The sequence below is a fragment of the Phaseolus vulgaris genome, chromosome 7, assembly GCF_051622355.1.
Source record: "Phaseolus vulgaris cultivar YP4 chromosome 7, ASM5162235v1, whole genome shotgun sequence".
Classification (NCBI taxonomy): Eukaryota; Viridiplantae; Streptophyta; class Magnoliopsida; order Fabales; family Fabaceae; genus Phaseolus; species Phaseolus vulgaris.
The window spans coordinates 53,406,525-53,476,413 of NC_143504.1; the positions used below are offsets into that span (position 1 = coordinate 53,406,525).

General features: G+C 32.4%; 9 protein-coding genes and 1 pseudogene across 13 annotated transcripts in view; 5 read left to right on the forward strand and 5 right to left on the reverse strand.

Annotated features, from left to right (window-relative positions):
- Positions 1–1,060: 1,060 nt before the first annotated feature.
- LOC137830223 (transcription coactivator) lies at positions 1,061–8,133 on the reverse strand. Its single transcript, XM_068637416.2, has 10 exons — positions 7,776–8,133; positions 7,580–7,669; positions 7,390–7,494; positions 6,597–6,698; positions 6,416–6,500; positions 6,200–6,269; positions 6,020–6,064; positions 2,481–5,357; positions 1,980–2,196; positions 1,061–1,758 (listed from the first exon to the last, which is right to left on the reverse strand). Exons 1-10 carry the CDS (start codon positions 7,857–7,859, stop codon positions 1,201–1,203), a joined length of 4,233 nt encoding a protein of 1,410 aa, XP_068493517.2. The 5' UTR covers positions 7,860–8,133; the 3' UTR covers positions 1,061–1,200.
- Positions 8,134–8,282: 149 nt separating this feature from the next.
- On the forward strand, positions 8,283–10,331 carry LOC137830225 (Late embryogenesis abundant protein (LEA) family protein). Its single transcript, XM_068637418.1, has 3 exons — positions 8,283–8,473; positions 8,669–8,888; positions 9,905–10,331. Exons 1-3 carry the CDS (start codon positions 8,283–8,285, stop codon positions 10,118–10,120), a joined length of 627 nt encoding a protein of 208 aa, XP_068493519.1. The 3' UTR covers positions 10,121–10,331.
- A 1,238-nt stretch (positions 10,332–11,569) lies between these two features.
- LOC137830224 (proteasome subunit alpha type-5) lies at positions 11,570–18,102 on the reverse strand. Its single transcript, XM_068637417.2, has 9 exons — positions 17,717–18,102; positions 17,524–17,605; positions 17,331–17,411; positions 16,646–16,759; positions 16,469–16,570; positions 16,095–16,153; positions 12,810–12,912; positions 11,990–12,055; positions 11,570–11,892 (listed from the first exon to the last, which is right to left on the reverse strand). Exons 1-9 carry the CDS (start codon positions 17,728–17,730, stop codon positions 11,800–11,802), a joined length of 714 nt encoding a protein of 237 aa, XP_068493518.1. The 5' UTR covers positions 17,731–18,102; the 3' UTR covers positions 11,570–11,799.
- LOC150025998 (zinc finger BED domain-containing protein RICESLEEPER 3-like) lies at positions 13,987–14,924 on the reverse strand (annotated as a pseudogene).
- Positions 18,103–25,296: 7,194 nt separating the features above from the next.
- Positions 25,297–28,782, reverse strand: LOC137830214 (phospholipase A1 PLIP2, chloroplastic). The gene is given in 6 exon segments (XM_068637405.2): positions 25,297–25,461; positions 25,464–26,004; positions 26,097–26,513; positions 26,665–26,724; positions 26,950–27,432; positions 27,973–28,782. Coding segments are annotated over 6 exon segments (2,109 nt in total). The 5' UTR covers positions 28,555–28,782; the 3' UTR covers positions 25,297–25,435.
- Positions 28,783–31,574: 2,792 nt separating this feature from the next.
- On the forward strand, positions 31,575–33,707 carry TAF13 (TBP-associated factor 13). Of its 4 annotated transcripts, none has more exons than XM_068637407.1 (6): positions 31,575–31,957; positions 32,225–32,399; positions 32,484–32,521; positions 32,690–32,749; positions 32,835–32,909; positions 33,462–33,707. In XM_068637407.1, the coding sequence occupies exons 2-6, from the start codon at positions 32,297–32,299 to the stop codon at positions 33,594–33,596; spliced, it is 411 nt and encodes a 136-aa protein (XP_068493508.1). In that variant the 5' UTR covers positions 31,575–31,957; positions 32,225–32,296; the 3' UTR covers positions 33,597–33,707. The 4 variants fall into 4 exon arrangements, with proteins under 4 accessions (XP_068493508.1, XP_068493507.1, XP_090160562.1 ...); XM_068637406.1 differs by having other exon boundaries at positions 31,685–31,957; positions 32,258–32,399; XM_090304436.1 differs by having other exon boundaries at positions 31,687–31,957; positions 32,258–32,399; positions 32,489–32,521.
- A 7,550-nt stretch (positions 33,708–41,257) lies between these two features.
- LOC137830216 (uncharacterized) lies at positions 41,258–45,343 on the forward strand. Its single transcript, XM_068637408.2, has 3 exons — positions 41,258–41,568; positions 41,674–41,803; positions 44,377–45,343. Exons 1-3 carry the CDS (start codon positions 41,436–41,438, stop codon positions 45,146–45,148), a joined length of 1,035 nt encoding a protein of 344 aa, XP_068493509.2. The 5' UTR covers positions 41,258–41,435; the 3' UTR covers positions 45,149–45,343.
- Positions 45,344–51,616: 6,273 nt separating this feature from the next.
- UNE5 (thioredoxin family protein) lies at positions 51,617–56,519 on the forward strand. Its single transcript, XM_068637411.2, has 11 exons — positions 51,617–52,022; positions 53,027–53,111; positions 53,703–53,800; positions 53,921–53,976; positions 54,347–54,464; positions 54,597–54,624; positions 54,729–54,820; positions 55,240–55,396; positions 55,500–55,624; positions 55,830–55,929; positions 56,166–56,519. The coding sequence occupies exons 1-11, from the start codon at positions 51,856–51,858 to the stop codon at positions 56,229–56,231; spliced, it is 1,092 nt and encodes a 363-aa protein (XP_068493512.1). The 5' UTR covers positions 51,617–51,855; the 3' UTR covers positions 56,232–56,519.
- Positions 56,520–56,558: 39 nt separating this feature from the next.
- On the reverse strand, positions 56,559–60,050 carry LOC137830220 (pollen-specific LRR extensin-like protein). Its single transcript, XM_068637413.2, has 3 exons — positions 59,680–60,050; positions 59,070–59,167; positions 56,559–57,320 (listed from the first exon to the last, which is right to left on the reverse strand). The coding sequence occupies exons 1-3, from the start codon at positions 59,803–59,805 to the stop codon at positions 56,858–56,860; spliced, it is 687 nt and encodes a 228-aa protein (XP_068493514.1). The 5' UTR covers positions 59,806–60,050; the 3' UTR covers positions 56,559–56,857.
- A 3,956-nt stretch (positions 60,051–64,006) lies between these two features.
- Positions 64,007–69,889, forward strand: part of LOC137830217 (CTP synthase family protein) — a 7,911-nt gene continuing 2,028 nt past the window's right edge. The window contains exons 1-17 of one of the 2 annotated variants that reach the window (XM_068637409.2): positions 64,007–64,424; positions 64,514–64,593; positions 64,711–64,797; positions 64,912–64,962; positions 65,077–65,194; positions 65,284–65,340; positions 65,738–65,802; positions 65,891–65,974; positions 67,737–67,787; positions 67,875–67,937; positions 68,030–68,076; positions 68,494–68,563; positions 68,652–68,714; positions 69,118–69,207; positions 69,300–69,338; positions 69,614–69,763; positions 69,844–69,889. The exon at positions 69,844–69,889 is cut by the window's right edge and continues 32 nt beyond it. In XM_068637409.2, the coding sequence (XP_068493510.1) occupies positions 64,307–64,424; positions 64,514–64,593; positions 64,711–64,797; positions 64,912–64,962; positions 65,077–65,194; positions 65,284–65,340; positions 65,738–65,802; positions 65,891–65,974; positions 67,737–67,787; positions 67,875–67,937; positions 68,030–68,076; positions 68,494–68,563; positions 68,652–68,714; positions 69,118–69,207; positions 69,300–69,338; positions 69,614–69,763; positions 69,844–69,889 (1,279 nt within the window). In that variant the 5' untranslated portion in view covers positions 64,007–64,306. Of the gene's footprint in view, positions 64,425–64,513; positions 64,594–64,710; positions 64,798–64,911; positions 64,977–65,076; positions 65,195–65,283; positions 65,341–65,737; positions 65,803–65,890; positions 65,975–67,736; positions 67,788–67,874; positions 67,938–68,029; positions 68,077–68,493; positions 68,564–68,651; positions 68,715–69,117; positions 69,208–69,299; positions 69,339–69,613; positions 69,764–69,843 lie in introns of both variants that reach the window. The other variant, XM_090304402.1, reaches the window with a different exon arrangement.

Sequence of the window (69,889 nt, forward strand, 5' to 3'; positions counted from 1 at the left end):
TTTTTAAGTGAGTTTTCAGTTTTTTCATCCATATGGTTGCACTGTAGAGGTATGTAATTTGTTTTATGTTTCGGACGGGATAATTTGACATATCTACGGATTATATAAGTTAAAGATTTTAAAATTTATATTTCAAATTATGTAACACTGAATTCAATCAAAAATTTGGATTAATGGCTTACACGATTCATAATACATCTTTCTTACATAATTCATAATACATCAATTAAATAATTTAAAAATGTAATAGATTTATCTTTCTTACACAATTCATAATACATCAATTAAATAATTTAAAAATGTAATAGATTTAGAAAGGAATGAAAATTATTTTCAGATTACGTAATGTGGTTTCAATCGACTCCCATTTATCAGTTTACGTAAACCAAGAGTTCTAAATAATAAAAAAAATCAACCAAATAGCACCAAACATTGCGGTAAAACACTCCAAAAAAACACAAACACTCACCTTTACAACCACAAAATTGCAAGTGCGGAACAAAAAAATTTCCAAAACTATGAAGAATCACCACAAATAACCTTGGAGGTGTGCCGAAATGAAGGGAATCAGTCTTAGAGGTACACCGAAATAGGAGACCGTGAAGGTGCCACAGGGTGAGAGAAGAGCACAGAGAAAGAGAGCGTAAAGCGTAAAAACCAAATGTTTAAGGTTTTATTTTCTAAATTATTTATTGAAGAGCATAACAGTAAATTCGTATTTAGTATGGAGGTGTCTAAAGAAATATTGGAGGTGCAGGAAGAAGCAGCCACTTTTTAATGTTTATCAATACAATCAATGACTACGACTATTTATGGCATAGTAGACTTATCATACGCTTAAGTTTTATAATAATTATATGTAAAAGTTTGTGTAACTTTTAACAAAGTTATGTTATACTAAAAATAAATTAAAATATTTAAATTCAACATTTATTATTTTAACAATTTACTTAAAAAATTACTTTGAAAGAAAAGTTACTTTTTTACATATACAAGCTATGCATAATAATGTTTCGTAATAGCCAAAAATTAATTAAAAAAACGGACATAACACTTTGAGTGGTTAGAAACCTCTTGCCATTCAACCCAGAGTTAATAAATAGTCTTACTGAAAGGAGTTTGAAATAAGCTTTAATTTTGTTAATTACAAAGGATTATACATTACCATTCTTATTGTGTAGATGAGAACTAAAGACTAGATTATGATAAAACACTCTTTTTCCTTTTAGTGGGATTGTTTGAGGAGTTTGGGGTGGTACTGCATTTTGAACAAAACCAATCGTACTCAGGTACATCTGTTAGGGGAGGATCGCAGCAATCGATGTGAGTACCCTCTCCACACCCAACAGAACCACTTTCATCACCACAAATCAGCATTACATCTCCTCTGTCGCGGGATCCACACACTTGGCAAGTTACATCATCATCATCATCATCATCATCAGTGGAATCCTCAGGAGCAACAATCTCTTCTGCCCTGCTGTTATGTCTATCAAACGCTCTCTCTGCCCAAGCATGAGTGCCATATAATACATGCTTCTCCAGGGAGAACCCGGGCTTGCAAACATACTCAACCAAATAGTCCGCTACAACACAAGGTATCTCATGTTTTAAGAACTCTTGGACCCACATATCAACACGTGGCATGCCAGGGCTAACTACAGCATAGTCGATTTCGGTACCAAGGAAGCGTGTATAAGGAGGACAAGTAGCTAAGATTGTTCCATCGCCAGCTTTGATGACACGTTTCAGAGTATCCTATAAAACAATTGTGTTAGACCAGAGATATAAGTCAACCTCAATAAAACGCAGTTGAAAGAAATGGTTGGAGACTCATTTATATTTTCATTAATGACTATACAAATCTGCATCAGAACAGAGACCATCCCTAAAGTCTATTCCAATTCAGATGAAAACAAGGGTAGCATTGGCAAGTAGTAAAAGAGCATAAAACGAACAAAAATCAAAACAAAACATACCAAAGGCGGAGCAATGCAATCGCCGTATACAACAATACGCATTCCATAGAAGGCGCCATGACCTGTTTTTTCTTTAACTAGCCTCCACTTTCTTGGAGCCTCCATATTGATTGCGCCATCCTCACTGAGACCACTTTTGTGCCACTCATAAGGCTCCTCCGCCAAGAATTTTCCTTCCTGGCTACTGGCACTTAAGTAATCAGTTTTCAGAATCCACCTGCATTCCACCAAAGATTGAATATTTATTTATACACATAATCAAAGAAAGCCAAACTACATTGTTATACTGAGAATACGAAAGGAAAGTTAAAGACGTTAGTGATGCTTATTTTTCAATGATTCTAAGAGGAGATTCAATAGTAACACCTCCATTCTAAAATCTATCCTACAAGGGAAGCTACTACAACAAAAAATTTCCATGCCACTTGCTTTGGTTTGAAACCACCGTGTAAAAGGGGCATTCTATACGAATTTTATTGTAGTTTGTCAGACATTCCTTACCTTCCTGATGCAGTCGCAGCAAAAAATTTCTCAGTTCTGCGTATGGGGTCTGGAGCTATGAAGTGTGTTGCCTGATATGACCACTGGTGAGAATCCCGGCAAACCCTTCCTTTTAAGCGCTTGATTACTTGCTGAAAATCTTTTCTCTGTAGGCGGTGCCCGCTTAATATAAAACATGCCGCTTCAGTTTTAACTCTCGTGTTAGATTCTGAAATAGATGGATTGAGCCCCACTTTAGTAGACTTCATCTTTCTTGGCCTTACATTAGATTTATAATTTGGATTGTCATCGCTTCTGCCCTTTACAGGATTCTGCACTCCATCAATTGGTCTATTCTCCTTCTCTTCTTCAGCTAAATTCTCTGACTTATTTCTTGCTAAGGCTGAGTTGTCACGTCTATCAGCAGGAAAGGGCATTTCTTCTGTGGTTTCTATCTCTGCCTCATGCCCCGTTTCATTAGGAACCTTCTCCCTAGATACTGCAACTTTTGATTTCGATAAATCCTTGGAAACTGTGGCCTTGGCTTTACCAACAGGACGTTTCCTTGCTTGGTGCTTTACTACCAGTGAAGATTTCTGTTTTTCAGTTTTATTTGTGACTCTTTTAGGAGGCATTACCTCTTCACATTTTGGCACGGGGCAAATTGCTTCTGGCTTCTCTTCTGTTGATGTATCTGGTTTTTCTGAAGGATGAACCAATTCTACTTCAGGTGCCATTCCTAACTCATTTTCAAGTTTGTCATCTGGAGCTTCGGTTTCATCATCCAAAGCTTCAGTTCTGCCACCAGCATCGTCTGCGTATTTACTAACTGTGGCATTGGCTTTGCCAGCAGCACGTTTTTTTGCTTGATTCTTTACTACCAATGAAGACGTTTTCTGAATTTCTGTTTTATTTGTGCCTTTCTTTGCCTCTTCACATTTTGTTGCAGGGCAAATTGCTTCTGACTTCTCTTCTGTAGCTCTATTTGGCTTTTCCGAAGGATGAACCAATTCTACTTCAGGTGCCATTCCTAACTCATTTTCAAGTTTGTCATCTGGAGCTTCGGTTTCATCATCCAAAGCTTCAGTTCTGCCACCAGCATCGTCTGCGTATTTACTAACTGTGGCATTCGCTTTGCCAGCAGCACGTTTTTTTGCTTGATTCTTTACTACCAATGAAGACGTTTTCTGAATTTCTGTTTTATTTGTGCCTTTCTTTGCCTCTTCACATTTTGTTGCAGGGCAAATTGCTTCTGACTTCTCTTCTGTAGCTCTATTTGGCTTTTCCGAAGGATGAACCAATTCTTCATTTAGGGCCATTCCAAATTCAAATTCACATTTATCATCTGGAGCCTCGGTTTCATCCGTCAAGAACTCAGCTCTGTCAGAAGCATAGTCTGTATTTTTACTAACTGCTTCTTGCTCCATCGTATTGTTAATATCCCTGCTTTGGGGACATCCCTTATGCATCTTCGCATCACATATCTCTTTGCTTCCGCTGGATAAAGTTACACCTTCACTTTGCAGGATAGTTTTATTCAGGGAAAGTGATCTTTTATGTCTAGCAGTGGCACCTACTATAGGTTTAGAACCCGAAATTCTCTTGGCAACTGACTTCTTTCTGGGTGATTTTCTAACCTGTTTATTACATTCTTCATTGCTTAAATCCAAGTTAGTACAACCAGCGGATTTCACATTATTTGAGTTTTTATTTCCCATTGATGAACAATCAATACTTTTACTGAAATGTTGCCCTGCTTCATTACCACCAACTTGACGCATTGCAGAACTTGTGACTCCAGGCTTGCCATTAGTTTTAGACTCACTTAAGCTATGAACAGCTGTTTGTGGACTATTCTGATAGACACTATCACACTGAGCAGATTCTGGGCTTGCATTTCTTGAGAAACGCTCATCAAATGCTAGTGAGTTGTAGTTAGAACCAGCAGGTTTTGAAACTAAGCAAGTGTTTGAGTTATTCATACCATCTTTGCCTTTAGAACAATAGTCATCAGCTTTGGGTGGCTCATCAACCAGAGATGTCCCTTTTAATCCTTGAGATTTACCATTTGCTGATTGGATGGAGATTTTTGCATCAGAAGACACCTTTCTTGATTTTAATTTCGTAAAAGAAGTTTCATTTATCCTCTTTTGAGGCAATAAACTAATTGGTTCCTCCTCTTTAGTAAAATCATTTTCTCTCCCAGAAATTTCAACACTGGTAGATTTGATAAACTCAATTGCCTCGTGAACCTTACTGTTTTCACATTTGTTTCCTTCTCTGCCTGAGCTTCCATCTAAGATCCTTGGGACAGAAAAATCCCTTTGGTTCTTCTTAGAATAACTAGTAGTTCTAAGCTTTTCATTTGAATGTGCAACTCCAGCTGCACTTGCAGAAGTTGATGTCAAGTTACTTATCAACTTCTCAGACTCCATAGTGTTATCATGCAGACCGGACTGCTGACCAGATGATTTTGTATTTGCCATATTTCCAGGGCCCTGGCACCCAAGTGCCTTTGGAAAATCAGCATTCTTAGACTCAGTCGTCTTTCTATATTTGTCAGGTAATCTAGAAATATCAGGAGTCTGATAGCTTATCTTTGAATCATCAACATTCTGAAAGCTAAAGTCTCGATCAGATTTTCTCTTCTTTCCTGGAATGGTTAAAGAGTCTTCACCATTTTTTACATTTGGCAAAACCCGTGGACCAGTAGAATCTGGTAAGTTGTTCGATGCCTCTATTACTGATTTCAACAATCCATGAGTTGCAGCTTGGTCAAATTTCGAATTAACGGGGCTTTGTTTTATATTTCTCCCCCCTGATTTTCCCTGCTTAGAATCTTCACCCTCTTCTTCAGAATCCTTAGCCTCTTCCTCCATCGTCTCTAGTTCAAAACCACTATTGATAAGGAACAAAGCTTCAGTAATTAGTTGAGAAGACAAGATCTTTTAAAAGATTAGGGAAAATAAAATCATGTTAGGAAGAAAAAGTTATTTAATCACAAATCTTCAACGATAAGCTGAAATGCCTCTTACAGTAAGCTGCGTTCTCAATTTTTATATTGTATGACTATTTCAGTAATTCAACCACATGACTCGATGACAGTTAGTTTAAAGTGCAATTATATAAATCCCCCCCTATTACGTGACACTATTTGAACATGGCAAGTGCACGAGTGTACATCATAAATCATCTAGAAATGCCAAAGAGTGCGAGAACTAATGAGCACATGGTGCATTATTCTTATTGGCATTAAGATGTTGAGTAAAGCAAATGGCATCTTATATTCTACCCACGTACAGTTAAGCTATCTTTTTCTTGAGCAATGAGATTATTTTCCGCAATCATTATCAAGGTCAAGAAATAACACGAAACAAAGTGTATGTAGACAATCTCCAAATATAGAACAGTGTGATAAATATGCAAGCATAGAAAGAAGAATTCTGTACCCATTCAGCCTCCATGAACATAATATGTGAAATGTTACACTTGCATGCTAGGATGTGGATAAAAATTTGTTCTAAATTATATTTGCACTCGTAAGTGATACAACGGCTAACCTCTTGTTATATTTGTCTTCAGGAAGAAGCACCCATTCCTTCAAGCTGAAAAAAATGAACAGAACTTTATTTGAAGAAAACTTAAAATTTATTATATAATACCAACAAGTCAAAAGAAAAGGATCAAATAGATGAGATTCATTCACATCCATGTAAAGTTAGCAGAATATACATACATACCAATCTTCCAACCAACGATGATTAACTAGCTTTATTGTGCCCAATCTCTTTGCAAGCACATACTTCTCTCCTATATTGAAAGTCGGATTTTAAAACGGAATTAACCAACAAAACGGAATAATCATAAGCATGAATAATGTAACATAAAGCAATTAGCAGAACAAAAATAGCATACACGCGGAGTTAAATGCCAGGATTTAAGAAAACAACACAAACCTTCAAATTTATAGCATATGAGATGAGTAACCTTGTTCGCCACCAATGGTTTGGAAAAATGTGCACCCATCAGGCCAACCATTGTCTAAAAGGGAAAATAAGGAGAATTCAAGTAAATTCACAAAACAAAGCGCACAAACTCCTGGAACAAATCACACGATGAAGTATAACAGATACCCACCATAATGTCATCCCGATCCTGGCGCAGATAACCAGTCAAGCACATTATCAAACCTTTTGCACCTGGTATTCCATCTAAGTCTTTAGGAGGTCTATACATAACCTGCCAAATGGAAAACTCAATTTGTTCAGTTGAAGGGGAAAACTACAACAAATTTATCCTACAAAGGAGAACAAACTGTTGGGGGAATTCACTGAATAGATTCAACAATAATGAAACCTAAGTCAAATCCACATAAGTGATTCACATCACCCTCCAACCCAAAAATCTTAAAACAATGAGTTTTCTTTTTTATATGGTGCTCAACTTTCTTATTTCTACTCAATATGGAACTAAAACTCACACTTGTATTCCTAACAACCACATAGTGGCTTTCAAAGTGACTTGGAAGTTAAAAGATTTCTGGACACAGTGTAAACAAAACCAATTAACTAATTGGTCAGAATTTCTAATCTTTTTTTATTTTTTTATAATGTGAACTAACCAAGTCTTTCCCCCGGGTTGAGCTACAGCACGAAGAGAAAGTAAACAGCTGAATCAAGTACTTACTAAATAAATGTTTATAGTATAAGGATTAATACATAAGTTGTTTCAAAACTTAAAAAAAGAATTCACTGAATTATTTTCATACAAACTGTAAGTTATTATCTTATACTACCTAGGGGACACCTTATGCAGATAGCATTAGGTAGTTTCATAAGAAAAGTCCAAAAAGTTGCTCCAAGCGGACTCAACTCAACATTTCATGATAAAGAAAGGCACTTCAATTAAGGGAATGGAAGAAGAAACTAACCGAAGAAGCATCAACGGGCATTCCAATATCAGCACTGTGATCAACCCACAGTGCAGTGACGAGCGTCTTCCGATCATTTCTAACAGTAACACACAGAGGATCGTCCTACACAATCAACACACGATTCTCCCTCTCTTAGAAATGAAGGCCAATGATAGGGTTAAAGAAAAGCGAATCGTACTGAACTCACATAAGCAATCTTATCGACAATGACATGCGTGCAACTCCCACCGTACTGCTCGGCGTCAATTCCACCGCCATCCTCAAGCTTAAGCCGGATCTACAAAATCACAAGCAGCAATTCAAGGGATAAATAAAAAAAAAAAACTTGTACGGCAGAAGAGAAACCCTGTCAGGAAACAGAAGAGAGAAGGATAAAGAGAAACCTGGCTTTCGGCGGCGGGATTGAAGCCACGGAGAACGAACCGAACACCGCGAAACACTCGCGATGCGTAACTGGTTTCCATCATGTGAAGCCGAAACAGAAGAAAGAAGCGGCAGAATGATAAACAAACTTGTTGAGGAAGACTTGATATGGAAACTAGTTATTTATTATTTATTTGAAAAAATAAATAAAAGCGAGGGAATTTTTATTTGTCTCGTCGTTTTGATTTTGGAGGCGGGATGATGAAATCGTGAAATCCCAACATGGGCTCATTTGGTCCATAGAGAGTTGGGCCGGGCCGAATGTTCCAGAACGAAAGGAAGTTAACTAAACCGGGTTTTATTTTCAACGAGAGCCGGTAGGTTGGGTTCGGTTTGGTAGGTAGAAAAAATTAATAGCATCTAGTTTTCTTCAACTTATAAACAACTTCTTCAGTGTAGTCCCTTGGTAGAAGCAGAGCAACACTAACTGTTCACTCTCTCATTCAATCACTCTCATCTTCTTCTGCATGGGTTGGCTTAGTCGCTTCATCGCCGCCGTGGCTTTCTTAGCCATCGGAGTCATATTCTCACCGGAGACTCTGACTTCAAAATCAACCACTCTTTCCACCTACCTCAAACTCGCTCACCTCCTCAGCTTCTCCACCGCATTCGGCGCCGCTCTATGGGTCACCTTCATCGGCGGCATCATCATGTTTAAGTACGCATTTTTTATCACCCCTATTTTCTTTTTCTCAATCGTTCTTAAGAATCTCAGTTTGGGTCTAATTTCACCTTAGGAGGCTTGGGGCTTTTTTATATACTTTATAGATGGCGTGGGATCTCTGGCAATTATTGAATGCTTTGTTGTGGCTGTGAGAATCGGGTTATGATTTTGTTGAATTTTATATTTCAGAAATCTGCCGCGGCATCAGTTTGGGAACCTGCAAAGCAAGATGTTTCCGGCGTATTTCTCGATGGTGGGTGCGTGTTGCGCCATATCGGTGGCTTCCTTTGGGTACCTTCACCCGTGGAAAACTTCATCCACTACTGAGAGATACCAGCTTGGGTTTTTGCTCTCTTCCTTTGCGTTCAATCTTACCAACTTGTTTGTCTTCACACCTATGACCATCGAGGTAAAGAAAAATTTTATTAGCATGGATTCATCGTTGTCACAAGTAAAACAAACAAGGTCTTTAAATGTTGCTCCCTATTAGTTACAGTGACTAGAGTCATTTGATTGGAAGTGGAGGGGTGGAAATGAATTTTCTGAGGAGTTGGAATGTTAACTGTTTTACTTTGTGTTGGAACGTGGAAAGTTAAAATGGCAGATTGATTGGTATAAAGTATCACTTGGGCTATGTATTTGTAGTAAAGACCGAAGTGTTGGTATATGTGTTTTTTTTTTTCTATATGCATGCTTAGCAAAATTAGTTTGCCAAAGTCAAGTTGTGTCTCAAAATTTCATGCACCTGCAAATATGTAAAACCTTGAGTGTCAACGGTTAAAGAAGCTTCATTCCATTTTAAGATCTTGTCTAGTTTGATGCGTCTATAAATGAACTAGAGTGAGGACTTATGTTCATCTTAAATTTGATAAGTTGGCTGCTGATTTCTTGCCATTCCCATTTTTATCTAAAAGGGAAGATCTATAACTGAGCCCAATTTATTGTCATTATGTTGATTCTGACTTCTATTATTATTATTACTATTATTATCATCATCTTTATCAGTGCTCTCTGATAACCATTTTTTCGGTCTTTCCACTATTGTTGAATGAGAACTCAAGGATTTTGGACCTTCATGCTTTTGCTTTAATATTGCTTTCATTTATTGAGTATTGTTCCATTATTAAAATCACATTTTTTATTTAATCATCAGTAAATTTCATGATTTGTAGAGGTTTCTAATCTCGTATTTCTTCTACTGCTCGCACATTTACTGTTATTTTCCACTTTTCCTCCTAGGTTTTCCTTTTACCTTTCTTCTTTTTCACCTGTCACATTTTTATGGCAGTATCTTAAACTACTATCTGAGTCATGTCAACATTTTATGCTGTTAAGCTGCCAACATTGATTATACTATTTTTTTAATACTAGTTACTATACTATTTGATAGTTTATGAATCAGACCATTACATTTTTCTGATGCAGATGATGAAGCAAAGGCATAAAGTGGAGAGAGAAAGCAATATAGGGGAGGAAGTTGGGTGGTCAAAAAATGTGGAAGTTGCTAAGTCAAACCCAAAACTTAAAGCCATGAATAAGAAATTTGGTATGATTCATGGATTATCGTCCCTTGCCAATATAATGTCCTTTGGGAGTCTAGCAATACACTCTTGGTACTTGGCCGGTAAAATTGATCTTTGATTCAGTTTCTGCCTCCAATCCTATTCTATTAAAGACAAATGAACTCCTTGTGAAGAGTAATATAAGTGAGGATCCTGGTGTTTCCATTATCTTCCACTCGCTTGTTTTATTGCCAAGTAAAATAAGTCTAGAATGTCTGTAATTTATGGGTTGCCATGGAAACATGATCCCTCCTCACATGAATAAAATAATAGTATCTGCTCCTTGTTCACTTGTTTTTTGGCTACTTGAGAGGGTTTACATTTTGCTATACTGAACAGGGGTGTGGAATGGATGGATTGGATAAATTTTGAATTTCAATTTATAGATTTAAAATAAAACAACTAATCCATTTATACATGTTAAAACGTACTTTCCCCGAAAGAAAAGGATCGATTCGGTATCTTTTTCATTATGTGGAAGGTGTTGTGCGTGTTGCACATGTTTCTGCAAACAATAAGTTATGCTAGGTTGTCCACCATTGACCAAGCAACAAAAAGTAATCCTTAATAAGCTATAGCCTCTTTGATGACTATTGTTTAATGGCCTGCGGAGCTTCGTTGTGATGCATTTTAGATCCATGTTTCTGAGCCACCTTCAATATTGTACACGAACTTCTAAGCTTTTCATAAACATTGCTGTTTCAAAAACAAAGAGTGTCCAAAAGTAGACGGCTAGTGGATTAAAGACATATCCATTAAAGGTGGACATCTATTTCTGGAGGATATAATTCCTAAGCTTCTATATTCTGCCCTAATCAGTTTTGAAACATGCTCAAGTGAGGGAGAACGCTTACAATCAATTTATTTTCCTTATTCATAATGTAGCCATGTATAGCTTCTTACACGCATGATATGATTTCATGTATGTGTAACAAACGAGGCCACAGCAACATCTTCCCTTTGCATACCCGTATCTCCTTTTCACAATGTCATTAGACACATTTCAAACGTGTTAAACCACGTCCACCAAAAACATTAGATACTACAACTGTATCTTCAGGAAAGACGTTGGACCAAACATTATCAAACAAATTACACAAATCACTTAAAATTAATTACACTATACCTTAACTAGACTATATAATTCATAGCATTTAGGAACATGGTTAATCCGTGAGAATGATCAAGTAAACAAAAAATGGTATGGAAAAGAAAATGAACATAGATTAAGAACCAATAGAGTTTACGCGTCAAGAGCATAATAATGTAAAAGAAAAACACAGATTAAAAATTAATCCATAAATTAACTTGGCCCGTTAGTTTGAGCTATTTTATAAAAACAATTAAAAACGTCTCTAAAATTTTATTAGATTTATATTTTAAAAAAATATACTTGTATGTTGAAATATAAATAATTTTTTATAATAAAATCCGATAGGATAATTTTTTAAACTATCTAACATCAAACTGTATTTAAGATAATACATTCGATCAAGGCAATTTTCTTCCACAAGGATTAAAAAACGGCTGAAAAAAAAAATCTTAAATTTTTTTAATAGCATATTTTGTAATTCGTTTTTCCTTGGTTTCCCCCATCCGGGATCATTGGAAGTTGTAATCCTTGGCTAGTCCTCAATAAGACACCATAATCTCGTACAGCGTACAACTTGGCCACAAGTGTAGCACCACATGTAGCATCATCCACGAAAAAAAGTTCCCGCATAAGACTTAAAAATTAGGAAAAATCACGAAAGAAAATCATAGACGACTTATCACAGCTTCCACCTCAGAGGGGGTATAAAGATGATATGTTGGAGCCACCCTGGCAATGTCAACGTTGTTGGGAGTGACCTGATATGAAAATACAAAATAAAGGATTATAATTTATTTTCCATCCCATTCAGGGTAACAATCAATCCTATAAAAATGTAGCAGGGTAACAACATACCTTCTCTTCCATAACTTGCTTCAAAATGGATAAAGCAATGGTCTCGGCTTCTTGAAGGGTTAGGTCCTGCACAAAATAATAAATTAACACCAAATTGTATTGTTTTAAACCCATCATGTTATGTTCAGCGTAATTTTAGAATAATAATAAATTATTTTGACTACTCTGGGCTAAAAACAAGAGTCCAGCATGCGAAATAATCTTTCGGACCAACATTGGCAGTGGATAGACAAAAACAATTGAGCAACAACTTGATAACGGCATTGCATTAATTTGACAAACAAATTATCAGAAAAATTTGCTAGTTTAACATTTTCCAAGATAATACACGGATGGTGAACAGGAAGTTAGACAAAAGCCATTATGCTACGTAGCAATGTAAACAGGAATGACAAAAAGAAGGAATAATGTAAACTAAATAGTTAGTTAACTTAAGTATACTTAATTTACATGGTAAGAGAGGAATAAAAATAGGATTAAATAGAAAACATTTCTGCATATGGGTTTGGGTTTGTTTTATTCTCTCAGTAAGTAAATTAAAAATTAGGTAAACTTGGAAGGTAAAGTTGAAACTTTTTTAGTCCAGTAAATGAAAAATATTATTGGAATAATATTACTTCTTTTGATACATTATTTAAAATGGAAGGTAATTATTGTATAGCATGCTTTCACTCTACTACCTCTCCTATCAAGAGTGGTGAGAATGAGGTCTCCTCATTTCTGTTTGTTTTCACTCTTTGTTCATTTTCCAACCCTAGTGAATTTAAGTTTAATGTTATAAAAAGAAGGTTAGAAACAATCAAGATTAAATTGTTCGTACCTTGTTGAATTGCTCTTGTAGAGAACTGTCTGCGCCTTCTGACCCAGAACCGATAGCTTTTCCATTGCATTGCCAAAACGTGCCAGATGGATCAGTGTAATATCTGATAATTGGAACATATCAATTCAGTAGCATAAGTCCAAATTGAAAAGGTCTTAAAAAAAGCCCAGCTGCAATATAAAAGTACATATTGCCGGTGACGACAAAAACAGAATACCATGATCTGCCTTAGTGTGTCTCTGGTGGTATTCATGAACATGAAATTGTTTACACTTTACAATTGAACTGTGAACCTCTCTATTCAATAGGAAAACTAGCAAGTTGTAACAATGAACCTATGATGCATGGATAAGATGTGTATCCGATACGGCAAAACGCTTATATTTTGAAGATAAGCGGATACGATAAGTGACATATACCTATTGAAAAATGTATAAAAAATCTTAAAATATAATAAATATATAATTGCAATTCTGTAAATTCAAATTAAAATCACATTTATTAAACATTGCCAAAATACAAAATTATAAATTAGCATCATCATAAAAATATTAGTGCTTTAAAGATTAGACATTTCAATGACAAGTATTGGTTAAGTATCCTAGAGCATCGGATACGAGACAAGGATACATGATACACATTGAAGTATCGGTGTATCATAGCAATCAACTAAAGCTAAAATACCAATACATACACTTATTGACAGTTGAACTAGCAGGGTAGACGGCTGAAACACGACAAAATTATGCTACAAATCAATGGTAAGAGAAGGTTGTACAGTGTCGAACCTAAAATAATATTCTCTTTAAACCATAAAAAGAGTGATAAGGCGAGACAGTACAACATTACTATGAAATAAGTGCAATTGCTACTTCCTTTGACAAAGGAAGGCAAAATATAAAGTGCCTTCTAAAAAAAATTAAATCTCTTTTGAAATATGTTATAACATGTTTGAGTAAACCATAAGCGTTTTCAGAAAAAGTAGAATCTGAAAAAGACCAGGTTTTATATTACTTTGAGAAACTGTTATAAACAGCTTCTAAAACAAACTCTAGAAAAACTTACATTTATCACCATCTTAAATTACTTTTTAAGCTGAAACAAACAGGCTCAAAGTAGAAAGAAAGGCTTCAAGTGACAAGAGTGGAGGAGGACCCTTCCTAAAGTGGGGAAAAGAGAGAGAAAAGGAATTCTTGATACGTAACTATTCCCTAACCCCCCTATGATCTTGGTCAATAAGCAAAATTTGTAATTGTTCTCGAAACCACTAACTGAACAATTTGTAATTGTTCAGTTAGTGGTGGGATTGGACCCAGTTCTAAAAATATATAAAATATAATGAGCAGAAATGTGTCGTAAGACAAAGATAACTTATATTTTTCTCCGAGGTCCAACAATCAGTTTTGTGAAACTTACACCTTGATTTGAATGACTAAACATATCTTTCAACTTATGTTTTCATTAAGCTAAATACTGCAACAATCCCTGACAATCGAAATCCTTCCCAAAATTGAGAATTTAGATTGTAAAATACTCATAAAAAAAAGGAATCCCTATCCCTCAACAAACTTAAAAGGAAACTTATCCACAATTATCATCCTGGCAAGAGCTTGCCTACATGCATCAACATCAAAATGAACACCAGTTAGAACAATACAATTTCCTTTCCCATCTTTTTTTCATTTTTTTGAAAAAATAAGGGTTTGTTGAGAAGGATCAAGTTTCTCCTTGGGAAACCTTTAATATTTATGCAATAAATGGTTTATAATATTACTTGTACCATTTTTATGAGAATCTGCAGCATAATCCTTACTACACCAATTAAATTTAGCTCTAAGAGGTCCCATCAATTCTTGAAAAATGATCCCAGCACTAAGATCTAGGCCTACAATGCTTTTTGTTACCTGAATCTTCAGCATCATTATTAGATGTTGGTTCTTCCACAGTTTGTCTTTTACTTTCTTCACTGTCAACACGCATCCCTATTTATTCAAATCTTCATGTTCCTCCACATTTATTGGTTCATTTGAAGCTTTGTCAAATTGAGTTAGGGGTGTTCATTGGGTCGGATTACCACCCAACCCGATTCAATTAGATTGGGTTGGATTTCATTTATGATTGGGTCAAACCTGACCCAACCCAACCCGACTCAAACCAACCTAACCCACTCTTATAAGGGTTGGGTGATGGGTTTAGTATGGATGATTCAAGACCCACTCTTATACTTGTGTCATCAACAAATTGTGTTATGTTTTTCTTTTCATGTCTTGAATTATTTTGGACAAACTTGTCATGACTTGACTTATTGGCTTACTTAAAGCCTTGAATTAATTTTTGTAAAGATTGTGTTTTATTTTAATTAGATTGATACTTGAAAATTCCAATTTTTAACAAAAAAAATATTTTCAAAATCTTGATCGATTTAACTCAACTCAATCCAACCTGCATAAGAGTGGGTTGGGTTGAATTGGGTTTAACATAAAAAATGCAGAAACCCAACCCAATCCAACTCATATTTTTTAGACGGTTGGGTAATGGGTTTGCTCAAATCCCTACCCTACCCAACATGCTAACACCCCTAGATTGGGTATTTATACTCAGATTTAGGTTGAAATTTATAACTTAAAATAATAATATACTATAGGTATATTTTTTGGTTTGGACCGGTTCTGAAAATCTAAACCACAAACCGAATGGAATCTTTTGGTTCTTTAAAAAAATCTAAAAAGTTGTCATTTTTTTCATTTATCGAATTTGGATCAGATTTTTGTTTTTTTTTTAACGGTTTGATTTGGGACACCCTTAATAAGTTTGTAAAAACCTTACCTTACAAGTTAGTTTTAAAGGTTAAGTTAGGCATAAATCCACTTTTTAAGATAGTATATCCTAACAAGTTGTTGGATTTGTCTCTTATGTCATCCACTATTAGGCTACTATCAAAACACCCACAAATATCTAGTCTCATACTCAAGATGCCCAGTCTTCAGCATAAGGAGGTGTGTTAAAGACCCCACATCAATTAAATATACGGTCAAATTATAATATACTAGTGGATATAAATCTCACCTCACAAAACTGGTTTTATGAGAATGAATTAGGCAGAAAATCCCTTCCTAAGAAACTAAATTTTGTGCAAGATTCCTTCTTTTGTAATTCCACTGATCCCCAAAGAAAGCATAATATAATAACATGAATAATGACAAATTTTAATGTAATCACTGACTAAACACAGAAAATGAGCCAAAAGAATAACTCCATTGCATAATAGGCAAAATAAATACTCACAAGCAAGGTCCATTCTCGTCATGTCCAGCAATGAGGAGAGATACTCCAAATGGTCTAGACTGCCAAAGAAAAAAATAAATGGCATGTTAGAATGCATACATGATGATCCACTGCAACAGGAACATAGCCATTTAGTATTTTGTACAAAAAGAAAAATATTTGTTGGCACATGCTACTAAACCAAACTGCCACCGGAATTGCACATTTACTTATAAATGGCGAACATTAAATAGTTGATGCATACAAGGAATTCTATGCATACCAAAATTTTTATAAGGTAAATAACACTTGTTTATATCTCCAGTCAAGATTTGTCAAATGCAATATATAAGGCCAACAATAGACTTGAATATCAAAGCTGAGAAGCTCTTTACCATGGATTCTTCATCACCTTCACCAAAACGCAAGGCTAGATCACAAAGAGCTTGGGTAGTGGACTCAACGGTCATTGGTTCACCATAGGAGAACCTATGATTCTGTGAACAATATTCCAAAATATATAAATCATTGGCCAATCAACTACATAATATATGCAAAAAGGTTAACAATACCTGAGTTTCAACCCGTGCATGCTCAACGAGTGTTCGAGCATCCGCAATCAATCCACTCATAGCACAACCAATGTGGTCATCAATTTCCATAATTTTCTCAACACTACTAGGCTCCTGAAAAGGAATTTCTTGCAAGCTAATCAATGGTAGTGCAAAGCAAAGTGCCCACTACAATATAATTGTGTCTCTATCTCAAATAAGATCCATATAAACCATAAATGTGGCTACAATATAAGTAGAGACCCAAGGTGCATCAGAACCTAATAATATATTTTCTAAGCCTTTATCAACCCATCAGAACCTAATAATATAATTTCTAAGCCTTTATCAACCCCCCCTCCCCGAAAGAAAAGGATCCCTTTTCACCCCCAAACAAAAATTAAGACTACAAGGATAAAACAATATTACGGTAAACAGCATTATTTTTCAAAATATATGAATATATTCTCAACACACCTTTTGCATCTAAAATTAACATCAGCAATCAAGATTCGGAAGTACAACCAAAAGCAAACAGCTTGACCCCCAAAATTCAATTTATGTGAAGCACATTTATGTGTCTCTTAGTTCGACGATACTGAGTATGATAGTTAATAATTAATAGCACGTTTATCATTTATGTGTAGAAATGTCAGAGTAAGATAATAGAAAGCCAGTAACATAAATAAAATGTTAATAAACGAACCAGCAGAGGAGAAGTGATGCGTTTTTCAACTGCAAGGACAACACCCTCTTTGGTCTTCAGCCCAATCGCAGTCGATCCAAGCTGCAATCCAATATAAACCCATTTACAAACAATAAGAACAATTGTAACCTCTACTTTTGTCACAGATGGATAAAAAATGAAGGAACAGATAGATGGAGGTGAAGCGACAAACCTTGATTGCTTCAATTGCATATTCAACCTGAAACAAACGGCCTTCGGGAGAAAAGGTGTTGACTCCTCGGTCATACTCAGTCCTATGCCACTCACGCAACAAACAGTTAAACAAACAGAAAAAACCTAATCCGTTCCTCCATTGAATGAAGCAAAATTGAAATGCAATTTTGCTGCAAAAGTGGGGAATTCACCTTGTGAGAAACATCTTCAGAATTCAGAAGGAGAAGCAAAATAGAAGAGATGAGAATGAGAAGCTTTTTGTTTGGGTCACGAGGTACCAAAAGGGCACTTGATTTGCTTGCTCTCTCACTCGCTCCTCACTGAGCCTAGTTAGCTTCCCAAGAGGACTTGAAAATTCTTTTTTTTTTGGGAGTTTCTTCCTGTAGCCTACGTTTTTCTTCCTACACCCCCATAATTTTTTAAATTCCCAAAACTAGTCTTGATCTTCTATTTAAAAACGGCACCGTGGATGAGTTTCTTTGTCACTATTCCTTTTTTCGTTCATTTAAGATGTTGGTAGACGCTCAGCAGGAGTGGGTTGCGTTACTGAAGTGGGTTGCGTTTTCGAAGTGTTGATTGACTTTTAAAACTAAGAAAGAGTTTTTTTTATAAGAGGTGAATGGTTATGGAGTTTTTAGGTTCTTGGAAATCATGATCCATGATAGTGGTACGGATGGATCGATACAGAAAATTTTTGGATCGTTGAATCCAAAACTATATTATGGAATCATGTTTTTTGAAAATAAAAAACATATTACGGATTCCCTTTTTTATAAATATAGTTATGAATGTATAAGCCAGTTTTAGCAAAAAAAACTTTTTTTTTAGAAAAGTTTAATCTCAGTACATGACATTTGTACGAAGAGAAAGGAAAATTATATTATAGAATGAGCAAGTTTGAGAGTAAGGAATTCGAGAAGCTCTACAAATCGCTTTTTTTGGTTTTGACTTAAACAAGCACTCAATCTCACTCGTCCTAAGAAGTTGAATACAAATCATTAAATCTCATCATGGATCCGCGAATTTGGACAACTTTTGAACACACCTATCCAAAAAAAATTTGGATCACTCAATCTGGAACTATATTGTGGAATCACATTGTGGAATGCTCTGTCTGGAACCATACAATACGTATTGCAAAAATGAAAATCCGCAAAAAAATGGAACTACTAATATGAAAACCAAACAAAATTTTACTTACCTTCTTCTTCGAACACGGAGCCAGCGTAGAGACTCCAGTGAACCACCACCAAGCCGTCAGAGACACTACCTAACCACCACTAAGCGAAATGCGCCTCAAGTCGTCGGTTCATGTGCGTAAGTTTGTGTTGTGTAAGGAAGAAGAAAGGTGCAAGTCTATGCGACAGAGAAAGGTGTAGGTTTGTGTTGTGCGCAAAGAAGAAGAAAGAGTAGAGTGTGAATAGTTTGGTGCGTTTTAGAGTTTTTAGAAAATAACAGATAATTTTGTCTTTGCATAGCATTGTTGTGTGAAGGAAAAAAACGTAGGGGTGCAGGAAGAAACTCCATTTTTTTTGTTTATTCTTGGAGGATGGACGCGAAATCATGATGGGTGTTTCTTACTGCATCCATACATTTTTCTTCCTACACCTTTACAATTTTGTGCAATTACAAAAGTGTCGCTGGAATTTTTTATAAACCCTAAGCTCACATACTAGGAGAAATCCACAATTCCACTCCCTACTATTTCCTTCTTCGCTATATGTGTGCTCACAACAAAAAGCACAAGGAGAAAACCACAATTCAAGTAAACATTGGGTTTTCTTGTTGGTTCATTTTTCGACGGTTTGGTGGTGGTTCGATGGTGTCTGCACCAACTCTATGTTCGAATAAGATGGTAAGTAATTTTTTTTTGTTTTTCATATTGGTTGTTCCACTTTTTTGGCGAATTTTCGATTCTACAATACAATTGTTAGGGTTATGGACAAGGGATTCAATAACATAAATTAAAAAATGCAGTTCGAATCCATCACCCATAAGTAAAAAATTACATTATAGATCCTCCAATCCATAAGTCAAAAATTGCTTCTAGATCCACCAATTCATAAGTTAATAAATGCTTTTGAAACACCCCTTCATTTGAAAACAAAAACTTGACTTATGAAACAGTCATTTTGTATGTCATTTTCTCACTTGCGGATTGCTATGTCCATAGCATTGTCGCGAAACCCGATTTTTGAGAACCTCAAAACTCCATAACCACCCTATCCTCTTCAACAAAACTGAACTCTTACCTTCAAAATTCAATCAACACTTCAACATCGCAAGCCACATCTCCACCTTTGCTCCCTACAACTTAAATTAACCTCCACCAATGCCAACAATTAATGAAGAAGAAGAACGGTGGCAATGCAAGCCATCCATGGTGCCCTTTTCAAATAAAAGCCATCCATTAGGTTTGCTTATGTTTACATGTTTTGTTAGGTGTTTAGTAATTTATAATCTTACTTCTGTTCATTTATATGCATGTAATCATGGCTAAAACTAAAGGAGATTATTCTCAAACGAATCATGTACACCTAATCATGTCTATTAGACAAAGAGAGTGGAAAGGCCTCGGTAACATTACTGATGATGACCATGCAGAATAAAATATTATACTTTAGGAGGCTTGTATAGTGGAGGATGATGTTTATCCAATATGGTCAATGGATAGGTAATTGTTTATCAATTATGAGGAACATGTTCTTCGACAAATATGAAATGGATTAGTAAGTAATTATATCAACATACATACATTCAAATTAATTGGTTATGCATTAAAAATTCTAAAATCATATTCATGGGAAATTATAGGATTGTAGTGAGCTGAAGTTGATCTCACATGGCAAAAAGATGAATAAGTTAGGAGCTCCACATAAACGGATATAAGTTACGGTTAACTTATCGATCTTATTTGGTCTTGTTTGTGCTAGCTACGAAGCTCCAAACAAAGATTGTTGGTTGCCTTTATTGAGGAGTAAAACAAAGATACAATTTCATTTCATTTATTTATCGGTGAGATGACCATCACATTAAATGATATGTCAAGTTTGTTGCACCTACCCATCATCGGGTAATTTTACATATGTGACTTTAGATGTGGTTGGAGCTACAGAGTTGTTGTTAGAGGCCCTCTATGTTGATCGTGCTTTAACAACTTTGGAAACCAAACAATTCAGGGGTGGTCATATGCATTTGAGTTGGTTGAGTGATGGAACCCTGAGTGATAGAGCAACCACTAAGCTAGTCCAACCTTCCAGAAGGATGATCAGGAGCATGACACAAGACCCAGACCTAGGTCTAGTTCAGCCCATAGCCATTACTTCAGAGCCTATTATTTCTTGGAGGATTACCAGGAGCAAAGCCCACATAATTGGACCTGAGCACCAACTACTTTCCTTGCTTATGATTCTAGTAGATTAAGGTGTAGTTAGCATAAATTAGACTTGTGCCAAGCCCACCTCAACCTAGCTTCTAGAAACACCTCACATGACCGCCCCTTGCCTCATTTACCCTAGTTTCTATAAGGTTTCCTCTAGCTTGGGCGGCACCCTAGGTTGCCCTACCTTCTAAAAGATTTCTCTTCATTTACGTCCCCTACCAATCACTCTTGTTCTCCAAGGCACTCTCACCTATAAATAGAGTGTCTTACCTCATTTTAAGGCACATTGAAATTGAAGTAAAGAAACTCTGTTAGAGTGATTCCTTGTATGATTTCCAAATTCTCTTTGAGTCTTATCTTGAGCAAAGATTGATTCAAGTGACGACTCTCTCTCACTCATCATGGAACTCCCTCCCCCTAGTGGTGTGATTCACTTTCCCCATATCCATAAGCTTCCTCTCATCTCTTATCTTAATCTTTCCTTTATTCTTCCTTCCTTTTTGCATATGTCATTCCATTATCTTGTCTTTAGTTCCTTACTCATCATCATCATATTACTTGTTTTTTTTTTGTTCCTTTTCTCTTTTGAAGATACCTTCGTACTTAACCACTTGGTTAAGTTTGTGTTCAGTGGCAATCTTCATTGAGTTTCACCTATTATTGTTAATCTATCTTAATCCAAGTAAAAATCCTAAAAACATGTGCAAAGTTAAAATGAACTCACATCATTGAGAGAGGTATATGAGGACACATGTGGTAATAGGCAATGGACAATTGTTGCCCGAGCTTATCTATTGCACTTGGTGGGTTGAACAATTTTTATAGATAAAAATGGGACTTCAGTTAGCGTTTCATACATAGGTTGTTTTTAGATTTACACCTCGTTGGAGTCATGGGCGACAATTTCTTTTACCTACATGTATGAATGTTGACCTTTTTTTGGCAAGTGTACTAAGTCAAAAGTATAATTTGTCCCTAAGGACAGATATCGAACCCACAATGAATAATTATTTGAAATCTTAATTGTTACATTCACTAAGTATAATAACATGTACAATAATTTGATTTGAAAGATATTGACATAAGTTTGCGTAAAAATTAAATGAAAACAAAATAAATGAGTAAAATAATTCAATTAAAAAAAACTGGAAATGAGATTAATCCTTATTACTCGTATATAGTTTCAATCAATAAAAACATATAACATTCCATCTTGATTGACATTAATGCACATATATAAAGCATTCATATCGATTCCTCGTAAATAAAGTATTAAGATTGTCTCCTAAATATTAATTTCTCACATGTTTATAAAAAAAATATTATCATTACGAACAAATGTTATGAACTAATTAACATTTATTTTTAATTTTTTATTATTATTTTAAAATTTATTTAATTTAACATTCGTTTAATCTATACTAATATTTTCTATTTTAAAATATATTTAATTTAGCGTCGGTCCATGTTCATGCTTTTTATTATAACTTTTTTTATTTAGAGTCTGTTTGACCAATGCTAATTTTTTTATCTTAAAATTTATTTAATTTAGTATCGACTTGACCCGTGCTAATTTTTTTATTTTAAAATGTATTTAGTTTAGTGTATGTTTGGTACTCACTAATGTTTTTTTATTTATTTTAAAGTTTATTTAATTTAGTGTTTATATAGGTCACACTAATGTTTTATATTTTAAAATTTATTTCATTTAGATTTGGCTTTTCCCAAACTAATTTTTTTGTTATTTTTTTAATTTAATGTTTATTCATATCGGTCTGGTTTTTAAAAAGAATATTTTTATTAAAAAATTATCGTAAAACGCCACATATTTAAAAAAATAATATATAAATGAAAAAATAGAAACAAAATTATAGTGGATGATGAGGATGAGTGTTGATGAAGGATATGAATGTGAATGAAGTAGATGAGTCTAAATGAGAAAAGTAGGGAAGGAGTGTAGATGAAGGAGATATATGTGGATAAAAAAGATAAGTGTGAGTGAAGAAGATGGTTATAGATGAAGGAGGTGGATGTTGATAAAGAAGATGAGTGTGAGGAGATTTGAGTGTGAATGAAGAAGATGGGTGTGAGGAGATTTATATAAAAAGTGAAAGAGAAAAATTGTGGATAAGAAGAATTATCATATTTAAATATGATTTTTTATATTACAAAAAATCTACGGTTCATATTCGTTGTCACGAGACACACATATTCATAACATATAAATTATTGTTGGTTAAGCTATTGTTGGTTAAGCTGACTCTAGTAGTGTTAAACATTAAATGGACTCTAACACAAATGTTTATTTTAAAATTTATTTAATTTGGTGTTGCCTTGACCCATATTTTTATTTTAAAATTTATTTAATTTATTATCGAATTGATCCACGTTAATATTTTTTATTTTTAAATTTATTTAATTTAGCGTCTACATAACCAACACTAGTGTTTTTATTTTTAAAATTATTCAATTTTGTGTCAAATTGACTCACGCTAATGTTTTTTGTTTTAAAATTTATTTAATTTAGTATTCTCTTAACTCACACTAATGTTTTATATTTTTTTTTAGAAAAAAATATGCTATGGGACATTATAGTCAATTAGGTGACTATGTTAACGTGCAACATTAAACCGACTTTATTAACGTGGATTAAGCCGAAACTAACCTAAACATTTATTTAATTATAAAAATTAAAATAAGTTTTTTGTGTCGTGTTAGAATTAACTTAACAGACACTAATAGGCAATATCAACATTAATATTGGATAGCTAATTTAATGTTTTGTTATAATAAAGAAAATAAAAGTGTTGCTATTCTAGAATCACTAAATTGTTAGGGTTTAGGGTTTACACCTATTATTAACTTTTTACTGTTTTACACGTTTATTTGATTAAATGAAATGTCTAATACCAAAAAAAAAATGCAATGTTCTGTACAATAATGGATGTTTCATAAATTCATACTCTCATCTTTTTTCTTTATCTTTTTTAAATTTTCCTAATGAACTGTGTTTAATCTCCAACCTATTTTGTACAACACTAACTTTCTGTCTGTTTGATTGTAATTAATGAAGAAAAAAATGGAAAGGAATAAAATATGACGGGAATACAAACCTTTGAATATCTTACATTCATCCTTCTATCTTTTAAAATAAAATAAAGCTATTGAATTAAGTTTAGTTTTTTAGAGTTTAATTCGCTGTAAAAGGAAAAGTTTAATTTAATTCTAAAAGAACTTCTATTGTCAAAAGAATATTCAGTATAAAGTTGAATTACAAAAGTTTTTATAGTATTTATTCATTTTCTTACTTACACAAAATTTTCTGTGGTAGACCCATGGAAAATGAAAATATCTTTATATTAGTGGGGAGATGAATTATGAGGCAGCTTTGGACAACTCGGCAGTGAAATCATGAAGACTTTGAATGTTTAAATAATGTTCAACCGTCATCCACATTCAAGGATCCTAACTTCTAATAACGAGTGCGTAGTGACCCACCATACGCATCAGTCAACAAGAACGAGAAAAACTGCCGAATCACTCATAATATCTACTTATCCACTATGCTCTTGACCTGCGAGTTAACTTATTAAGGAGTTTCATCGCTTAATTTCTCTAGACCTTCTATTTTAAGTTATATTTTTGTTGTAAGCCAATTCCAAATATTTTGCTCACAGCTGGCTTCGTACCAAAAGAAAATGATGAGAAGAAAAATGGTTTTGTTTAACCATATCCAAATCGACGTGTAGGCGAGTAATGCTGCCAAAAGCGCAAACATTTGGAAAAATTGAGGTGACAAGAGGTATAATAGTGACTCGATTTTGCTTTGTTGGATGGATAAACGATGGAGCCAGTTGGATGGGTGGTGTGGACTGTTCCATTTTGTTTGTGAGTGAAAAACACCAGCCGTATAATGCAGACTAGAACTTGTTGAGTAGACGAAAGAATCTGGTTCCAAAGTTTGTCGGCTATTTTTGGTTTGGCATGTGAATCTGCATGTGCATAAAACTAGGCATCAAAAGGAAACAGCAGAATCTGACTCGTTTTCATGAATTGGCACTGTCTTTCCTTCTCTTACCCATCTCTGCAAAGCAACCATTTCATCTTTCACTTTTTCAAGCAACAACTACTTGCAATTTTAGAGTACGCGCGTAACACATGAGTAATATCTTGCGCTACGTGCTAACACATTATTATTGCTTGATAAACACGTTCATCGATGACGTCTTTAATATCTTACATTCAGAGGGCAAGCGAACTAATTTTTTACTTCACTTGATTACGACAACGGGCAGGATTGGAGAAACATTTACGCAAGTCTTTCCTGTTTTGTTTGTCCAACCAAACACTCAAGAAGACCCATTCAATAAAATTACATAAGGACTCATAAGAACGCAATATTTCAATTTTCAAATTAATGAATAAAGAATGTTCTAAGTGTGTAATGTTTCTCTAGGCATGTGCCCTCGCCCTATACAATTGTCCCCCATGATTAAAATAATGAATCAGATTTTATATTCATTTGAGGCTAATTAGGCTGTATGTTCCCAAGAGTAACAAGCGAGCAGGGAATAAGAGCAACACAAACAAATGCATATGTTGGGACGTAACAAGCCTGCTGAACCTTTTCAGGGACTCTCTCCCTGTTTGTATCATGCCAGAGAAGGATGACTGGCGTTGACCTACATTGATTGATATCATGGACCTCCCAGCAACAATCCTGGTATCCATTCCACGTGGTAACACAAGAGGCCACCACACCTTGCGCCGTTGCTCCCTCTTAGACTTACGGATTTGTTTAAGTTCCTGCCGAATCACAGTTCTCACGGACTTGAAGTAGGAATTCATGTCATGATCTCTTTGTATGCTTCCTCCAGATCCATAAGCAGATCGGTCACTTAATATCTCAAGTGGGTGAGGTGAGTTCAAGAACACCGTCTGGGCAGCTCGGAGCTGCTTGTCTGTGTTGTTGGATTCTGAAAAAGGGCAACACAAAAGATATAGACCACTGCCTGAAGGCAGGAGATGATGGCTTGGTGAAAATTTCTCATCTGGCTGCAGAATCAGCAGACTACCCATTGGTGTATACAGTACCTTCTGCAGTAAAAATTCACATAGAAGTCAGTTAGAATTTATATAAAAGAAATTTCTTTATCCAGTTTAAATCATTTAGATAACCATAACTTTACCTGTTTATTGAGACAAGGATGACTACGGAAGTTCCCATTGACAGCCTTCAATAGTTCTGCAACGTGATTAGGGTAATTGCAAGAAAATGCTCGAGGAACTATGTCTCTGTGCATTGTAATTGCTTGAACATGACTCCTAGGCAAACCTAATTTTTCTAGCAGACTATCCCCTCCACACATGATGGATGGGGAACCAAATGTTACCACGGGAAGTAGAGAGGAGACAGGCACCTCCTGCCTAATCAACAGCATGAGATTTACTAGCAATGCCAAGCTTCCACCAAGAGAATGCCCAGTGAAACGAAAAGTTGCACAAGAACCTCGAGATTTTAGGTGAGCATGTATTTCTGGCAACATCTGCTGATACATCCCTTTAGCAGCCTCATATATACCTCTGTGCACAAGGACGTCTAACCCCTGGGGGGAAAAAGCACATCATTATGTCAATTTCGGGATAGATAGTTGGAAGCACGCATTAACAAAGATTCAAAAGTATTTGTTTATAACCATTAAAAAATGAAAATCTCCTTTGACAAGCAGAATGACAGTCTGCAATATTGACAATTACCTCAAACTTAATCGGTTCGAAAAGCAGGTTTGCTTGCCAAGAAGCCATTGTCTCTGAACCCTACATTTATTTAAAATAAAATAGTGAGAAAAGATCACTCCATACGTCCAAGACTGACAGGAAATTACATATACTCTAAAATATAATATGGCTATATAACGCAAATAAATATTGGGAACCACTAATAGTGATTTTATCATATTTGAGCTCACAAATTCTCGCAAAGTACTGAAATTTTTCAAACTGAAACCAAGAAGTGCAATTTCAGTGCAAAATTTTTCCTACCTGAATAACAAAAAATCTTGCACCACTCTGGTCATCATCACAGACAAACCATTCGCAGGGTGATGAATGTGCAGAGTTTAAATCATCAGCAACAGCCTGCTTTACTTCCTCCTTTGCCGCAACCACTGCAGTCACTGAATCGGTTGTGGCCATCAAAGATGCCACCTCTGTGTTTATTATTACTTTATTGTCTCGGCTTTCATTGCTTCTATCAAGTGAAGCTTCATTTGAGGATTTGAATGGAAATATGCTCCTAGTCTGAGAATGCAGATAAGTGGCAGCAGAGGCGGCAATGTTATAAGCAGCAGTTGCACTTATGTTGTATCCACTGTAGTTCGGATCCTTTCCTTTTTCTTCTTCTTTTTCTTCCTTCTCGTCAGTTTCAACTTTCTGGGTATCTTTTTCAGCTATTGCTGCCAATTCCTTCTTCTCTATTGATGAAGTTATAAGGCGCAAACCATAATGTTTTAAGAGTTTCCCTGGCTAAATTATCAAAGCCAAAATGAAAATTAGTGCTGTATATTCATTTTGTGGAAAATCAAATTCCTAGAGTTTATCGATTCCAGAACATGCTATTTTAATAAAAAACAATAACATAAGTTATAAAATGCTATTTAGTCTTAGGTAAATGGTAAAATAACACAGCCCCCATCTACATATCTCCTCGCAGAACCATACGCCCAACAGCAATGATCAATCAGATCACACGAATAATGAGTAATCCACAGCTAAATGAAACATGTATCGTAACTAGGCACTTCCATTACAGATTAACACTTCATGAAGTTTAAACTTAAACCTTCCACGGGTTTTTGAAAAGTTAGAGAAATCATATATAACACAAAGAATCTTCAAGCAAGCAAAGTGTGCTAGATCCAGATCAGATAGATCGGAGGTCTAAAAATCTATGAATCACTCAAAACAATAAAAAAATCGCAAACATAAATTAAAAGAAGGATGAAACAGACATAAACATACGATTTACTAAAACTAAAAACAGAAGAACGATCTAAAGTATCGTACCTTGATTTTCGGTATATCGTAAGCCAAGTTCCCCAAGTGTGACATCTGAGCATACAATCTAGCTTCTGCTAACGATACCCTCCGAAGCATTCTGGAAAAGGAGCCTCTATCGAATTCAGCCTCTTCTGTGTCGTAACCGTCATCTTCCCCAACCCCGCAAGCATCACATTCACACACCTCCTCCCCATCGTAATTGCTTTGAGTTTGATCAGTAACCGCAACCTCCTCTTCTTTGCGCTGTTTCCCCTCCCACACGGACTTCACGTGCAAAATCTTCAAAACCCAGTTTCCGCGTTCCGATCCGTCACCCTCGCCGTCATCTCTAACGGCCTTCGCTTCGGCGTTATCCGCCAAAACGGCATCGTCGAGGGCGAGCCCTTTGTGCTTGCTGTTATTCCCCCGAGGCCAGAGAGATTCCAAAGGGTACCGAAAGGAAAACCTCGAAAACAGCGACCTTTGCGGCGGTTTATCCCCTGCGGAACGCCCCACCGTGCTCACCTGAGAAGGATTGGCACGTGCGTCCAGCGACCCACCAATAGAGATCGTGGGAAGCATCCCTGATTTTAAACACACAGCTTCCATTCTTCAGTTTTCGGAAACACAACACAACACACACACACAATGTTCACAACAACGACGATTTCTTCTCTTTATTTCTTTTTATTTTTCTCTTTAACTTCAAGCGTTACGCAGTTTGCCGAATGCTACTGTTGTTTATTGTTCTTCAAATCGCGAGAAAGAGAGACTCAACGAAATAGGAGGGAGCATTTAAAGAGAGCAGAACTGAAAAAGGCGCAATGAATAATAAATAATATAAAAATAAATAAAAAGAAGGTCCCCATTAGACTTAGTGACGTTATCAGAGTTGAACGACGACGTATCTTCATCTTAATAGACAAAATAGAATTCTAAGGAGGCGACGGCGTCGTTACAGCAAGGATGGGTTCCCCCGTGTTTGGTTTGGGAATTGTGATTTGCGAGCATGTGTTTGGCAATTTCGTGGAAAAAGCGCGTGAATCTCTGACAAGCTCCAAACTTTTAGATCAAAGTGCCACGTGGTATGTGTCGATGAGTGCACGCGTAAATCTGGTGACGTGTCGGTAAAACACGAAAACTTTGCTTTTTATGGGTTGTATTGTGTTGTGGAGGATGGCACTGTGCGTCACGGGTAATATCGGTTGCTACTAAACGCCACACGACACCCGTCACACATTAACATTTTCCTTGTTCAAAACGCATGTTTTAAACAATGACCATCTATAACTCAAATTTCTTTTTGGCATCTCTTTTCTTTTATTTATCGTTGAGTTAAAATAATTTTCAATCTTTACAATAACAAAAAACGTCCATAAAACAAATAAAAGTACCTAGGCTATCATAACATTTCCACTATAAAATGTAGTCACGGAGATAAATAAAATTATGTGAAAATTGCGTCAAAAATATTATCATTTTTTATATTAATACAGATTGAGAGTGGTCTTTTTAGTTTAATATTTTTTATACCTTAAGCGACTATTTCCTTTCCTCTAAAAAAAACATTCTCTTTAAATTCAAAATTTTAAAAAAAAACAATTAAGTATCTCTTTATTGATCATACCAAAGAAAATAATGTTAAAATATTTATTAAATAAGTTCCATAAATATCATGTTTTTTTCGAAGGATGGTGATACTTTAACATCACAAAAAGTAACCAGATATAATTCACATATATTATTTTAATTATATATTTTTTAATTAAAAATATTATTATATTATTATAATTGATTATCAAGCGTATATTGTTTAATATTCGAGTGGTAAAAGAAAAATTTTCTTTTTATAAACTCTACATGTATAAACAAAATTACTCTACATGTATAAACAAAATTACTCTAGATAGTACTTGAGATTGGTTGTAACAATTGTTGTAGCTATCAATTGTCCGGTTGTTCCCTTACTTCTCATTACTTTTTCATACTTTAAGATTCATTTTCCTTAATTTCCTAACATTCGGTTAGGAGTTAACCTGCAAGTAAGTACTTTGTGTTAAGAGTGTATAGTGGAACTGATCAAAATTGTATCGTACTCCTTTATAAAATATTTATTTATAGTGTTTAGTCACGAGTCATTTGTTGTGACTGACCGAATCTATCAAATATCAGTGTTAATTGATTTTTAGGGAGGTTTTCTGATTTACAGACAGGTATATTTGGATAATATCTTCAATAAATTAGTGTTAACTGATTTTTCGAGGTGTCACCCGAATTGGATGGGATATGACCATGATTTATAGATAATTTCCATAACTGTGAAAATTTTATATAAATAAAAAATTTAGTTATCTAGAATTTATTTTAAATACCATTATCTAAATAATACTTTTTTTTCTCCTTTCTTTTGTCTATAAATTTGACTTCATCCTCCCATTATGTTAATTATTAAAGACCACTTTTAGATTTCTAGCCATGATGAGAGTAAAATTTTCTAATTTTTTTTTTTTTAGAGTAAATTCCTTTTTATTATTTTTAGTAAGTTTTTATGATCAAATTAATTAATAGTTATACTATTAGAAAAGGATAAGTATTTTACTATTTTTATAAAATTCATAAGTGAAAACTGATCACGTGTATACTATAAATTAATCTTATAGAAGATTATGTCTAGTAATCCTATAGAAGATTATTTATAGTAATGTTATAGATGATACTTGACGTGAGATCTTTCACCATTATGAGTTTTATATGATTAATTATTAATATATATTTAATTTAATATTAAAATAAAACAAATTTAAAAGTGCTAACTTTCCATTCTAATATTTTAGTGACCAAAATCCATTGAAAAGCATAGCATTAGCATTAAATTTTCAATAACTATATTAATTGTGGAAGTAGTTACAGAGGTTGACTCTATAGCGGCAAAACCGGTGGTGGCAAACTTATTTATTCCAATCAAACCTAATAAGTTCCTCAACCGTAAGGACATTCAATAGTTTGGTTATCGTCGTGACATCAAAGAAAATCATAAATACATGAAAAAAATATAGTTTTCCATTTTATGATTCAGCGAATTTAAAATACGTAATATTTTTTTTTATATTTAATTAATATTGTTTGTCGCAGCAAATATTTACAGATAAATTTTGAAGAAAAATATGAGTATATATATATATGTGATGACGGTAATATTTTATTTTAATGTACATTTTTTAAATATACCAAAAAACGTACTTTTTTTTATCCTAATTTTAAATAATATTAGAATTGAATTAACAATATCCCATTTTTATTTTAACTTTTTTTATTTAAATTACAGATTTCATATGCTGTAGTCCTTACATCTAATGTTATAAACTCGTAATTTGGAGATGGATGGAAAAGGTTTGAAAACTCGTAACTCAAAAGATTGTAACTCGATTAAAAAAGTTATTATTCGAGTTTATTAAAAAAGTTAGTACTGTACATAAGATAATTAAAATATATTCATAATTTATTAAATAATTAGTGTTATATTCATAATTTATTAAATAATTAGTGTTATTGATATTGGATAGTTATGGTGGAAGAGGTTGTGACAGAGATAAAATAAAATTATCGTGAATTACAATAAATATAATGTTTTTAAATGGGCCAAGAATAAATCTAACAAAACCAAATTTTAAGGAGGTTTTAAACTTTTAATTCTTAATTAGTTTTAACTACTGATATAGCCACACAGCATATTTAAATTTTATTTGAATAATTAGAGATTTGGGGTTTATTGGGCCAACGGCCCAAATTTATTAGGTTTTTCAAAATTAGGTTTAGGATCTTCATCTTCTTCCTGCGCCGGACGGTCCCTTCTTCATTTTCCGCAGCCGTGCGCAGTGGCAGAGGTAGCGCGAAGGCGGAGGCAGCGCGAGCAGCGTGTGCGGTGGTGTGCAGAGACGGAGGCAGCTAAACGCAGCGCGGGCAGCGGCGGCGAAACGGCGAGAACAAGCGACTTTAAAACGGCGCGACAGAGGTACAAGTTAGGGTTTCTGGATTTCAAATTAGGGTTTTATTGGGTTTAGGGTTTTTTTTTGTTTTTGGGCCGCGTCATGGATCGCGAGGCCCATGGATCGTCCGATCCAGCCCTTCGATCGCCGGATCGCTCCGATCCGGTGAGACAAGTTTGACGTCCATTTGAGGGGTGTGCAGTTGCCAAGATCTGTGTCCCTCATTCTTTCCTTAGTTTGAACCATGCCATTATTCTGATTTTTTATTCTCTGGCATTCTGTGTGCTGGACAGAACCTACAAACTGATCCTATTCACTAATTCCAGTTACCCTGAAGATAACTGTATAAGCATTGGCTAATAACAATGAGCAGCTCTGCTGCGGGAACCTCATCAAAACCAAGAGCAGCTTCCTCACAACCATCGGAAACTTCATCCAAGCGCAAAAGGGGAGTTTTCCAAAAAGAATGTAAGAATTCTTGTTCTAAATTTTTAACATTTTACTCTACTGTTCTCTCATTCCTAATAATGTTCCTTTTTCTGGTTACGTTAGTGCAGCACATGATGTATGGCTTTGGAGATGATCCTAATGTGAGTGTTAAGTGTTAACCCTTACCCTCCTACGCATGTCCCTGTGTACACATAATTTGCATTGTATTGTCTTCATTATGTAACATTTAACAATATTTTTGTTTTCTTGTAATTTAAAGAATTATGTCTATTAACTTGAACTTTTATTGTTTTTGCTGCTTCAATTAGCCACTTCCTGAAAGTGTGACTCTTATGGAGGACATTGTTGTGGAATATGTCACAGAACTGGTAATATTCCTAACTTTTAAATTGTTCAATTCCGTCTGAGTGAGCTAGTTAGCTTGGTTGTTCTTATGCATAATTTGCGTGTCAGGTTCATAAAGCCCAAGATATTGGATCTCAAAGGGGGAAGCTATCAGTTGAGGATTTCCTCTATTTGATTCGCAAGGTATTCTTTGTTAAAAAAATTGCAAATAATGATTATGAAGATTAAAAGTTAGGTTTAGTTAACAGCTTCTGAAGGATCATGAAGTATTACCAACAAATCTAAATGTCAGTAAGTACCATAGATTGTAGAAGTAGCACCCTACTGACATAGCAGAGTTTAATTTTGTGGTTCCTTAAAGTCTTAAACATGCACTGGCAGAAACGCTTCCTGCATGAACGTTACCTCACCATTTTTCATTAACTTGAGCAAACGTAGCGTGATATTATAAAAAACTAATTAAGACTAACTCGTAATCTTTGTTTAAATAGTGAAGGAATAAATGACTTCAGTCCTTGGGTGGTTGGTACTGACAACTGATTACCCAGCAACCTTATGGACAACCTTTGAAATTGTCGTATACTAACAAAAAAAACCCTGAAAAGTTGCTGCCTCGTAGAGTAGATTTTGAGCTAACATGGCTTTTGGCTGTCATAAGACGACAGAGTTCACACTACCATCATTTCTGTTTTATTGTTTGTCTAATACCCAAATCGATAACCGTATATACTGCAGGATTTGCCGAAACTTAACCGCTGTACAGAACTACTGTCTATGAATGAAGAGCTGAAACAAGCAAGAAAGGTTTTTGAATCAGACGAAGAGAAACTGAGGAAGGTTTTTGAGGTTGACGAGACAGTGGAAGGATGAATAATGTAGATTACTGAAATGCACTAATGTTGGTTGTAATATGTTTAGCTTTTCTGAAGATGCTCCTAACCCTTGATCGAATTATATTTTATTTTTATCTTCTTGCTTGAATTTAACGTGCACATGCCAATAAATAATTTTCTGTCTTTTTTACGCCCATATTTTTTTGTAGTTTTAGGAAAAAAATATTTTCTTAAAGCAATCAAGATGTAAGAAAAGAATAATTATTTCTTCGAAAATAATTTTATTCAACTCGATCATGATAGTTAGATAAGATTTTGATCGTTCAGACTTTTAAAAATGATTTTCACACGGAAAATGTGGTTTTTTTTATACCTTATAGACAATGATTTTTGAAATATTATTATGCTTGTTGAAGTTAAGAAAAACTTAGTTTTCTGAGAACTATGAATATTTTTACGAGAGAGAAGTAAAAGTTTCATTACTATCGTAATTAAGCGAAAAATGGCTTTAGGTTTTATAAAATAGTACTTTTGAAATCTTAAAAACTCTTGGCACATTCTCCCTGCACCCAACACATTCTAACTGGCACCCAATCACTTAATAGGAAAAGATGAATATACCCTTAATGAAATTCTGAAAACTATAATTGTGATATGCACCCAATCACCTACACCAATCCTATTCTTCTGTTCTTCCATTCCATTGTGCCTGCCGCAGCCACCGTAAGCCACTGTGTTGTGCAGCCACCGTAAGCAAGCTTGTTGTCCAACCACCGTGAGCGACATTCTTCTCCATTCTTCTGCACCCACCGTGACCTCCATTGTCGCAGGCAGAGCACCAAATTCGAAGGTACGTCATGCTTCCAGATATTTTTATCCATAAGTGAGTGAGAGTTGTGGATATTTTTATCCGCAAGTGACTTTTGAGAGGTGCGGATATTTTTATCCGTAAGGGAATTTGGGGTCTGGATATTTTTATCCGTAAGTTTGTTTTGACTTACGGATATTTTTATCCGGAATATAGTTGGATCCGGATATTTTTATCCGTAGGCACAACTGTGGCTGGCTTCTGGATATTTTTATCCGTAGGCACAACTGTGACTTCCGGATATTTTTATCCGTAAGCAACGATCAGTTTCGGATATTTTTATCCATAAGCAACGAGCAATTCTGGATATTTTTATCCGTAAATGAAGAAAACAAGGGCATTTTAGGAATTTTAAAAGTGTGTCGGGTGCCGGTCACAATTGATCGGGTGCAGGAAGCAATTTCCAAAACTCTTTTGTTTAAGGGCCGAAAACAGACGGGTTTTAAACTTTAAAACACAAGTGATTTATGTTTAAGATTTCGAAAGTTAAGTTATAATTATAAAAAGAAATACTTCCATATTAAAAGATACTTAAAAAAAAATCTTTAAAAATTCTCAAATTAGTTTTTAAAATAATCATTTATTCTTATTGTTATTTTATTTTCAAAAGTTTATAGAAAAGTTATTTTTTCAGAAAGGATTTTTCCTATATAAGTAATTTTTCTTTTATAAAATTTAACCAAGACAATAATTTTTTTTTTTTCAGTATGAAGTAAATGTTTAGTTGAAATTATATTTTTTGTTTTAAAAGCTAGTTATATTTTATATAGCCAAAAGTTGCTAAAAATAATTAAGATTTTGATTGATGTTTTTAAATGCTTTAATAAATATATTAAATGGGCTCTAAATTTCCAAAATAACAGTGATATACTTGTAGTTATGTAATATAAACAAAAGGATTTGTCTACAATCGATGCTGCCTACCTTACATAAACGAACAAAATTCGAGATATCTTGCGTTTTTAAAGAGTTTTTTTTTTTTTTTTCATTTAGGTGTTCAATGGGAATGTTTAATGGTAACACTTGATTTTGTTAATATTTTTATATATTTATTGTATTTTTTAACCACTTTTACTTTTTTAATTTTTAGCACACTTGCATTTTCCGTAATAAATAAAAGTTGGAACAAATCTTGTATAAAAAACAGTATTTTCAGCTAAATTTTTTATATACATCATATCCTGAACTTTGGAGTTTTGATGAAAACAATTGGATCATGAAGATTGGAAGTGTTTAATTAAAAGAAAAAAAGAATCTATCTAAGTTGCTGAATACAGAAACCATTAAATGCAGGAAGACAATCTAGAATAATATCTTGTTGTAACAGATTTTTGGAGGACCCAATTTTTGTTGTAGCTTAGGTCCATTTATAGTGATTCAGATCTTTATAAATTGGGAATAACTGAAGAGAAAACTGGTAGATAGATAACTTCACATTTACGTTTTAGTTTGTACAGTTTAGTTAGTTATCTGTTTTTTCAATTCTTCATTTTTCTATCTTCCTTATCTCGCGTTTTCTCATATGCTCTTTATGTTTTATATTCTAATAGTTTTTTTTCTTCTCTAAATTTACATTTGAAAGATGATTGAATCCTTCAAATGGATACCATTTCAAATGAATACGAAAATTTGTTAAGCAATGTTCTTTTCAAAGTAGTTTTCTTCTTTTAAACCATTTTAGAAAATATACAAATCAATTGGTAGTGCATTTTTTTTTCATTAAACAATGAATTCAGATATGAGTTTTTTACATTCAAGGTTAAAGATATTAAAGATAATTTGACCATAATTTTCGTTTACTATTTTGCATTTCTCGAATAATATTTTCTTCTCTTTATTGTAATTCCTTCGAATTCTGCATTTACATTTAAGCTTATGCGTTTAATTAATTTCAATTTTAGTTCATTTCCATTACAATTTTAATTTTAGTTATGTTATGTTTTCGATTACAAGCTTTACTTTTTTTTCACTGGACAATCTATTCTTATTGTTTACAGTTTTCTTTCTTTGAAGAATTTTACCATTTTATTTTAATTTCTATTGTTTACAGTTTCTTTCATTTACAATTTTTCTAATACATATTATGTTTTTTGTTTCATCACTACTGTAATTTTAGTTTCTGTCCATTTAATTCCATTTTTTATTTATATTTCTAGTTTTTATTTAGCTTTTTTGTACAGTTTTGATTTGATTTTAGTTTCCATATTTCAATTGTTGGTAGAGGGTTTAATAGACAATTGTCATTAGATAGTCTACTTTGTTATTTTTTTATTTTAAACTTCATCCAAATCCCAATCTTAATTAATGAAGGAAGAATATCAAACCATGAATTCAATTAACATATGTTCTTAGGATTTGACTTATGTTAATCTCTATATTACATTAAAAAGAGAAACTTAGTGTTTGTTTCATAAACTTGTTGGCACGAAAAAGTTTTATTAGTTAACCATAACGAAAAATAATTACATAAAAGTCAAAGTGGTTCATAGATTTAGGAAAATAAGTTTTAATTTTCAACCCCACCAAATGTTTACAAGCGGTTTATATTAAATAAAGTACATTTTTTTAAAAGATAAATGATAATTATTTGAAATATTCATTTGGAGTACTCAAGCAAAAATAACCTAAAAATATATAAGTTTTTATTAAACTAATACAACAAGTCTGTGCTTGACATAGGTGAAAAAAAAGGAAACTATCAATTAAAAAAAATGTTCATCATCTTAAAATAAAAGGAGGCCAAAATGTCAATTGGATATGGTATTTTATCATGATAGAAATCTTGAAACAATTTTGATAGGTGTTGAACAAAATAATTTTTGTTATGTAAATTTCGAATATTTAAAACCTATAGAAAGACTATATACAATGAAAAGGAAACTTTCTGATTTTTCATTTAAAACTTAACTATACAAAACAATATATATATATATATATATATATATATATATAAATTTAAAGAATTCATTGATAAATGAAGTTGAGACTTAATCTATTTTTAGTATTTTTTATCATCTTTTATATTTTATTTTCTATTCAAACAGACACAAATCCTTATATACTTTATTGTTATTTCTTACAAACAACTTTTGAACATTGTTTGATTAGATTCACAATTGAATTCGTTGAGAGACGACTTTAGGTCAACTGACTCTATTTATACTATCATTGGTGTTATACCATCTAGCACTATGTTACACAGTAAAAATTGGAACTATTTTGATTTGGTTGAGGAACAATAATGATCAATCATGTGAACACTTTTTTAGACATAAAGAAAGATTACATAGTGTTGTATTGTTTGATAGACATAACACTTGTTTCTTACATGATTTGTTGTTAAAATTATTCGTCTTACAAATGATGCATGAATCATATTATATGTTTTAAAATTTTCAATGCTTAAAATCATAATTATAGAATGTTTGGATTTTTTCTTAATAGATATTTCACTTGTCTTGATCACGTGATTATTGGAATTTTGACCATAATCTATTTATCATGTTATGGCTTTCAGCTTTCAATTAATGAATAAATAAATTCTTTCAACTTTTACATTTATCATGTAAAAATTGTTTAAAAAAATAATAACAAATTCATGAAATAATAAAATTAAATAGTAAAATGTGTGTTGAGAAAGTCTCAATCGTTACAATGCAAATATTTTCTTATGTGCGTCTCTTATTTGAATTCGGTCTCCGATCTCTCTCGAATCTTATTCTTCGATCTCTCCCATGTCTTAGTCTTCGGCCTCGGTCAGAATGGAGGATACCTGCAAAAGGTACCCGACGCTTAAGTCAGTGCTCTATTATCATTGGTTGGAGTAATAAATGCTATGAAAATGTGTACATTTGTCTTGTCTTTGAATGTATATTTATAGTGTCAATGTGTTCCTTTACTATTGGGCATGGTTTACCGAATTAAAATTAGTATTAGACATGTATTTTATATAATGATTATGTTAAACATATCATTCAATAGTACTTTTCGATTTTCTGAGATGTATCGACTATAGAGGATTCGACCATACCATTAGAGTACCAAATGATGTATACCGACATGCAAATATCAATTAATAATCTAAAATAGAAAATACAATATAAAGAATAGAAATTAATGTAACTAAATTATGAAATATTTAACTTGATTATATGTACGTAAATAAAATATATTTTTAAAATTAAAATATAAAAAATATAATAATCTTAATATATTAACTTAACTTATCTTAATCTTAAAACGGTATCATTTTAAAAGTATCTCTAATAAAGCTAAAATTAAATATGTACATTTTGTAATTATTAAACAAAGGTTGAGAATTAATAATTTTGCTTCTACAGTAATATATCTGTTTTTTATTTATTTATTAATTAATATATAACTAATAATGATTTAAAGATTTATTAGTACATTTACTATTTTAACCTTCTCGAAGATACAACTTTACTTTTATATGTAATATTTTTTATTGACTTTCATTCCTGACTTACTTTTTTATACATCTTCAAGTTTTTTAAAATGAAATTTATTCTTTTATATTATGATATTCCGTTTGAGTCTTTTTAAATATGAGAAAGTAGTAATGTGATGTTTACATTATTTTTATCTGTATGATGTGAAGTGAGAAAGTGATATTTTGATACAAATATAGGAAGTTACTTTGTATTTATGTAAAATGGCAATGGCGATGTTCAGAAGTTTAAGTTCCATTTTTTGCATCTGAGTTGAGGACAGACAAAAAATGGCATTGTTGCGGGAGAGAGTAGAGTCTGGTAGTGATGGGTCAGAGAGATGAGTACTAAAAAATCATTACTTTGGTGGCCCTAGTGATTAGGGAAGGTTGTGCACAACCACGACCATAACTCAGACACACAGTTCCAATCATGCCAACCATTTGTTTGATTTTTCTAGTGCAGTTGTCAATATACTCTATTTTTTTTATTAACAAAAAATAATAATATTAAAGTAAAACATTTAAGGAATGTTAAAACTCATATACTTTATAAAAATATACATAAAAAAGAGTAAGAAAAAAATATTTCTTATTTTCTTGTATATAATATATATATATATATATATATATATATATTTATCTCCAAATTACAATTCAATTAGGTAGAATTCATTAATCATGAGATTTTATAATTTATTAAATTAATTATATATAATTGTGTATAATATCACACAATATCATATAATAGTTGTATATAATAATGAAGTATAATTTGATAATTTTTTTTTTTTAATAAATCTAATTAACATAACATGTTTTTTTTATCAATAATATATATATAAAAAAAATATTTAAGAGATACTGAAACTCTATTACAAATTTTAACATTCAACAAACATAGTATAAAATATATTTCCCGTGAAAATAAAATTATGGAAGGGTGAAATAATTGGGTAAAATGTCTTTGGGGGTGAGCTCTCCAATTCCATGTGAAAAACATGAACTATAGATATGATGAAAATGAAGATGAAGGAGCGGTTGATGGTGACATATTTGGTTTTCCAGTTGAGGCATAGTTTCTGATGGTAAAACAAGGTTATATTACAAGTTATACCATTTATCACACACTCAATACTCTTTAATATATCAATCCTTTTGATCATGATTCACTGTACAAATATTTAAAAGAGACATGTGCCACATGCGTGTTCATTAATTAAATAGGAAGATGCATTTTATTAAAATTTGAAAGCTGCAGTACAGAAAGCTCTTAAAAAAAGAGATTGGAGTGTAGTTTTTAAATTTACCAGAATAGATTTTATTTAATTTGCACAATAATTACAAGAAAATAAATACATAGGAATATTCTCTCCCAAGAGTTGGCGTATTTCTTTATATATTAAATTAGGTTAATACACTTCAAAGAAATAATCATCATTTTTAGTTCACTAAAAAATAATTAAGTAAAAATTAATTTTAAAAACAAAAAATAATTAATCATTATATACAAAATCTAACAACTACCTCCTTCATCTTACAAAAGTCTAATAGAGAACACATTACACTACAAGACAATCATGAAATAAAAACTAATTTTTAGACACCAAAATAATTAGTTGCAATAGTAACTAAATTAGATACCATTTTAAAAATTAAAAAGATTTGGTTTCTAAATTAGTTTCTATTTTTGCTAAATAGTTTATAAATTGATATCTAATTAACAAACAAATGTTTTTGCTACCAAATTTAGAAACTAAATAATTGGTAGCTAAAACATTGATTGCTAATTAAATACTAATTTAAAAACTATTTAACAATCATATAAACTAATTTAGAATTTTTTTTTTAGTTTTTAAAATAGTTTTTAATTTAGTTATTATTGCCACTAATTATTTTAGTCTCTACAAATTGGTTTTTATTTATGATTAGGAAAATTGAAAAAATAAATTTTGAATATGATGTTATTAAGTGAATTTATCTTTCATAAATTAGAAGATAAAGTTTAAACTGAATTTAAATTGATTTGTTGATAGTTGTAATCTCCAACAATAATAATGATTTTTTTTTAACAAAAATAAATGAGTGACCTATAAGTATAATAACTGTAAGTTAATAGAAGAAGATTAGTGTTTTGGAGGAATGAGGATGTTGGAAAGGAAGTTTAATCGAGGATGTTCCTAGCAAACAGTATAGCAACAACGTGGGGGATGGAAGCCCCGTCACGAGGTTGTCGACGGTGGTTGAGCCACGACTGTAGCATTCAGAAACAGCCAACGTGGCACAATCTGCCACCACAGATATGTCTCCATCACTAGCCCCACCTCTCTGCACCGCTTTTCCAGTTCTATAAATTCATTTACACTCCAATGCCCTTTTTACACTTCAGCTTTCCAAAAACTAGAAACACGAGTGGCTCGTTTTGTAACTTCTAAAGGACAAAACACACTACACACATCATGCACTTCTCCTTCTCCACCGCATTTTCCACTCTCTAGTACTCTACTCACACACACACTCACCACTATCCCTCTATTTTTTCTTCAACCTCACCACACATGGGAAGAGCTCCTTGTTGTCAGAAAGTGGGGCTGAAGAAGGGGAGGTGGACAGCAGAGGAAGATCAGATCCTGGCAAAATACATTCAGGCCAATGGAGAAGGTTCTTGGAGGTCATTGCCTAAAAATGCAGGTACACTACAAAAAATTTGTTTCATTCTTCAACAACTACTAATCAACTTGTCTTATTAATCAATTGCTTTCTTTCTTTCTGACTTGCATTACCAATTTTTTGAAGGATTATTGAGGTGTGGGAAGAGTTGCAGACTGCGATGGATTAACTATTTGAGAGCTGACCTTAAAAGAGGGAACATTTCGGCTGAAGAGGAAAACACCATCGTCAAGTTGCACGCTTCTCTGGGTAACAGGTTAGTTGGTGCTACCATGTTATTATACATAGTAAAATTAATTAAGCCTCAACTTTTTTTTAAGAAGCATTTATTGCGGTATTTCTGAGAATTTTTAAATCATTAATGATTCATTTTTATTGGTTAAAATACCCTTACTTAACAGACACGACATTCCAGTTTCATTTAACTGCATACCAGTATTAGTGATGGCACCAGTACCAACACTAAAAGACTAAAATACCCTCCTTTATTTTACCACAACCACCTTTGCCTGTCCCTGCCACACTTCTGGTCTTCACTGCACTCTAAAAGCATATGTTATTTAAACGTGTTTTTTAAATGTATTTTATATGTTTCAGAAATTCTATTTTAGAGATTTTATTTCTGGAAAATTTATTTCAAAAAATAATAATCTGAAAAACTTATTCTTGCATGTATTAAAAAAAATATTATTATTAATTTTATATTTTTTATAATATATAAAATTAATCTTATTTTGTTGAATGGAAAAAAAAGTCTCTGCATTTAAAGGTGAGTGATTGATATAATAGTAATATGATATAATAAGAAAAAAAATTAAAATATTAAGTATATATATTATTAGAATATCTGCAAATTATACTTTTGTTTAGTGTATATACACCGTAATCGTATAGTACATGATGTAGAAGGAAAGAAAGTGAAATTAGTTGCTTCTACGTCCTACACTCATTTATTTATAAGTTAGGTTAGGTGTGTACAAAAACAATCGTGGGTTAGTGTTGAGGAGAGAAACCGATGGTATAGTACAAAGGCCTATGTTTTGTTAGCTGTTTATAACATAAATTAAATGAACATATAAAGAACTATAAGCACAAAAATAGTATTTTCTTCAATAAAAATAATTTACATAGTCTTCAGTTTCGTATATTATTATTACTAGTAGGGAAAAAAACTTTTAACCCCTCTAAACTTTTTTTATAAATGAATATTCTAAACTTTAATATTTGTCTTAATTGATGTTTAAATTTTATCTTATCAACAATTAAACAGCTTAAACTTTAATTGTATCATATTGATCTTAAATTTATTTTTTTAAATAATCACCTAAAAATTTATTTTTATTATAATTATTTTCTAAAACTTATTATTTTTTTATAAATATTTTTTCCTAACAAATTTGAGTTGAATAAAAAGAATAAAATAAAATGCTAAGTATCTATTTAAAAACAAAAAAAATTTAAAGAATAATTGGAACAAAATTAAAATTTGTTGTGTTTATTTATAGATAGAAAAAAAATTGATATCAATTAAGACAAAATTAAAGTTTGAAATATCTATTTGTAAAAGGATAAGGTTTGGGGGTGTTAAATGTTGTTTTGAAAAGACATATTACAACACGTTAAGCCATTTTGAGTCATGTATTGGCCTTTTGACTTTTGAACCTCTCAGAAAATAGTATATATTATTTTTGTTCTTTAACTTATTTTAGTTGTATGATTGATTGAGAAGTACTTTTAATTTTTAATTAATTAAAATGTTTGTTTAATTTTATTGAAATATTTGACAAATAATTTTATTTAGTAATCTGTATTTTTTAAAATATTACTTTAAGTAGTATTATCCAAAAACTTTAATTAGTTTATCGCATTTTATTTCCTTCTTACCCGTAAAATGTTTTTCTTCTTTTTACTTTTTTTTACATAACGTAGGTTTCGTTATTTTTTATTTATTTAATTTTTTCTCTCTTTATAGGATTTTTTTCTATTATTTTTAGAACTTGCTGTGAAATAATCTACGTAACATTCTTTTAATAACAAAATATTACACTCAGATAATAACAAAATAATAATAATTATTAGTATTATAAATAAAATTTTGAAATATAATAATTATATAAAATAATAAAATTGTGAAATTATCAGAAAATAAGACAAATTTGTTACTGACAGCGTATAAAAATCTCTGCTGAAATGTTTAATACGACAGCTATGACCTTTTTGGACATTCCCTTTTACCCCTTCCCACTATAGAAACAACTTGTACACCCACTCTTAAAACATTTTTATAAAATAAATAAAATGGAGATATGGGGAATAGATAACATAATGTAATATTGAAGTGTTTAACTAGATATTTTTTCTAATTATATACTTAAAATAAGTATTTTTTTTCTTTATTAGTATTATTGCGTGAATGATGATATTTTAACAACCATGCATAGTATAATAATATAATTTTATAAAAAAATATTTTATTTATTTATTAAAATCATAATGTAACATTTTCCAATCATTATTTTCATATTGAAGGCCGTCCTTTAGAAAATATCTTGAGTAATTTAAAATTGTTTGTCTGTTTCATGTTATACGACAGTGAGCATTAAAAGCTAGTCCTTCTGTTCGAAGTGACAATCTCTTTTATGGTTGAGGGAAGGATCCAGAATGAAACATTTGTGGTTTCTCAATCTAACCTTCTTTACCAATAAGTATAAAATGAAGTAAAATATGTAATTTTAACGTAACATATAATATATTAGTAATTATGGAAAGAGATTGATTATCCATTATGCACCCACGTAAATAATAAAATTAGGGTTTTGGTGATTATAGGTGGTCTTTGATAGCAAGTCATTTGCCAGGAAGAACAGACAACGAGATTAAGAACTACTGGAATTCTCATCTGAGCAGAAAAATTTACAGTTTCCCAAGGATGGAGAAGCAACAAGGTGCAGGTGCCCTGGATCCACCTAAAGTGGTGTGTATTCCTCCCAGGCGAAAAGGTGGCAGAACAAGCCGTTGGGCAATGCAGAAGAACAAAAACTACACCCAAAATTCAGACAAACCCAAACACAGTTTCAGTGAACAGAATAGCAGTGACAGCAGAGTTCCGAAGGCAGCGGAGAGCGAGGGTTTGTTGAACGGCGTTAGGGAGTGGAAGGCGGCGGAGGTAGATGAAAAGTGTGAGAAGGAGAAAAGTGGCGGTGGGGAGGTGGTGGAAGTGTGTGAATTTGAGGGCATTGATGAGGGGAGTGGGGCGTTGGGCATTAGTGAGATGTTGGAAAGTTACTTGGCGGAAACATGTGGGGTTTGGGACATAAGTGAGGAGAGAGAGAGCAATGACGCAGAAGTGGTGGGTGTTGCTGATGCGTGTCCCAGCAAAACGAGGTCGTTCGATAGTAGCGTGAATAAACTGTGGGATTGGGAGAGCGTGATAGAGTTCGATAACATTTCTGAGTCCCAACTCATTTCTGAGCATTCCGATGAGAAAGATAAATTCCTCACTTGGCTGTGGGAGGACGATGATTGGGAAAGCGATGGCAACAAATTGGGAGAGACAGATTCGCAGATACAAAACGAGGTTGTTGATTGGCTTCTCTCTTGATTCCTCCAACCTTATTCAAATAGAATACACCTAGTGTTGGTGTTGCGTCACCCTCTTTTTCCCTTTTCCCAATTTCTATGCCCTAGCCTTCCAACAATTTCCACTGCTAGCTTCTTCATTCTGTAACGGCTACACATTTATTTTATTTTACATAATTAATTTATAGTACATAAATAAATTACATTTTTCTGTAGAGTTTTTCATCTTCTTTACAAAATAACTCTTATTTTACAATTTTAAAGTCTGGTATATTCCTTTTTAATAACTAATATGCGATCCAGATACCGTACTAATATACACCTCAACAATTTCATGTCCTTTAAATAATAAATAGGTTCATACTTTTGGACCATCTTTAAATTATAAATAAATACGAGTGTAAAGCGACATATGTAGCATATACCATATACAACAATAGCTCTGCAAATAACTGTTGTCAATGAATTCCACATTGTTACAGTGTTTTCAATAATTTTGTATATCCGTTAAATACTGTAAGAAGTAATATATTAAAATTAGTTCAAAGGACAAATATTATTTTGATGCAATGTTACTCATATTTTTTCGTGAAAGAAATGCATGTGCTGATAAGTTGATTAATTTATGATTTTTTCATGGAAAATCTTTTTATTGGTATAATAGACTTTCATCTTGTTTGTTTTTAGACTTCTTTATGAATAGGTATAGTCTATTTATGTATCGTTTTCGTTAACATATGAGTTTTGGTCTAATCTTCTATATTTTTGTATTTTTTTTTTCTTTTGTTTAATAATATTTTTTTATGTAATTACAAATGATTGTTATTATTTGAACTGTCAGTCTAGCTAAGATCTTAAGTTGGATAATAATGACTAACATAAAAAATTTTATTTAAAAAAAAAATAGTTTAAATTTATTCTCTCCTCATAGTCGGTGAAAATTATTTTTTCACTGATGCCATTACCTGTAGCCATTATATTTGCATTTATTGTTATATTAGGTCTCAATCAATAAAATGTACGACTTCACTTGTTTTTCGGCGACACATACAGTCTTTCCTGCATAATTTAATTTGTGTCAACATTTATCACTGTACATTTCGTTATCATAACAAAGAGTGCATGGAGAATTTTGGATAATTAAAGTTTAATAACTTTTATTAGTGTTAACTTTTGGTATTATTAAATTATAATAATTTTTTTAAAAATATTTATATAATATTATTCTTTTTACATGTTATAGTTTTTTTTTTTTAAAATCTATTTTTTAAAAAAATTCAAAATTATTTTTATAAAAAATATGAATTTAGATTTGGATTATATTTTTTTAATAATGTTATGAATGATACGATGTCGATCTTTAAATCATTATTGCGTCTAATTCAGATTATAAGTTATATACGATTTTGATACTTTAAATTATTGATGTTTAACCATAAGAAACTAAAAAGTCATGCAGTTTATTCTTAAACCATTCTATTATCTAATGCTCTAAAATTTGTCAAACATATTTATGTAAATTTCAAGTAGATATTTTTTTACTTATTGTAAAAAAAAATTAATGTTTCGCCTCTTAAAGGACAAAATGTTTTAGAAAATATTATTGTTTTTTTATTGTAATATTTTGTTATCTTATCTCTTGAACTTATATACTCCTCACCAATATACCAATTTTCAACTTGTTCGGGTTAATATTTGTAAACTATGGCGCCTATTATTGTTAAATATTTTAGAACTAATAATCGCTTGTTGAAAGATTATGTACCATCACAAATAAATAAATAGATTATTTAATTTGGTCCAAATTTTATACGAGTCAATGATCCACCATCAACCAAATGTTGAATCCTCATATATTTCATAACCTAGAATATTGTGATCTATACAAATTATTGGAACAAATTCCAAAAAAATCAAACTAGTTAAATCATAACATGACTAAAAGGAAAAACAATAATAAACACGTGGTATCCATTAAATAAAAGAAACACACTCCTAATTCTTTGTGTCTCTACATAGACCCAAGATTCGTTTTGAAGGTTCTAGTTAGAATCTTTGTAAACTTTTTTTACTACAATAATTATTAAAATAAAATTTTAAAAATAAATAAGAAATAACATTTAAAAATAGTATTTATATAGGTTTTTAGGTATCAGCAAATAATAATAAAGGAGACTAAAATATTATAGCATAGTATGAATGATTTATGGTCATCATAATTTCTATAGGTTGTCAATTTTTTATTTCACCAATAATTTTTTGGGAAAAATTGTATTTATCTCTTCTGAATCTTCTATTTTTTTTTAAGTCAAACTTCTTCTAAATTTTAAATAAATATTCACATTTTTTAATAGAATGAAATTTATATTTTTATTTTATTTCAAAGAAGTTACACAAACACTATTCTTTTGTTTTTAAGGTTTCAAACTCATATATTTTGTAGGAGGCATTAAATAAGATGTGAGACTCATTATATTTTTTATTTTTAATAAAATTTACTCAATGAAAAAGTGTATTGAAAGGGTGCTATATAATATTTATAATATTTTTTAAAAATATAATTTTATTAAAATAATATGTAAATGTAAACTAAGTTGATATGTGTTACGAAACTAATTTTATATTCAAAATTTATCATAAAGATTACTTGTATTAATATGTATTTTAATTATTAGTATTTTCCTGAAGAAATATGGGGAAATTATTTTATAACCTTATGAAATAATAGTCTTTTAAACAATAATACAAAATGTAAAACAATAAATAAATACAAATTAAACAATTATTCAAATAAAAAATGTATTAAAAATAGTGAAGAGCTTAAAACATATAAGTATGTAATTAAGAAAAGTATCATCAATTAGTTAATTTTAATTCTATATATTTTCATTAAAAGTACATGGTAGTTCATTTATAATCACTAGTTGATATAATTTTTACAAAAATTACTGTAATTTACTACAAGAATACACATAATTGAAGACAATGAGACATGACAATCAAAATGCGGACTATGTTAGAGTCGGTCATAAGGACTTTAAATTGACTTGAACAATGTTTGAAGAGAAAAAAATTAAGGTAAGTAGATGCTAGTTTGAGAAAGACAAGCTAGGGTCTGATAGTTGCTTATGTTATGAAATTGATAGGGTCTAACTAGGACTAGACCGTCTCATGTATGTAGGTAAGGAAGGGCTTGAAGTCATCGTTAATTTGGGTGAGTTTGGTGGGGTCTAGCTAGAGTTAGATCGTCTCATGCATGTATCATAGGGAGGGCTTGACATTCGCTTATGTGGTCAGTTTGTTATGGTCTAGCTAGACAGACAATAAAATTATTATTTAATCACTTGTTAAAGTGAACACAAATATATGTTAGTCAAGTGATTTAGTTTAGTTGTAAATTTGCGTCTAACTTGATCTTTTGAATTGGAAGAGTTCAAAATAAATTAAGTGATCAAATATGTCTATTTGATTATAGTTGTTCTAAGTTTTCTTTAAGAAAATCATTTTATGATTTATCAAACAAAACCTATTGAAAAATATTTGTAAAAAACTATCTACTTAAGCTCACCTTTCTTAATGAACCCTCTTAAGTCAAACATGCATCAAATGTCGTCTGTCATATAAAAGAATCACAGTCTAATTTTTAATTAGAATAAATAAGAAAATACCTTGACAAATGATTCAGAGAAGTGTGTTTAACATGACACATCCGATGAAAGATTTTTAGTCTGATTGTTTTACAAACCAAATATTAACATTATCAATAAAATGATTTATGTGATTTTTTTAAAAAAATAATTAAATAATAATTCAACCCTTCTCTCTTGTGATCTTTTTTGTTTTTCACGTGTATTTTCTCTCTTTCTTATCTCCTTTATTTCGCAGGTCATTGTCATCTGCACCAATCTAAGTAGGAGAGTTACGGTGAGAATACGAATCTAAACGCTTTTATTAAAAAGTATTTAAAACTAAGTATTGGTTTTACATTTGTATTTAGTGGTTAGGCGCAATAACTATGGTATGATCACTTGGTAAAACAACACACAAATATACTAATATAGTGATTCAATTGAGTTACAAAATGTGTGTTGATCATACTAGCAGAGTTGAGAATAAAATAAGTCTTCAAATATAACTCCTTTGATCCTACTTGGCATGAGATGTTGAGCATACACCTTTTGTATCTTATTGGACAAAACTTGTTCAAAAATATTTATGAAAAATAAATCTTTCTAAGTCTACTTTTTTTTAATAAATCAATTTAGTTCAAACTTGTATCAAATATAATTTATTTAAACTAAAACATTATCTTAATATGGTCTTTCAAATGAATTTATTGTAATTTTCTTAAATACATGAAAAAGCTCGTTAACAAATGCTCTTCCACCCGTATATATAACACTAATTTCACTTTAAAATTGGAATTTGAAAGATGTAAGTTATATTAGGAAATAAAATCAAAATTTAATTTATCAGTTATCTTTTATTTGGTATTGAATGATTTAGAACTATCTTGTATGATTCATAATGTGCTTTAACATCAAAAAATTTATGGGACCATATTCTAATTCGTTTGAAACTATCTTTGAAGTAAATTTATTTTACTTTTTTTAGTCGTGGATTCATTATATAATTAATTATGTCTCATTTTAACTTTTTTAACTCGGAACTAAGTTTTTGGGTGTGTTGTGTGCATCTCCCCTAAACCATTTTTGAGTGGAAAATTCTTCATGCACCTCCATATAAGAAGTAACATGATGATTTTACTCTTTTGTTATTTTTTTCATTGAGCACATCTCCAACTTTCATTGCCGGAGCAACCGTCCACCTTCGGTGCTACCAGTGTAACAACTTTCCACCTCAAGTTTTGTAGTGCTTACCTTCATCATCTAAATTATATTCTTGATTACACAATTCATAATACAAATTAATAAATTTAATGTCTTTTAGATTTTAAAATTTGGAACTAGAATTGTGAATTGTAAAAATCGGAATACAAATTTGTGTTTATACAATTTAGAATGCAAATTTTGTACTCCAAGTTTTACAAATCGAGATTTAAAATTTTGTATTCCTAATTAGAATTCAAAATATAAATTTTGCATTCTAAACTATAAAATTCATAATCAACAATATCAGTACGTTTAGAAATATAGGAGTAGTACAGGAAGAATTTGACAACTTGAACGTGTAAACTTGGCCCATGTTAGTTGGCACATTTTACCCGCATAAAGTCTCCCTGGCCTGTCTCACGCGTGCTCCTGCAAAACCCAATTTTTCATGACTGATATTGTTCCACATTTATCTAAAGTCATTTTGCAATTTTTTTGTTTACTTAAATAATACTCGTCCTTTTTGTTAACCACTCTTGTCTCTTTCATCTTTTCATTTACTTTATTCATAACAAACACCTATGTCTACCTGGAAAAAATATCACAATGCTTAAACCCTTTTATTACAACTTAAGTTCCATCTAACAACAACCTCAACTATATTAACATTCGCAACTTCAGCAGTGGAATCATGGTAATTACTGGGAGAGGATAGTACATTTAACCTTTTTATCTCTATTATTGTACCTATGCCCTTGTGCAACATGAAAGTGAGTAAACTTATAAATTACAGGGTACAACCAACAAAAATCCACAAGGGACTTAGTTTGTTCATCAAGCAAAACTTTGAACAATGTTTGACCCAAAGTGTTCTCAAATTCAACTGCAGGATGAAAAATTTTAAGTTGAAAAAATCGATAAATATACCAAAATTCGTTTACATCAACAAATTAAAAAATGGGTAATCCCATCAAATGTCTAAATTAGTAACACATATTTATGCCACATTAAATAGTTTTTTAATATCTAATCATGTTAATATATAAATTAAGGGATGATTATTTATATTACTCTAAAACAAAACAAAAAAACATTAATAATATTTCTAAAAATGAGCATTAATAAATGAATTATTTAAGTAAATATTTTTATAATTAAAGTAGACATAATGTATAAAATGTGAATATTGATATTAATAAATGAAATATTGTTATTGGAGGGTTTGATATTGTGTTTTTTAAATATTTTATTCTTCTATTTTAATTATATTTTAATTATTGAATTAATATTTCTAAGTAATTGGTAAAAAAAAAAAATGAAATATTGCTATATCCCACGTATACGTACTTGTTGTGAATTCACTAAATAAAAATAAGAGTCCAATTAATTAAAATGCATGAAAAAGTATAATTTTTAAAATGATTACATATGACAAACTTATTCAAAACTCACAGTAATAATTCTAAAAATTCAATTAGAATTATTTTATTGATTGAAGGAATAAAAATCTTTAAATTAACAAAAATAATTCTAAAAAAATCATAAAATTATAAAACCGTCGCCGAATACAGATACATATATTGTATTACTATCATGACGTGTCTTTTGCACGTGGCTCAGATGTCTGGATATGGACACGGTGTTCCTCTCAAAGATTGCCACGTCAACGACGAGACGTCATAGATAAGAAGGTAGAATGATGTGGTAGCACCGCGAGGAATGCGAAATGCAAAGGCCAACGACGAGTTTAATTACAAGAGACGCAATAAAAGGGTGCCACGTGACCAATACGGTACCGATACACTTATTGCTTCAAACGGGTTTCGTATAAAACCCTGCACGTGTCTAAGAAGTTGAGCTGAAATCGAGAAGAGGGAAAAAGACCACGAAGAAGAAGATGGAGAAGTATCAGATCTGGTGCAGTAGAATAGCGTTGGGAGCTTTTGCGTTTGCGCTGCTGTTTCTATCTGCCTCTGCAGACGACGTCGTTGTGCTCTCGGAAGAAAACTTCGAGAAGGAAGTTGGTCTGGAGAGAGGAGCTCTCGTTGAGTTCTACGCTCCCTGGTAACTTACAATCTTCTCGATCTCTTCCCCGCTGTTTCTATTAGCTATTTCTCTTCCATTTTTTTTTAAATTATTAGGTATGGTTTTTGTTAACGGATTCCAGTGTTTTTTTTTTTTTCGTTTCGTTCCGATCGCATGTGTTCTTTGCGTTCAACGTTTCTACTTGTCGTTTTACTTTCTATTGGTTTGTAGTTAGTTAACGATTTGTAGATGATACAACACGAAGCAGTTTTGACTTTTGATGGAATTTGGTTCCTCTAGATTCTATTAAGCATTGTCCTTCAGTTTAGTTTGTGAACTTATTTTTGAAATTAATAAATTAAATTAAATTAAAACTACTATTGGGCTTTATTTAGATTCTACTAATTTATTAATGGTTGACTATAATTAGAGGATAATATCCCCTGTAATTATATGAAATTGGTCTTTGAATCACGATTCCGTTTCTAAAATAACTTTTAAACATGATGATTAAAATTCTAATTCCAGGTGTCAGTTTTTGCCTTGTCTCACGTGCTAAATGGACACTTGTAGAAGTTGTAAACAAAGTATGAAGGTTATAGGAATGTTATAGTGTTAAACCGTAAGTTTGTGTACCTTGGTTTACGATAAAGATTATGTGTCTCAATGTGGGTTTTTTTTGGCTAAATAGAAGCTATGTAATATATATTCTTTTGATTAAATTAAAAAAAGACATATACAGGGAAGAGGAGATGGTATCTTCTTAACAGGGGGGAGGGGGCTAAAAGAAAATAGAGAAAACCGCTAATTACTATCCTTCAAAACAGGTTACACATCAATGTTCCCAAACGACATATGTTCATAAAAAACTTCATGGGTAGAAACCCTGTCCAAAACTCTGAAACAAATGGTTTTGATCAATCATTCTATGTTTAAAACTTCGTGAGAATAACCTATTCACTCTACTAATTACTGAGGGATTTCCTTATGTTATGTTGTACACTACGTTCTGAATACGATCTCTCCCTCTTTTGTCATTATAGGTGTGGACACTGCAAAAAGCTAGCTCCAGAATATGAAAAGCTTGGAAGCAGCTTCAAGAAAGCCAAATCTGTTTTAATTGGGAAGGTCAGCACCATGGTGTTTCTTTCAAAACTTTGAATATCGTTTGCATTTTTTCTGTCTTTTAATTTCTTTTGTGGTATTTTCTGATCTTCAGTCATTTTGTCTATTTATGATTGTCTGTGTGTGGTAATTTATTGATAGTCTCTCTTAGTGTGGTATGAAGCATGTTCATCTTACGTACTTCTTATCGAAGAAGTCTAAGCTAAACTTTAACATTTACTATATAATTATTCGAATTATCTTTTCTACTATATATAGATAGAGAGATAGAGAGAGACACACACACAAAATCAAAATGGATAGTCAAGATTAGATTTCAGTAAAACAATCTTAACCATTCATGTATAGTTATATATAATAAAAGATTAGTTCACCTCTCACGCCCACTATATATTCATCCAATCCTCCAGGTCAACTACCACACACACACCTATTAGTCTTAAACTATAACTAGGAGGGGTAGGAACATCCATAAAATTCTTCATACTTTGTGAATGTGCTTGTATGTTTTTATTGTTTGCCCTTTCTCAACGACAATTCAGGAACTTCATTACTCGTTAAGTTGACATTAGCTTACTTCTTAATGAACTATAGGTTGACTGTGATGAGCACAAGAGTTTGTGCAGCAAATACGGAGTCTCTGGGTACCCAACAATTCAGTGGTTTCCAAAAGGATCTCTTGAACCCAAAAAGTGAGGAGATCTTGGCTATTGGAATATAACATTCAAATGATTTTTCGTCTCATTTCATGGTTGTTTATCTTTCTATCATAACTTTTTCATTCAATACTTTATTTTGGAAAATCACCACAGGTATGAAGGGCCACGCACTGCTGAATCACTTGCTGAGTTTGTAAATACAGAAACAGGTACTGTTTAAGGTTTTTGAAACCTTGTGCTATAATATCTTTAAAGGAAAAGGCATTGTGATGTTAAGATGTCTGTGTAACTTCTTAGGAAACGTAGTATATGGAATTGGACATATCAGGAGTTAGACATCTTGCACCAGCTTTGAAAAAATGAAAGTATTTTCATGTAGGACAGACTTACAAACTCACTAACTTTTAGGTTTCATTTATACCTTAGAAGAACATTAGTGTACACACTTTCCCTAGATTTTTTTAAGCTTTTATGGTGATGTTGGAGATAGAAATCATCAATATTAGGTCTTCCCTGTGTCTTTTCTGTGCTTCTGCCTTGCAATTTATATGGGTTCCTAACCGGAAAATATGCTTACAGGAACAAATGTGAAGATTGCTACAGCTCCTTCCAATGTAGTGGTCCTAACACCTGAAAATTTTAATGAGGTTGTCTTGGATGAAACCAAAGATGTCTTGGTTGAGTTTTATGCACCATGGTACTCAGCAATAATTTTCGTTTGTTTCTATTTTTATCATTAACTCGTGCTTTGATTACATTAGTTTACATTACAGAGTATTTGAAAACTCTCATATACTGCTAGATCTAATAAATTTTACGATTCTGCTAGGTGTGGACATTGCAAAAGTCTTGCTCCCGTAAGTATATCTTTAAGGATTTCATGTTGTCAATTTAAGGTTGGGGCCTTTAATTTCTCTGAAGCCAATAATATGAAACCTGACTATGCTCTTTTTACCTTCAGACTTACGAGAAAGTTGCCACAGCATTTAAATTGGAGGAAAATGTAGTTATTGCAAATCTGGATGCTGATAAATATAGGGATCTGGCTGAAAAGTGAGTTTTATTTATCTGATCTATTTTCTAAGTTGTGTTTGTTCTGACAAATCAAACTTTAGAGGCGAGGACCAGTAGAAGTGAACTTACTTTTAGAGGTCCTAGACTGTTGGTGCTTGTTTCATAGTGCTCGTTCGCAGTTGCCTCTTTTTTCCTGTTCTAATGTGATGATATATGAATCGTTACCTGTTTAGCGAATACATTTCGGTGTAATTCAGATAGGGGGGATTTGATACGATATAGCAAGAAAAAACAGTATAGGAGCTGAAACAGATAGATGTGCTAACACTCTGCTAATGAGGTCGATACATGGCTAATGTGATTACAGTGGTTACGAAAACAAAAAACATTAAGCGAACAGTAAAGGTTGAAGACTACTACATGAATAATTGAAGTTTGCTGGACTAATATGTATGCAGGTACGATGTGAGTGGATTTCCTACCTTGAAGTTCTTCCCTAAGAGCAATAAAGCTGGTGAAGAGTACGGAGCTGGAAGAGACTTAGATGACTTTGTGGCTTTTATCAATGAGAAATCTGGAACAAGTCGAGATGGAAAAGGACAACTTACTTCCCAAGTTAGTGAATTCACATCAATGAGGAAAAGCTAGAGTTTTGTTTTGTTTTATCTTTAGGTGGGAGATGGAAGTTAAACTTGTTGCATTTGGTATTTCTGTGTAGGCTGGTATAGTAGAAAGCTTGGATGTATTGGTGAAGGAGTTTGTAGCTGCCAGCGATGAAGAGAAGAAATCCGTGTTTACCCGAATGGAAGAAGAAGTTGAGAAGCTTCAGGGTTCAGCCTCAAGGTAAATATTCTAGAAAAACATAATATTTTTAAGTGACATGCTTTTAATTATGTCATTTAGAGAATAGCTTAATTTGTATTACTGTGTTGCATATATTCTAGAAAACATCATACTCTAGAATATTACTGTATTGCATATATTCTGTAATATTTGCTCAAAATAAGAAAACTATATGAAATAATCTAATTAACCTTTTTATGATCAGTCACGGGAAGATTTACTTGAAAGCTGCCAAGAATTACTTGGTAAAAGGTTCCGATTATGCTAAGAACGAAATCCAGCGCCTACAGCGCATACTTGACAAGGTAATATTAGTATTCCTCTTCGTTAATACTTGATAAAGTAGAATCACAATTAATTTTTTCTCATTGTGAAGCTAATCCAAACATGTTATATTGTTCAATTTTCAAGTCTTCCATGAGAATCACCTTGTTTTCTCGAAATAATTGTTTTGCAATAATTAAATTTGATCGTAAAGTGAGATGAAAAATTGAAGGTATAATCGGGCTACTCACTTGCTTGTATCGATTGATTGATGCAGGCTGTTAGCCCTGCAAAGGCCGACGAGTTAACTACAAAGAAAAATATCCTGTCTACGTATGCTTGACTCAATGGTGCAATTAACTATCTTTCTCGGAATCCTGTGATATCCACCGCGACTCCTGGTGAGACTTTGATATCGACAATGCTGGGAGATATTCAACATGCAGTCTTGTAGTGCTTAATTTGAGTCTGTGTATCATCGAGACCCTATCTTGTTTGGGGGTGAAAGATTACCATTCTTCGCCCCCATCTTATTATACCTGCGCGATTTCAAATTTTGGGGGACTACTTTTGTCTTTTACCTTGACCTTCTTTAGTTATTTTGATGGTAGCCGTAAATTTTTTACGCTTATATAGCCATGTCAATTATCCATTCGATTATTCTGCTCAGTTTTCTCATAAACAATCCTCAATTATATTAAAATAAACTAACGAAATCAATATTAATAAGGTAAGGTAAAATTCCGAAGCAATACAACTATTTACTACTTGGAGCTGGGTATAGGAATGGGCTAGCAAAAATCCCATAAGATAAAAAACCATCCAACACTTTTTCGGCCAAAGCTAACACAAACAACCATCCCGCATTGGAGACGCTGGATTGACAAATCCTCCAATGTGGCAAAATTAACATTAGGAACACCCTTTGACTAAAAACCCCGCAAGCGACTTAACACAAGTCCTCATTCTTCAGTACTCTCTCTCATCAACCAGAGATTTCATATATGAGCATGATCTTTCCTCGGGATCTATGTTAGGAGCAGGGTCTTGATTAGAACCAAAAGGCAGGTCCAACGATGCAGAGGATGGTTGTGTTCTCATCTGCACAGATCTTAGAAGTGCAGCTCTTCTCAAGTCAGCTGAGTGGCATATGTCGCTTGGAGATGATGGGAAGCGACCTTCAGAATCTGACCCTCGCTGACGAGGCTGGGGGCAAGTAGCAGCGGAAACGGTGGAGCCATGAGAAGCATTTGAACTTGAGTAAGGTGCCGAAGATAATACATTCTGCGGTTTTTGGTGCCTGTGTGGAGAAGAAACTGGACTACTGGGAAGACTGTCGGGCTGGGATGAGCAACTGTGCACAGGAGTCTCACAAAACCTCAAGTCATCGGAATCTTCTGACAAAGGTGAGTATTGTAAAGATATATCATCTCTGAAAATAAGTTCAACAAAAGAATTTTTTGTAAACGTTCCTAATCATTGGGTAATAAAAATAATAAATTTTAACAACAGATTACCCAGCTGTTCAAGTTTTGTGTCAAATATGTCTTTTTCAATTTTCAAACCATCAAACTAAGCAAAAGAAAATCAGATAAAAAAACAAAACAACTCTTTTTTTTCGGTCCTTAATTTTAACCTCTGAACTACACCATTAATATACTTATATTGCTTTTCTAGTTATACCCTCATAAATTTCGATTATTTTCTAGTTATTTGATTAATCTGCTAGTATTTTCTACACATGATAAGATGGAATTTTTTGTGTTGGACATGTTGAATATGTTAAATACTGCATTTATGATATAATAAACCCATATATATCTAATTGACTATGAATGATCTAAGTGCAGGCTTTTTAATAAGAACTTTATAAAGCCGTCTACGGTCATGTTTATTATAATATTTGAATATAACCATAAACTAAGATACACACCGTGTGGAAACACATGATCTTATACATTATGTACCAATTATTCAAGAATATAGGACATGAAACAACAAATATAGGGTTAGCAACAATAATGATCATACGTGATCATTTTTACGGGCGTGTACGTATACATTCGAAAATATTTTCAGTAGATTTTGAATCATATAAAGACGGGAAAATGTTTAAGGATATATACTGCAAGAGAAATCAAGCAGCATGTCTATGGACCAGATCCATTTCACAGTTTATTGATCCTGCTGGAAATCTACCAAAGAAATCTAGTCAATACCCTGCAAACTAGAGCTACTTGCTAGTTCAATCTTTGTTCCCCCCTCCACAAAATAAAAATAGCCATGCATGATTCCATGGTTTATTTGTAGTTTTTTTATTTTTTTGAACCAAAGATACGCATAGTTGAGTCTGTCCAGAGGCAAAGTAGTGAGGGGGTTTAGGGTTTAGGCAAAGTAGTGAGGGTGCGTTCGACCATGAAAATGACAAAAATTCCATGGTCTATAAGGTTATGTTTAAAGAGCACCAAGTGAAGAGAGTAATATTACCAAACTAGATATAATAGGTTTGCATGAGAGAAAATGATAAATGAATGTGTTAGTGTCCAAATGACCATTTGACTAGACACAAACAAGGGCCTTCTACCCATTTCAGGTTTGGGGTTTCTTTACCAAGAAAACAAAAATGAGAAAAATTTTAGTAATCCTATTCCTGTATTATTCTGGTACCAAAGGGCTCCTCATGCTCAACACTTAATGCACATAAACACTAGTTTGATTGACACCACCCCCGAAAAAATATATATCATAATGGCATGCACCACTACAGGTGAAAATTAATTTTCAAACTCAAGATCTGCAATTAGAGATACCAAGAGTACTATCTGCTGTATCTATCAATGGCTAAATGATGATTTTAAGAAATTTAACCGAACTCTGACATATAATGGAGAGAAGAAGAACCACAAAAGTAATAAGGAAGATGAAAACAGTATAATTTACACAAGATTTCAAAAGCCAGCCTACACTACCAAACCAAAACATGTACATTAAATGCAATAATGCAACTGACAATAATTCATATCCAGAGCAATTAGAAGTTTGCTCCTACATTACACAAGTACTATTAATATCCAACTGTTACTGCTGAAATGCATCAAAATAAACCTCAACCATAGAAATAGCTATTCATAAAACTCAAAGAGTGAATACTTCTTTCACAGAAAAGTACTTATGATGTTACCTGAAAGAGAACATGCTTTCAGACCTTGCCGGAGATTCCATGAGATTATCAGGAAGTGAATCCCCAACTGTCAATCCATTGAGACTAGATGCCATTATCTGGGCACAGAAACAATAAATGTAAGTTACTCTAATTTAATCATAATTTCATTCGACTGCAACAAAAACAAGCACGAAAATAAAATATTAAAACCGAACGGTATGAACTCAAACAAATATCTGTGACAAAATCAAGCACATGTTCTAACAAAAAATGCACCTTTTTATGTTGTGTTTTGCCATACAAAACAAGTAATACGTAATTTACAAAAAAGACGCTCGAGACAAGTCTTTCAAATCTAAAAGATACTTAAAAAAAAGCCATTTATTCATAAATTAAATCGAGATTCACAAACATATATTGAAAAAAATACAGTTAGAAAGGGCAGAAGATGAAAGCACCATGGCTGGACATTTCACAAAGATAACTGCAAAATGATTAAAAAGTCTAACTTAGTGAAAAACAGACAAAGAAAAAAACAATTAAGAAAAAGGTTAGTGTAAAAACATTAAAATAAAGGAAGAAATAATAAAACGACAAAAGGGGGAAATTAGACAATGATGTGTGTAACCTCGCTTAGGTAACGTTTGTGGGAGCGAAGATTGTCGAGGTAAACTTCCTCTTCGGGATCTCTGGTGCGCTTGGCACTGGGCGAGGATGTTGAGGGTGACCCTCCCAAATTGGAATCAGAACCCATTGTTGAGACCAACTCATCTAAACCAAGGATTTCTCTTTGGGGTGGGAAAAATGCTGAAACCCTAATTATTGAGCAGAAAAGGCTTACGCTTCGCTTTCGGTCTTCCGTCACAGTGAAACATAGCAGTATCAGAGTTGGTTTGCTTTCAAGGCCTCAGAAAAACGATCGGAGGGAAATCTAATATGTTTTCTTCGCTCCACTTTATAATCGTAGACGCGCACCTTATTCCCGACACGTGTTGCTACACACTTTTTTTTCATCAAACTCTCTTTTTATTCCCTATGTTTAGCATAATACAAATATTAATTCTCAAAGATTATTCATCGTAGACACACGTTAATATTATCTATATGATATAAAAAATCATTAAGTTTAAAGAAATCCATAAACAAATGGTATGTCTTCGAATTATCTCCGATTGAGGAAAATGTGAGAAAAAATCATCTTGTACTTCGTGATTTTGCATTCAATTTAATATACACTTAACACAATTAGTTTAACAAAGCAAATTAATAAAAATAATTTGATATATTAGAATAACATTTTTACCTTAAATTCCAATAACTAACAGAAACAGAAGCTCGATTGTGTTTGTTTATCCGCATTTTTCTCATTTACTTCATTTTCTCATTTACTTCACTTTTACGATGATAAAAATTTAACATATATACAGAAAAAAAAATTGTGAATCGAAATTGAAAAGAAAAAAATTGATTGTAAATAGTTATTGAAAATGAATGTTATTTTATTTGATATGAAAATGTGTAAGAGTATACTATCTTTTTATTCTTTATTTTATGTGATATGAAAATGTGTAAGAGTATTTTGTTTTTCTCTTGTTGTTTTAAAATAATGAATTAAGAAAAGAATGAGGAGTCATAGAAAAAATTATATTAATATTAATTTACTTTTTTTAAAAAAATTCATATAAAATGACAAAAATACTTAATTGTATAATATAAAATGAGATATATTAAATAAGAATAAAATTGGAAAAGAAAATATTAAAAAAAAGGTTATTATAAGAAATTCACTTTATATATATAGATATAAATAATATTTATTATTAGTTTTGGTTTTAAATACAATCACATAAAATTGATTTTATGTAAATATTGTATGTAGAAGATAATTCTTTGAAAAGTGATTATCCTTAACTTTTATTGCAAAGACCAATGGAAATTGTCTTCGGAAATCATTTCTTACATGTTTTTTCATATTTCGTACAAGTTCATTCTTATTATAAGAACGTTTTTACCAATATTTTTTCCGATAATCATAATATCTGAATTAATTTTTTTCAGCATATTATTAACTTATAACCATGTTTAATTGCAAATATAAATATAATTTGCTTGAACAATATTCCTCGAAATATTACAAGTACACTTTTTAAATAATGACTTAAAACTATTTAATGTCATTCAAAATTTCTAAAATAAATATCCCACAATTGAATAAAATATAGTTTCATCATAAAAGATCACAAAATATAAAGTTATTAAATAAAAGATAGACAAATTCAACTAAAATGATCATAAAAGTGTATCAATATTTTCAACTAAAAGGTTATTTTGGTATTTTAATATGACCTTCACAAATTTTAATCAAATTCAAGTCTCCATTTCTAATTTGTAGTTTCTAAAAAGTAAAATTGATTCAATAGTAACAAATCATTTATTTTAAAAATATATATGAATTTGCAATTCAGTTTATTCAATTTAAATTCTTACATCAAACATTATCACTATCTATACACACTAATCTAAAAATATGTGCATTAGAAGAGAATTACACAATGTTAGAAAGTGATATTTCTCTAGTGAGTATGTCTCAAACATGTCACTATTTCACTACCAAAAACCAAAATTAAGGTAAACAATAAAAATATTATCTATTTTTGAATTATCATTGCTATTTTCTCAACTAAGAATTAAAAATCATTATTGGAATATTTATTTTAATTACAAATAAAATCATTTTATTTTCTTTTTTATAAATATGTTTTCAAAATTCTGTCATATTTTTCATCAATAATACTTTCAAATAAACAGTTTATATCTTTTTATTCCTTATGGTAGTATTAGATACCTTTTCATGTGAACATACATCATTATTAACTCTTCGACAATCGACACGCATGTGACTCTTTAAATAAAAAAGACGAAAAGCAAAAGTAAAATACAATTTCTATCCACATTTCATAGTTATTTATTTATTAAAAATGTTTATTTAAGTGTTATAATGGTATTCGACCACAAGGAAATATTATATATTATAATAAATGATCGGAAACGATTTAAAAACACTCTTTGCATAACAAAGTGAAATGGAAGTTAAATTTAAATGATAAAAACGAAGAATAACAATTTAATAAAGTACTAAATGATGAACACGTACTTTAATAAAAAAAAATAGGAACATACACTCTTTAAAGTATTTGAAATTAGATTTGACTTGTGAAGAAAAAAAATATAAAATCTGCCACTTATTTATAAAATCAAGTTAAAAGCTTAATTCATTATCTAAAAGTTTACTCTTAGTTAAATTATTTATTTTTATTTTCCAATTATTTTTTTCTTGAGATATTTTGAAGTTTACCAATTGAACACACATTCATGCGTTAAAAAAATAAAATGAAACAGAAGTTGAATAGAACAACGAAAATTTAAATGCAAAATATAAAGATAATTATGATTTTAAATAAGAACATAATTTTAAAGTAATTATGTATGCATTTTAGAAATTATCATCAAAATTATAATATTTAATAAAATTGATCAGGCTAAATCAAATCAAACTTATCTGTTCTATTAAATTAATTAACTTGATGAAGTAATTAACATGTTAAGTTGGATCAGTGAGCTCAGGAGAAGGACAACCTTAATAAAATTAAAACGAGACTGAAATTGGAATAAAGTGGGTGAAATTCCCTAGGGGAGACCATTGAATATGATTCTCTTGAAGAGGTATAAAGGAAAAAGATGACAAATAAAGTGTTTTTTTTTTCTGGTGGTGGGAGAAAAGTAGTGCCAGTGTTTTATATCTGAAAGACAATGACCGGTGCTGAAGAATTCAGGAGCATTATTTTTTCCTCCAAAATAAGCTTAGGATACAAAAGGAATATCTTGGGCCCTGCCACTAAAAAAACATCGTAAGAAAAAAATTAAAACAAAGGAAAGGTTAGGGAATAACTCAAAGCATTTGGTTTCATTCTTTGGGAATTGCATGATTGCATTGGCTCATGAAAGCAAATATCTGTTTCTTCATATAAGAAATATGACTTGTTAACATGTAGTTTAATCTATCATTATGCACATATTTTCATCACAATTTAAATAAGTAAAAAACAAGTTTTTTTTACTAACTGATGTACCACTCATAAATTATCATGTATGAAATTTAAATTTTCATTATACTTCTTATAAATAAAAATTAAATTCCAATGTTTTATTTGTGCACATAGTGTATATGAAGTGACAGTTGGATAAATAATAGAAACTTATATTATTATTATTATTCACATAAGTTGTTGTATTTGTTAAGTTACAGTTAATAAGCTGAAGACAGTATATAAATAAATTATTATTGAGTTATTTATATATGTTTAATAAATTTGGATCTTAAAAATTGTAAAGGTTCAATTATTTTTTACTTTCTAAATTTTAGGTAATTCTCATTTTGATTTTAAAATTTATTTATTTTTTTAATCTCCCAGATTAGACAGAGAAACTACTTTAGTCTCTAAACATTATATTTGAGAGGTTAAGCATTATTATAAATTCTAAATCTTAAACTTTAAATTGTAAAAGTTAGTGTTTAGATATTATAAATTGTAAGACAATGTATGTATTTCAGCGTTGAGAGAGTAATTTAAAAAAAATAAATCAAAATTAGACTTACTCTAAATTTCAGATACTTAGACTTAATTAAACTGTTTTAAAAAATGTTAAATTATTAGAAAATAAGATGATTTATTTTTTATTTTGCTACCTTTGTGCTGGTTGACTTAGATTCGTGTGATTTTGATATATTTATGGTTTATTTTTATTTTAAAGAGAAAGAAGAATTTAAATCCACATAGTTAATTAAATTTATGTATATTAAATTAGATTTGACTTGTGAAGAAAAGGAAAAAAATAAAATCTGGCACTTATTTAGAAAGTCCAAGTTAAAAGCTTAACCTATTATCTAAAAGTTCACTGTTAGTTAAATAGTGGCTTTTTATTATGCGCAAAGCAGCAAGTTGGACAGTTGCGGGAGGTAGGCTGCTATAAGTCCAAGATGGAAGAGGTGGAGACGAGACTTGAGTTGAGACGGCTTTTTCTTTTTTCCTTTAGGTTTTTTTAAAATACCATTTCGAAAGGAACCGTCAGCTTCACCACTCTCATCTCTTAAACCCATTCCACTCCATAACCATAACCGTCTCAACCTTCCTTCCCGCTCGGGAATAAACCCAAACACTTGGTCTACCAACTTCTCCCATTTCCCCCAAAACCAAATGAAATACGTCCTCATCAGCGGTGGAGTCGTCAGTGGCCTCGGCAAAGGCGTCACCGCCAGCAGTATCGGCGTCGTCCTCAAGGCCTGTGGTCTTCGCGTCACTTCCATCAAAATAGGTTCTCTCTTTCCCTCAATTTATTCTATTTCCTCCGTTTCCTGTAGCCGCTGCTCTACTAATTCTAACCTTTCAACTGCTCCCATGCAGATCCCTACTTGAACATCGACGCTGGCACCATGTCTCCCTTCGAGCATGGCGAGGTTTTTGTGCTGGACGACGGCGGAGAGGTTTTTTTTTTTTCTACTTCTTCTCGTTTTTATTTCACCTCTGCATGCTTTAATTTCAATGTCGCCGAGCTGGTGCTCAATTTCAACTTTATGTGCTGTATTTTGGCTCGGAGAAAGGTTGATTTGGATTTGGGAAATTACGAGCGCTTCCTCGATGTCACGCTTACCAAGGATAACAACATCACCACTGGAAAAATATACCAGGTGCATGCTTGCTTTTGCATTGCTCTACCTCTGTAATGGTTATGGAACTCAGTTACAGGGTGCTAGAGAGTGGTTTTGCTTCCGTGGCTTAACTGTTTCGTTTCGTGTGACTAGTCTGTTCTCGAGAAGGAACGTAAAGGAGATTATCTTGGGAAAACTGTTCAGGTGATACACCGAACGTATGCCATTTAACACTCTTGTTGCTGCATATTTGTTTTACTTGTATGGGACTATGGATAGTACAGACCGGTTTGAGTCATTATTGGTATTTTAAAATAGGTGGTTCCGCACATCACTGATGCTATCAAAGATTGGATTGAGTCCGTTGCTGTGATTCCAGTGGACGGAAAAGAGGGCCCTGCGGATGTTTGTGTGATTGAGCTGGGAGGCACTGTGGGTAAGATTTTTACTTGGCTACGATGCCTCTATTGAAGCTTCACCATCCGCTTCAATCAATAATACGGGATCATATTTGTCTTTCTACAGGTGATATTGAATCTATGCCATTTATTGAGGCTCTACGGCAATTGTCCTTTCAAGTAGGTATAACAATAGTCTATTTTGCTTTTAAACTAAGGTAGACAATATAGCTTTTCTCTCTCTTTCTGTGTATGCTACTCAGTACAGTTATTGCCCCTTTACAGCCATGATTTGTTTTGTCAAAGTTATTTATTACTATTGAATTTCTGTTAATTGCCCTCATGTTTGGCTAAGAAACCTTTTAAATCTGTTTGAAAATTCCCCTACTCACCCTAATATCCAAGGCAATGTACTTTTAAAAGAACAAAATGTATCAGTTCAAGTATGCCAACGAAATGTTTTCTTTGGCTGACAATATTTCTTTCCATGTTTTACTTTTTTATTATGGCAATGAAATGTTATCTTGATACTGTATTTATAATACAATTTCTATGTTTTTATTCTCGTGATTCCTTCTCAGGGCCCGATAACTTCTGTCTCATCCATGTTAGCCTGATTCCAGTGTTAGGTGTAGTGGGAGAGCAAGTACTACTGAACTACTTGTGCATTACTGCTGCAGACTTAGTTTAAATTGATTTTTTTTCTCATTTCGAGTACAATATTATGCTTTCAGAAAACAAAGCCTACACAACATAGCGTCAGGGAACTGCGAGCATTGGGATTGACACCTCATCTTTTAACAAGTCGCTCTGCTGAGGTATATTGTTCTGCCATTTTAGCACCGGGATGCATTTAAAAAAAATTATTTTGCATTGTAAGGTTTTTCTTTTGAGTCTTTTGGGAGTAGCAGTACATAGATTTTTCTTGCTCACTTAATCTTAGCATGCCCAGTTGCACACTCTACTATTATTTTCTTTCTTTAAGCGAATAAATGATTGACACGAGCTTCAGTTACAAAATTCAGGTTCCACTTTGTGTGTAAGGTTTCACTCCAGAGTCTTTTGAGAGTAGCAGTACATATCTTTCTTGCTCACTTAATCTTAGCATGCCCAGTTGCACGCTATACTATTTGTTTCTTTCTTTTAAAGTCAAGGGAATTATTGACACGAGCATCAGTTACAAAATTCAGGTTCCTCTTTTAGCAAAGAATATAATTATGATTAATATTTTTTGTAATATGCTCATCTTAAAGGAAGTCCATTTTACCTTTAAAGTTGGGTCTTTCACTAAATGTGCGGATACCTGTCAGAAAAAATGGTTTTACCTAGTTCCCCCTAGTAATAATATTTGGTAAAAATCTGATGTAAATAATGTTGCTGAATGTGGTTGATTCTTTTAAGCTTTTCATATTTTTGTCATAGACACAGTTGATAAATGTTCATTTATTTTGTTTTTGTCTAACCATTAATCAATTGGTCAGTGGATTAAAAACTGTAATGACACTTCCATTTCAGATTAACAAAATTGTAATGACATTTCTATTTCAGATTAACATGTCAAAACATCTCCAATTCAAAGGTCTTATCAAGAGTCTTAAATTTAAGATTCGGGTCTTATAAGAAATTCCTTTGCTAAAGTGACATGGTTAAGGTCTTAAAATTAAGAATGAGTCTTGTATAGTCTCAAGAATAAAAAATAATTTTAAATATTAACAATCATGTCTTGAGAATTGAAATGTAAATAAAAAATTATAGAAGTGTGGGTTTTACAAGTCCCATTGGAAAAAAACTTATAAGAGTTCTTAAAAGTGATGTGCCATGATGGGACCCATTTAAAGTAAAATAAGACTTCATGGGAGTTTCTTATAAGATTCTTACATCGGAGTTGCTCCAATGCAGTCTTTATAAAGGCCTACATGATGACATTTGAAGTCGTTGTTCTTGATCGGTTTAGATGTGGCAAGGTAGTATAATTCTTGGTTGGGTGTGTTTGTTCATTATTCTAGCACTAACGCATTGGACCCTGTTAGAATTATGGTTAAGATTTAGAAAGGATACAAGGATCAATGTTGTTAGATTTAGTACTTGGGATATTGGGCTCGACCATATACATGCAACATTCTTTTGTAAACATAAATAGGTACATGAAGTCTGATGACTTAAAGATGTATCTTAAAACCTGTATTTTTGGCCTTTTCTCTCTCATTCCATTACCTCAGGGCACTGATTTTTGCTTGAGGAAATATGATTTCTTGGTAAAACAAGACAGATCGAGTACTCTGCTAAGCTACTTATTAGCATATGTTGAATTTGTTTAGCTCTTGCTTCCCCAGTGAAATTATGTTGTTACAATTGGGGCTATTATGTTAAGACGCATTCTTACCTCTAATTCTATTCTTAGGATAATGTGGTGATTGCTTGAACTTCATTATGTTCATCTTTTCTATTTGTTAAAATAAACTGGGAATTCAGTCTTTTTGAAATGTTTTCTTCTGTTTTGACTTTTTGACTTTTGCTGTTGTCTTTGATGCTAGTTTGGTTATATTAGCAGCTGAAATACTTTGTTCTTGAATCTGGCAGCCTCTTCTAGAAAGTACCAAGGAAAAACTCTCCAAATTTTGCCATGTTCCAGTAAGTTGTTGGTGAACTGAGCTCAGTTGTCTGAGAGTTTTGTTCTATTGGTTAATTGATCTATATTTTCTGTATGATTTTTCACAGATTGAGAATATTCTGAACATCCATGATGTACCAAACATTTGGCATATTCCCCTGTTATTGAGAGTGGGTCTTTATCAAATTTTTTGGTTGCATTGAAGCTTGGCTTCTTTTGTTTATATTGTGTATTTTTTTTAATGATTGGCTGCTATTTTCAGAACCAAAATGCTCACCATTCAATCCTGCAGCAGCTTAACTTACTCAAGTGAGTTTTTTTAGAAAGTAAACGACTTCTTGATCCAAGAAAGATAGAAGAAAATTTCCAAGTTATTATGTAATTTGATCAATCGAGTCTGTTACAGTCTGCAAACTTTTACTAGGATGATATGAAACCCTATTTCTTCTGCATCCTTCAAAGTCAAAACCCTTCATAAAGTTATTCTACTATGAAGTGTCAACAACAGTAATTGTGCTTAATTGCATGAACAGTTGCACTGTAATATTCTTAAATGACCCCTCTGGCCATACTACATCATAAGTGGAGTGAGACAGAATATATTCATTATTCTAAATATAGTTGATCATACTTAGGCGTGCTGGATATATTATACTTGTTTTTTTCTTCCGAAAATTACAGTGATAATGGGAAAGACTAATCTACTACACATTAAATTCTTTTCAGCCAAGCTACACCTCCTGATTTGCAGCAGTGGACAGAGATGGCTGAGACCTTTGATAGTCTTACTGAATCTGTTAGTATTATATCTTTAGTTAGCAATACTTTTTCCAAATTTATTATAATAAATTGTGCATGAACATGATAGCACTTGAAATTTACAGGTGAGGATTGCAATGGTGGGAAAGTATGTTGGTTTAACAGATTCATATTTATCGGTTGTAAAGGTGTGTTTTATCTCTTATTTCATGTTCATCACAAGAGTAGCATAATGCTTAATTGAAAATTTGAGTGAAGATTATCATATTTACTATGTAGCTATTAACTTGGTTTTAAAAATGAGGAATCTATCATATACGCACAACTTCATAATAGCATTTAATTCTGGCGTTTTTTTCTTTAAGTCTGGGTTTTCCCACTAATCTAATAATGTCATTTATATAATGTAAAGCCTAAACAACAATTTAGGAGCATTAACCCACTTCCATTGCAGCGTGGTGGCTTTTTCATTTAACAAATAAATTTTGCTTTTGCCAGTCGATTTTTGGCAAGTCAATACAAGGGCTGTCATTGAAATGCATTGAATAATTTTACATCTATTTATTTGTTATAATGCCTGATTATTTACAGGCCCTTCTGCATGCTTGTGTTGCACGCTCTTTGAAGCCATCAATTGACTGGATTGCTGCATCTGACCTAGAAGATGAGAGTGCAAAATCAGTAATGATTTCTTTCAAATTGCATTTGAAGAAATTAGGTTACTTGTCACTTTGAAGGATGCCAGGCTTATTTTATTTTGTGTTTTTACTCAGACACCAGAAGCACATGCTGCAGCCTGGACGACTTTGAAGGTAAATGCACCAGCAGAACATGCACTTTTTGAAAATTTAGTCAAATTATATTTGGAATATATGGTTGGCAAATGCTGAGATCTCAGATTTTTAACGTGTTCTCTGCTAGATTTTAGTCTTTTTTAGTTGGGGGAAAAATAACGTGTTTTTTGTGTGTATAGTATTGATAGTGGTACTGTTGGATCATCTTCGAAATTGGACTTGTACAGTAAAGGAAATATGTATTGCTTTTAACTCTGATGACAGCCAATTTTTTCTAAAATTGACACTTGCAGAGCGCAGATTGCGTCTTGGTTCCTGGGGGATTTGGAGATCGTGGTGTGAGAGGTATGATGCTTGCTGCCAAATATGCTAGAGAGAACAATGTTCCTTACCTGGGTATTTGTCTGGGAATGCAAATTGCTGTAATTGAGTTTGCTAGATCAGTAAGTAACATATCTGTTTGTGACGTTTGGTTATTTTTAACTACATGTTTTTAATATTGTAATTCAACATTCATTCAAAGGTTTTGGGTTGGGAAAACGCAAACAGTGTAGAGTTTGATGCCCAAA

Bases quoted from the DNA above. Each gene is read 5' to 3' on its own strand.
- LOC137830223 (XM_068637416.2), bottom strand. From the start codon at position 7,859: ATGATGGAAACCAGTTACGCATCGCGAGTGTTTCGCGGTGTTCGGTTC. The intron at 7,495-7,579 runs GTGAGTTCAGTA...TTGATTGTGTAG, and splicing joins TTGTCGATAAGATTGCTTAT to GACGATCCTCTGTGTGTTAC. The intron at 6,065-6,199 runs GTATGTATGTAT...CATTTTTTTCAG, and splicing joins CATCGTTGGTTGGAAGATTG to CTTGAAGGAATGGGTGCTTC.
- LOC137830225 (XM_068637418.1), top strand. From the start codon at position 8,283: ATGGGTTGGCTTAGTCGCTTCATCGCCGCCGTGGCTTTCTTAGCCATC. The intron at 8,474-8,668 runs GTACGCATTTTT...TTTATATTTCAG, and splicing joins GGCGGCATCATCATGTTTAA to AAATCTGCCGCGGCATCAGT. The intron at 8,889-9,904 runs GTAAAGAAAAAT...TTTCTGATGCAG, and splicing joins TCACACCTATGACCATCGAG to ATGATGAAGCAAAGGCATAA.
- LOC137830224 (XM_068637417.2), bottom strand. The intron at 16,571-16,645 runs GTATTGTTAACC...TATTGTTCACAG, and splicing joins ATGCACGGGTTGAAACTCAG to AATCATAGGTTCTCCTATGG. The intron at 12,056-12,809 runs GTACGAACAATT...TATTTTGTGCAG, and splicing joins TACAAGAGCAATTCAACAAG to GACCTAACCCTTCAAGAAGC.
- TAF13 (XM_068637407.1), top strand. From the start codon at position 32,297: ATGAGCAGCTCTGCTGCGGGAACCTCATCAAAACCAAGAGCAGCTTCC. The intron at 32,400-32,483 runs GTAAGAATTCTT...TGGTTACGTTAG, and splicing joins GGGAGTTTTCCAAAAAGAAT to TGCAGCACATGATGTATGGC. The intron at 32,522-32,689 runs GTGAGTGTTAAG...TGCTTCAATTAG, and splicing joins GCTTTGGAGATGATCCTAAT to CCACTTCCTGAAAGTGTGAC.
- LOC137830216 (XM_068637408.2), top strand. From the start codon at position 41,436: ATGGGAAGAGCTCCTTGTTGTCAGAAAGTGGGGCTGAAGAAGGGGAGG. The intron at 41,569-41,673 runs GTACACTACAAA...AATTTTTTGAAG, and splicing joins GTCATTGCCTAAAAATGCAG to GATTATTGAGGTGTGGGAAG. The intron at 41,804-44,376 runs GTTAGTTGGTGC...TGGTGATTATAG, and splicing joins CACGCTTCTCTGGGTAACAG to GTGGTCTTTGATAGCAAGTC.
- UNE5 (XM_068637411.2), top strand. From the start codon at position 51,856: ATGGAGAAGTATCAGATCTGGTGCAGTAGAATAGCGTTGGGAGCTTTT. The intron at 53,112-53,702 runs GTCAGCACCATG...AATGAACTATAG, and splicing joins AATCTGTTTTAATTGGGAAG to GTTGACTGTGATGAGCACAA. The intron at 54,465-54,596 runs GTACTCAGCAAT...CGATTCTGCTAG, and splicing joins GTTGAGTTTTATGCACCATG to GTGTGGACATTGCAAAAGTC.
- LOC137830220 (XM_068637413.2), bottom strand. From the start codon at position 59,805: ATGGGTTCTGATTCCAATTTGGGAGGGTCACCCTCAACATCCTCGCCC. The intron at 59,168-59,679 runs GTTACACACATC...TTCTGTGCCCAG, and splicing joins ACAAACGTTACCTAAGCGAG to ATAATGGCATCTAGTCTCAA. The intron at 57,321-59,069 runs GTAACATCATAA...ACTTATTTTCAG, and splicing joins GAAAGCATGTTCTCTTTCAG to AGATGATATATCTTTACAAT.